The sequence below is a fragment of the Sceloporus occidentalis genome, unplaced genomic scaffold (assembly GCF_023333645.1).
Source record: "Sceloporus occidentalis isolate IW3139 unplaced genomic scaffold, rSceOcc1.0.p SCAF_56, whole genome shotgun sequence".
NCBI classification, from domain to species: domain Eukaryota; kingdom Metazoa; phylum Chordata; class Lepidosauria; order Squamata; family Phrynosomatidae; genus Sceloporus; species Sceloporus occidentalis.
Window position 1 is genome coordinate 4,782,826 of NW_028317036.1, and position 64,675 is coordinate 4,847,500.

The following is a 64,675-nucleotide window of genomic DNA, read 5'->3' on the forward strand; positions in this document are numbered from 1 at the left end:
GCCATGGCCCCCTCTGGCCCCCCCCTGCCGACGCCACTGCCTGTACCCCGACTTGGTACATCCCTCAATCGCTGCTTCCCAGCTCTTACAAGAACTGTATAGGGGCACACTCCAAAGCACCGACTCTCCAGTCACACAAATCACTAGCCGAAGCTTAATGCAGGACGAAGTACAAGAACTGTTTATTCAGAGTGACATGCAGGGTTTTAAATACAGACATAAATGCATTTTCAACATAGTGTAATACAATGAAGGGAAGGCAGGGGAAAGACTGGTTTTAACAGCATATTAGTGCAACATGGTGGTGGGGGGTCGGACATTTAAACAGATTAACTGAAACAATGGTTTGTCACTCTCTGGTTGCAAAAGTTATGACGTACAATAAATAATTGCAAAACATCATCTGTGTTGGCAAAGTACACAACCAATCCCAAATCAATATCAGCGCTCCATAGTTACATAGTTCATAAGGTTGAAATAAGACCATCAAGTTCAACCCTTCTACCTAACTTTCCTACTCTTGATCCAAAAGAAGGCAAAAAAAAAACCCTAATTAAGCTAATTCGAATTCTGCCATCAGGGGAAAAAAATTCCTTCTTGACTCCAGGAGGCAATCGGATTTCTCCTTGGATCAAGGATATTAATGTTACTCTACTTATAGCCCTGTATGTCATGCCTTTCTAAAAAAAAATATCCAGACCCCTTTTGAAGGCATCTAATGAGGCTCCAGAATTGTACCGCTCCACAGTCCTCAGAGTCTCTAATGTTTGGGAAATATGGTAAAACCTGTTCCAGGGGAAAATCAATAGGAACTGACCCCCTGTACATAAACACAGATGTCTTTTAGAAGGCCAGGGCGCATAGTCGGTATGGAGAATGCTGGCCCTCAGGCCTCTTCAGGGGCCCCAGTGATGGAGGCTTCTGTTACAATGACGGAGAGCTGCTCCGTTGTGTAATCGTAGGGGCCAGCAGACATACTCTGATGGTGCGATGATCATATCTGCGATTTTTCTGGCTCCGGCTACCCGGAGCCCCTCCCTTGCGGAATGTGTGTAGGTGGTCCGACTGACGTTGCGGGCAGTCCAGCTGGGCACCTGTGGACAACAAAGAAGGACAGTTTCAGGAGTCAGGCAGTGCAGGTACAGGAGCTGCTTTATTATTTCTAGAAGTTTAAAAGCTTACCGTAGAAGTGGATTTACTGAATGAGTGGTCTTTGTTGGGCCCACTTGATCAGCATTTCACAGCTTGGTGTTGAGAAGGATGCCATCTCTTTCCGTCAGCCAGGCTGGGCCCTAGAACAAATAATATAGACAGAAGCAGTACTGATGTAAAGGACTAGATCCAGTAAACGCTGTTAAGCGGTCGGAGAGCTGCTCTGTTGTTTAATGGTAGGGGCCAGCAGACATACTCTGTTGTATGATCAGTGCGATGATCATATCTGCGATTTTTCTGGCTCCGGCTACCCGGAGCCCCTCCCTTGCGGAATGTGTGTAGGTGGTCCGACTGACGTTGCGGGCAAACCAGCTGCGCACCTGTGGACAACAAAAAAGGACAGTTTCAGGAGTCATGCATTACAAGTATAGAAACTATTTTGGTATTTCTAAAAGTTTAAAAGCATGATGTCATGTGTGATGGTGGATGAGCTGCGCTGTGATGGTAGATGGCAGAGGGTGATGTGCTCTGCTGGCATAGTAGATGGCAGAGGGTGATGTGCCCTGCTGGGATGGTAGGTGGCAGAGGGTGGTATGCTCTGCTGTGATGGTATATGGCGGAGGATGGTGTGCTCTGCTGAGATGGTTGTTGGCGGAGGATGGTATGCTCGGCTGGGATGGTTGATGGCGGAGGATGGTATGCTCGGCTGCGATGGTTGGATGGTGGAGGATGGTATGCTCGGCTGGGATGGTTGGATGGTGGAGGATGGTATGCTCGGCTGGGATGGTTGGATGGTGGAGGATGGTATGCTCGGCTGCGATGGTTGGATGGTGGAGGATGGTATGCTCGGCTGGGATGGTTGGATGGTGGAGGATGGTATGCTCGGCTGGGATGGTTGGATGGTGGAGGATGGTGTCCTCAGCTGCGATGGTTGATGGTGGAGGATGGTATGCTCTGCTCGGATGGTAGGTTCTGTTGTCGTTTGTTGCGCCTTCAATGCTTGATGTGATGCAGCAAGGAGGTGGTGTCCCAATCTGGTGACTTCAGCAACAATCTTCTGTAACTAATTTCTGAAGAAGAAAAAAAAAAAAGATTAAACTACTACTACTATACTACTATTGATAAAAGACAGTCCAGGCACAGCATGGGTGTCCTCTGATGGTCTGGTGCAATTAGCCTCCAAGAATGAGAGGTCGTTCCTCAGTTGTTGATGGAGATCCTCAGTTGTTGAAAGCTGTTGAAAGAAGAAAGATTATACCCTGATTTAAAGAACATGTCAACAGTTCTTACAAAACTTTTGAACTATTGCTAGAAAGTCTCGGATGGTTTAGTATAACGTGTGTAGGGCTGCAACAACGAATCGATAAAATCGATAATAATCGATTATGAAAATCGTTGTCAACGATTTTCATAATCGATTAGTTGAATCGATTTTTATCGATTTATAAAATTATGTTTTTCAGAGCAAACGCTCTGAAAAACTCCCGTCCTTCTATAATCCGATCTCAAACAGAGATCGGATTATAACTGTAGAATCCAGACCCCCCGCAAAGCTGCAGGAGACCTGGATCCTCTCTGCCACCCGGTGAGGGTCTGTGCAAAACACACAGACATCCTCCGCTTCTCCCCTCCACTTCCGCCGGGGCTTCTATTACTGAACCCGGCGTCATGTGACCTTCCGGTGCGGCTTCCATCATGGAAGCCCCAACGGAAGCGGAGGGGAGAAGCGGCTGTCTGCGCGCATCACACAGACCCCTACCGGCTGCCGGAGAGGATCCAGGTCCCGCTGCAGCGCCTGCAGGGGATTTGGATTTAAGTGGGCGATGTGCGCAACCTCCGGTACTTCATCTCGCTGCCACTTCCACCTGCCCCACCAGGGGTTAATATATCAACAGAAGAAAAACAGGACAAGTAAGCAGCACTGGGTAAGTATTATCTTTATTTTTATGCTCATTTGCCCTGTGTTTCTTCTGTTGATATATTAACCCCTGGTGGGGCAGGTAGAATTTTTGCGGGATCTATTAATTATGTGCATTTGTGGGTTTTTTTTATGTCTATAATATTTGATTTATTGTCCATATATTTATATATATTTATATTGTATTGTGTATTTTTTTTGTCTATATTTAATAAATATAAATATAAAAAACAATTTTAGTGATGTCAGTTTTTCTTATATCGGGGGGGGCATAGGACATATCAGGGGGCACAGTGGCATAAAGGGGCTATAAGGCATATCAGGGGGGACAGTGGCATAAAGGGGCTATAAGGTGTATCAGGGGGGACAGTGGCATGAAGGCGCTATAAGGTGTATCAGGGGGGACAGTGGCATAAAGGGGCTATAAGGCATATCAGGGGGGACAGTGGCATAAAGGGACTATAAGGCATATCAGGGGGGACAGTGGCATAAAGGGGCTATAAGGTGTATCAGGGGGGACAGTGGGATAAAGGGGCTATAAGGTGTATCAGGGGGGACAGTGGCATGAAGGCACTATAAGGCATATCAGGGGGCACAGTGGCATCTCAGTGGCATATAGGGGTAAAAGGCATATCGGGGCATGGTGGCATATCAAGGGTAAAGGTATATAGGGGGCTATAAGGCATATCAGGAGGGCACAGTGGCATATCGGGGCACTGTGGCATATATGGGGCTATAAGGCATATCAGGGGGCACAGTGGCATATTAGGGGACAAAGTGGCATATCAGTGGCATATAGGGGGCTATAAGGCATATCAGGAGGGGTATAATGCATATCAGGGGACAGAGTGGCATATAGGAGGTATCCCCTTATACCTCCTATATGCCACTCTGTCCCCTGATATGCCTTATACCCCTCCTGATATGCATTTCTGGGACAGAGAGGCAAGCTGGGGGTGAGATGTGCATAACTGGGCAAAAATAGTTGACATGAATATTTACTAGTAAAGCTTTTTTTGGTATTTTTTGAGTTCTTGTTAAAATATAGCTTTAATTATTATGTCAGTAAAATAAGAAGGCGAATCGTGAAATGCCATTGTAAATTATACGTTTTTATTTAAAATAAACGAAAAATTTGCATATTTTTTTTGTACCCGATTAATCGATTAATCGAAAAAATAATCGGCCAACTAATCGATTATGAAAATAATCGTTAGTTGCAGCCCTAAACGTGTGTGTACTTACCGACAGTGGAAGGTACGGTGGCAAGATTTTACGCGCCTCCAAGTCCTCCCAGTTTAGGCTGCTGTAGAATGGATGCAATCTGATGTCATCGCTGGCACCAAGTCGGCATCTTGGATCTTTCATCAAGAGCTATAAATAAAATAAAAAAAAGCAATTGCTGAATACCACTCTTTTCTGACACTTGGGCCCATTGTCCCTCATTGCCAACATTTTGGAACACCTTATACTCCCATTAGGACTGGCGCATCAAAGAGAATGGTTGACAGAAGGGGATAATTGCTGTCAAAAAGTATATGGATCCTGATCCCACTCTAACTAAATGAATGCCCCTAACGTGACTCTGTGGCCTTTAACATTGTTGCCACGTACCTAGTCAGATTACCCTCTTTACAGAACGGTCCCCAGGTGTAGACATCGGTGTGTCCCACTCACCTTAGTTAATATGTCCTTGCTCTCTTCTGTTAGCTGGCTTGGGTACCAGTACTCCTCGGTGACGATGAGGTAGAAGTAATCCCTCTTGGGCAGCCATTCTGAGAATGGGAGGCGCCCCGCCAACATGCTGTAGAGGATGACTCCAAAAGACCACCAGTCCGCTGTAGCGCCGTACGCCTTGTTAAGAAACACCTGCAAGAAAAAAAGTTATAATTTGAGATAACCTTCTCTCTGACCTTCTTTAGAAACAAAATAGATCTCATGATTATATCAGCTCCTAAACTACAGAATAATACAAAAGAAACGAATGTGGCATTTTTACGTGGCACTATACCAAGAATTCAAAAAGTAAGCCTGTTGGACTTAAAAACAAACCCATTTCTTGGTGGACGTTGGTCTTTAGTATACATTTCTAATTTAACCCTTTCTGGTATAGTCCTTCCCTGCACTATATGGTATACTCTGAGGTTCATGGGCTGCACGTGTAATCTACATGTAATTCCTGCAACATACATTGGATACATCTACTAAGGGGGAGGGGCTTTTAAATAGTTTCATTTATTACTTTTACTATTTGATTTGGTGTTTATAGGGAAATAATGGGGTGTTTTAAACATTTTTACCAATATGTTGTGCTGCAGTAGTTTATCCTAATTTAGATGCCTGTTAACTAACCCTAGCATCCAGAGGGTTAAATTGTGTTCCCTTTTCCTTGTGTTCCCTTTGCTTCTACCAATATTCAGCAAAATTTGAAAGCACAATATATAAAAATAGAAATTCTCACCTCTGGGGCCATATGGGTGTGTGTCCCTGCTGCTCCTCTGGTTGTGGTGTCCCCGGTGATGTCCTCTGCAACCAGGCCAAAGTCCGCGATCTTCAAATGTCCATCGCCGTCCATCATCACGTTGTCAGGCTTGAGGTCCCTAATCCGAAAGATAAACATTATTTATTTTTAAAATTACATTTTTTTAAAAAGTGCAAAAACAAAAGCAGGGAAACAGAAGAGAGAAGAGAGTTCAGATATGAGAGGTCACTATAAAAACAACCGATGAATGACTCCACGTCTGTGTAGAAATTGGAGGCCACAGATGATCTCTGCCGAATAAAACCTGGTAGAAGAAAAAAAAAAAAAAAGAGATGAACAGGCTAGTTACGGACATATGGATCATTGTATGGAGCATAGTGATATACATTATGAAACTGTGTCCACTAATAGGTATCCACCCCTGACCCTTACCTCTGCCCAGTCACAGTTCCCCTTCTCTCAGACCCCTTCTCTTTCACGTCATAACTTACTGCGCTGATTGGGGCTGCAACCGGCCGGCTTTCTGGAGATACCTGTCCAGGCTCCCTGCGCTGAGGTACTCCATCACGAGGAATGCGTGGTCCTGATGAAAAAGACACAAAAAAAGCACATGACCATATGTTGAAGCATTCTAGATATAGATGCCCGGTTAGATCTGGAGAAGGAGCATAATGCCAGCCATATATTCAAGTGGACAAGGCTTTCAAATGAAATCTCCTACTGGTGACTGGAAAGCGGCAAAGCCACGGCACAAAAAGGCGCTCTCTCCTGCGAGCTCCAGTATTCTTCTTTCTCGCAGGATGCTGCTGGTACTCGCCGCTCTTTTCCTGATGACTTTTACAGCCACCAGCAGTCCAGCGTTCCTCCAGGAAGCCAGCATGACCTGAATGAAACACAGATGGGAGATACGGTTAGGTCAAGTACATGATGATCAGTAATTGCATTTGCTTAAAGCTTAGCATTAATAAAACGGCTGACCTGGGCCAGGGAATGGCCCAGTTCTCAGGGTGCCCAGTTATTTGGCTACTCATTACTGCAACTTGGCACTGGTGGCACATATACAATAAATGACCCGGTCATAGCGCTTTTAAGCACTAGGCTTCATAGCCTAGTTAAAAATAGCCATATTTAATGTGAAGTGACCAATTGGCATCTGGATTAGGCTGCACAAATGGCCAATGAGCTGAAGTACGGGCAGTGTATTTCTTACAGTGAGACTGTTACTCATTTTCTATTTGAAAACAAAACAAAAAAACAGTATAATAGATATTTGAATTATTATTTAAAAAGTAAATGTTTTCATCCAATCCCCACTCTTTCTGAATGTTCTAATGTAGTCTAATATATTTTAGATATCCTGGGATTTCCTTGAACAGTAAATTGTAGCTAACATGTCTGGTTTTCCAGGATTATGTTGCCAACTATGGGAAACTCACAAGGTTGTCACTGAAAGGGTTGCACTCTGAGGGCTGGTTGATGTGGTATTTGTAAATATGGATTTCCTTCTGTGTTCTATTTAGCATCAAAGATACATTGTTACATGCCCAATACAGTAGTGATTGAAAGCTCCATCAGCCAATGGCTGCCTTGCCTGCTGCCTAACTGCCACGGAAATGTCTGTTAGCTCCTCAGTCTGCTCCCTCCCATGTAATGATTATCATACAAACTATCTTCCTGTAGCTTTCCAGATCAACCAATTAAGCTCAAATACATGGATATAACTTTCTGGATGGAATTTAAACTGGATAGAAGAAAAGCTTATGGACTTACTCGGCCAAATCCTCCTCTCCCCAGTTGGCGGTGGTATGCGAAGTCCTGTACAGAGAGGCTCCTCGCCGGTCCATCCGTTGATGCGCTTGATGGCCTCCTCTTCTTTTCTGCATCTCTTCGGGGGCTGCTGCTGTCGTCGCCGTCCGCTTCCCTCTTCCTCTTCTTGGGGTTCCCGTCTCCGGTCTTCTTCTTTGATCTTGCTTGAAGGTCTCTCTGCTCAGGTGAAGCTTGGCTCTTCTCCTCAACTCTTCTCTTGGTCTTCCAAATAGCAACAAAAGCCATTCCTTGGGTATACGTGCAAAGCCTCGAAAAACTCAGCTGCCACGTACAGTGCTCGGAAAAGCACAAGGATATGCCAGGCGGCGCCCTATATATATAGGTTTGTGTTGATGATGTCATCGCAAATGACCAGTAAACTGGCATGCGGCGATGGCGGCCATCTTTGTTTGGTTTTTTTTTCTCAGTTGTTTTTTTTGTACATCTTACTAACATGTATGTTAGTAAATCCCTAATTAAAAAAATGATACCAAAACAAATGTAAGATAAACTGCTTTGTTATTAACACGTACAAACCATGCTTTGTCTTTTTAACTATTAAATATTATGGAGTTTTGTGTGTGGTTTTTTAAAAATATATATATTAATGATGATGTAGAGAGGTTCATGTGTCTCTAACTGTATGTATATAATTTTTAAAGGCAGGTAAGTTAGGCTAATGGGTAATTATAACACTTTTCATATAGCCATCTCTTATAAAGTATGTTGCAAAAAATAACTATTTTCTGTGCACCCTTTGAACTTTAGTTAAATAATCTATTTTTCACTATTTAAATATATATATATATATATATATATATATATATATAGTTGTGTGTATATGTGTGTGTATTTACCTTTAGAGTCCCATAAGGTGGGGTGAGGGGGCAAAAGAGGAATTGGTAAATTAGTTACACAGATAAGAAAAGGGAACAAATCCTTGTTGGGGAATTTATCCAGGGGTGTGAAGATGGTAAGGAGCATTTGTAGGAGATGCTTGGTATGAACATTCTCACACCGCTATTCATTATGATGGTCCAACGCTAACATATTTACATAGCAGAAGGGCTGAGCCGGCCTGTATACTTCATAATAAAATGGGTGAGGGAACTCTGGAGAAATCTCATCGAGGCCCCCCACATTGCTCATGGTGGGCATTTACAGGGGTCTCTGGTGGGAGACTTAATGATGCGCTATGGACACTGTGCTTATGAGATTTCACTAACTGATGGATATAAGAGAGGATGGATGTTGTGAAGTACCTGGGACCTTCCCTGTGAAGGCTCCCTCACTTCCGGGAAGATCCATGCATGCTGAGGGCACAAGGAGGGCTATCTCCAGACATCCTTATGTTGGAGTGGAGTAGGATAGGCAGTGATCTCTGTAGGGCCGAGATCACCTGGTTTCTACAGGCAGTGTTTGTCATCCTCAAAGCAAGTTTGTCACCAAAACATTTGTAAATAAAAATTATTTATTGCAAAATCATTATGGACAATGCATTCAATATGTCCAAAGTCCTAGAGGGAAGTCCTACATGTAGTAACTGTAACTGGAGTTTATAGAATGTTTATCCCTTGCTTTCGAGGTATATACATACAAAACCGTGCTATAAAATCCCGTTACAGTTACCACATGTGGAACATGCCCAACAAGGTCCTGTCGAATCGAAAACAAAACTCAAAGCAGCAGGAGGCTTGATTCATAGCACCGATCCCTATCTTCATAGAACGGTTTCAATAAACATTGCAGCCATCACATACAGTTAAATGCATATGATAGTTGGGAGGTAACTTCTAATTTTTGTGCTGACACATCCCCCCCCCCCCATTATACATAGTTGGGGAAATTCTGTAGAATCCCCCATATGCTGTTATCCTTTCCGACCATCTCTTCAGCTATTTGCTGTGAAGGATACATGTTCTGCCCTATCGGATTGTGTCCCTATGAGCCCAGGCTGCGCGTTTTATGAAAATAACATCAATTTTGCATAGGTGTCACATTATTCTGCCTCATTGCCGGGACTGGAAACCTGTGGACACCGAGGAATACGGAAACTTTAAATGACCCTGCATTCCCCGTGCACAGGGAGGCGATAAATCTCTACTGCCCACAGAAACCTGTCAGTGATGTTCATAGAACCGCAAAAGGTTTAAACGTAACTGAAAGTGGTATACCTGACGTCAAATATAACATTGATCTCTTTAAATACAGCTCACCCAATTTTATGTAGGGTTTATGTCGCAGTATATGGATAATACACTTTGAAGTACGTTCCTACTGTTACAGAACTACTAGGTTTAAATACTTTTAAAGCAGTTTTATCAGCTGGTTATTCTTCGGAGCCAGGAGACAGTTGGTGGCAGTGGATCACTAGAAATAGGTAGGTCATGGTTAAAGTGGTCTGTGAGTGGTTAGGGCCAGTATCTGACATGAAGACTGAGAAAGAAGTCACAAAAGTGAAGCCAAAACAATAATTTTAGTGGTTAAGTGAGAGGACAATAAACTCAAGCATTCAGGACACTTTGGTCCCTTCTTAAGGGTTAGTTTGGCTAAGTGATGGGAAGTTTGGATCAGTAAAGTGAATCGGATCATTTCGAGTCGTTCGTTGAAATGATCCGATTCATGATGCGAATATTTGGATCACGCAGTGTGCCTCACAGGAGTTACTGTTTCCCAGTCCGTCCCTGCAGTCACACTGATGACTGGCCCCGCCCCTTTCATTAGAGTTCATGAACCCTCCTGCCTGCCTACTCTGGTGATGTCACTGAAGGCAGAGAATCGTATCTTACAGAGGTTCGAATCATTCAGAGAATACCACTGACACCATACTTTTATAAATAAATACATTAATAATCTTCACTGCCCCCCAGGATTTAGATTCCCCTTAGTTTGCCCACCTTTACCTCTAACTGCCCCTTAAATTAACGTTATTAAATTAATTAAATTAACCCTCGGTCCTCAGCAGTAAATTAACCCTAAACACCCCATTAACCATAGCTGCCCCTAAATTAACTCTTAACACCCCATTAACCATAACTGCAACTAAATTAACCCTAAACACCCCATTGAGGGGCAATTATGGTTGATGGGCTGCTAAGGGTTAATTTAGGGGCAGCTATGGTTAGTGGGGTGTTTAGGGTTAATTTAGGGGCAGGTATGGATAATGGGGTGTTTAGGGTTAATTTAGGGGCAGCTATGGTTAATGGGGTGTTTAGGGTTAATTTAGGGGCAGTTATGGGTAAAGAAAAAATACACCGTAGTGGAACGGTAAAACGGTATTTTACCTAATACACAGGAATACGAGTATTTTTACATTTTTGTTATCTATTATGCAGTTAGTCAGCATATGTTATATACAAACAGAAATTTGGAAAAACCAATAGCCATTTAAGGTCCCCCCTTAATTCATAATTCACCTGACTTACAGAGATTTCCCTTTGCTCCCCTGATATGCCACTCTGCCCCCAGATGCCTCAAGTGGGAATAGCTAATGCCAGTGTCCCCCTTTTGATAAGTGTGAAGCAATTAACTTAGATATAGCAATTTTCACATGCGTTCTTACACATAGTCATGGAGTAGGACCTTTAGAAAAGCTGACAGAGGAACAATACTGGTTTGTGTTACAGCACTAGGTTGGAGAGAAGTACTCAAGGATAATATGAATCATATGATCATAAGAAAGTATATTCCTGTAGCTTTCCAGTTAAACCAATTAAGTTCAAATGCATGGATATAGCTTTCTGTATGGAATTGAAACTGAATCCTCAAACTCATTTTCAGTTATTAGAAATAAATGCAGCTTCATTATTGGAGCTTTTGAAGAAACCTATTCGAGGTCATTTTCGTTTTGTTTTGTTGTTAAATTGTTTTAATGAGTCCCAAAAGGTGGGGTGAGGGGGCAAAAGAGGAATTGGTAAATGGGTTACACTGATAATAGAAGGGAACAAATCCTTGTTGGGGAATTTATCCAGGGGTGTGAAGACGGTAAGGAGCATTTGTAGGAGAGGCTTGGTTTGAACATTCTCACTCCGCTATTCATTATCATGGTCCAACGCTAACATATTTACATAGCAGAAGGGCTGAGCCGGCCTGTATACTTCATAATAAAATGGGTGAGGGGACTCTGGAGAAATCTCATCGAGGCCCCCCACATTGCTCATGGTGGGCATTTACAGGGGTCTCTGGTGGGAGACTTAATGATGCGCTATGGACACTGTGCTTATGAGATTTCACTAACTGATGGATATAAGAGAGGATGGATGTTGTTAAGAACCTGGGACCTTCCCTGTGAAGGCTCCCTCACTTCCGGGAAGATCCATGCATGCTGAGGGCACAAGGAGGGCTATCTCCAGACATCCTTATGTTGGAGTGGAGTAGGATAGGCAGTGATCTCTGTAGGGCCAATGCCACTAGTTTGCCCTGAGAAGGAGCAAACTGACCTGGAGATGCGGCGAAGTATGATGTTTACCATAAATGCCAAAGGCCGCAATTTTCCCACAAACAGCTAAAGAAGTCCTACGTGTAGTAACTGTAACTGGAGTTTATATAATGTTTAGCCCTTGATTTCGAGATATATACACATACAAAACCATTCTATAAAATCCAGTTACAGTTACCACATGTATTTGCTGTGAAGGATACATGTTCTGCCCTATCGGATTGTGTCCCTATGAGCCCAGGCTGTGCATTTTATGAAAATAACATCAATTTTGCATAGGTGTCACATTATTCTGCCTCGTTGCCGGGACTGGAAACCTGTGGACACCGATGAATACAGAAAACTTAAATGAAGCTGCATTCGCCATGCACAGGGAGGCGATAAATCTCTACTGCCCACAGAAACCTGTGAGTGATGTTCACGGAACCGCAAATGGTTTAAATGTAACCAAAAGTGGTATATCTGACGTCAAATATAACATTAATCTCTTTAAATACAGATTGACGCATAACATATAGAAAACAGTAGCTGCGGTACATTGATTTCTGAAGTATTTCGTCATAGCTGCACGGTATAACTTTGTATCCAGTGCATAGTACAGAGGAGTTTAGCACTTGCGGCTAATGCTCCAAGTTTAGATCCGAAGAGTGCTGAGTGTGCTTAGGTGCCTGTCATCTTTTACAGAGGGCACCCGGGATTTGTTGAGCCCTCATTTAGGCAAGCAAGTGTTTTAAATGTATTTTATGCGGATATAACCACAGTCTCACCCACCTGTGTGAGTTACATGTTCCCCCAGTGCTTGTTTTGTACAATCCTCTGGTGAGGGCAGAGGCAAGTGCTTCTGCTGGCACTGGTACTGTGCTAGTGGAGACCGCAGTCCCATCCACTACCACAGTCTCTGGGGCCACAGAGAGAGGTGAGCAGAGGCCAGCGGTACTCTGCCCCGATGCCAGCTCTTCTGCTGGTGCTGTAATACCCAGTCACTATGGGAAGGAGTGGGAGCGAGTCAGCCGGTTAGGAGGACCTTATGAGAGCGTCGCGGCACGCGACGTCAGATATACCACTTTCGGTTACATTTAAACCTTTTGCGGTTCCGCGAACATCACTCACAGGTTTCTGTGGGCAGTAGAGATTTATCGCCTCCCTGTGCATGGCGAATGCAGCTTCATTTAAGTTTTCTGTATTCCTCGGTGTCCACAGGTTTCCAGTCCCGGCAATGAGGCAGAATAATGTGACACCTATGCAAAATTGATGTTATTTTCATAAAATGCACAGCCTGGGCTCATAGAGACACAATCCGATAGGGCAGAACATGTATCCTTCACAGCAAATACATGTGGTAACTGTAACTGGATTTTATAGAATGGTTTTGTATGTGTATATATCTCGAAATCAAGGGCTAAACATTATATAAACTCCAGTTACAGTTACTACATGTAGGACTTCTTTAGCTGTTTGTGGGAAAATTGCGGCCTTTGGCATTTATGGTAAACATCATACTTCGCCGCATCTCCAGGTCAGTTTGCTCCTTCTCAGGGCAAACTAGTGGCATTGGCCTATTGTTATTACACCCCTGCCCTGCGCATAGATGTTGCTGAGCTGCTGTCTGCTGAGGCTTGGTTGGGGGCGGCCCAGCATAACAAGCATTAAAAGAGGTGGGGTATAAGTGTGTGTGATAAAATGGGAGGGGCTTGTGGGGGTGGAGCCAGGGGGTGGCAAAATTATGTTTTGCCTAGGGTGGAAAAAATCGTTGCACCAGCCCTGAGTCTAGGCGACCAAAGTCTGCCGTCCTGTCAGTCAATCACGGTAGAAAGGAAATGTCCCGCCGCTTGCCACCAATGTGACGGGATGCCCTGTACCCAGTGGCGTCTCCAGCTTTCATATTTAGGGGGGGCACATGGGGGGCCAGGAACCAAAGTTGGGGGCCAATTATAAAACGGTACATATACACTATATATATATATATATATATACACATATATACACACACACGTTAGGCAGTTATTTCTCATTCTTTAATATTAGCCCCTGCTGATGACAATATATAGAAATATTACACCCTGCTTCTGATATATATTAATATTAACCCCTGCTGCGGATATATATTGATATTAGCCCCTGCTGCGGATATATACTTATATTATACCCTGCTGCCGATATACATAAAAATTATACCCTGCTGCCGATATATATTAATATTTGACCCTGCTACCAGTATATATTAATATTAGCCCCTACTGCCAATATATATTATTAGTCCCTGCAGCCAATATATATATAAACTTAGCCCCTGCAGCCAATATATATTAATATTAGCCCCTGCTGCTGATATATATATAAATACTAGACCCTGCTGCCAATATGAATATAAATACTAGACCCTGCTGCCAATTAATATTAATATTAGCCCCTGCTGCCAATATATGTTAATATCTCCCTCTCCCTCCCAAACTATCCTAACTACCCCCTCTCCCTCCCAATCTATCCTAACTACCCCCTCTCCCTCCCAATCTATCCTAACTACCCCCTCTCCCTCCCAATCTATCCTAACTACCCCCTCTCCCTCCCAATCTATCCTAACTACCCCCTCTCCCTCCCAATCTATCCTATCTACCCCCTCTCTCCCTCCCAATGTATCCCTATCTACCTCTTCTCACTTCCTATCTACCTCTTTTCACTCTCTAACCCCCTCCTAACTTTCTACCCTCCTCCCCCCCCTTTGAAGTTCACTTACCTTGGGCTTGTAGAAGTCCAGCGGCGGGATCGCGAGGTCTCTGTCTTCCTGGTTCTGCCGCAGTGTGCGCGGCTTCATTGCTGAGCGCCGGATATGACATCATATACCGGCGCTCGGCTTGAAATGCCGGCACTGCGACCAAGGCAGAGGCCTCGCGGTCGCGGAAAAGAGTGAGAGGCGCCGAACGGTCGCTGAGGAATAAGTTCGGCGCCTCTCTCTCTCTCCTCCGGATCTATTAAAAAAAAAAAAAAAAAGACGGCGTTTCAATTGGGGGGGCACACCGGGGGGCACAGCATGATTTAGGGGAGGCCATGGCCCCCTCTGGCCCCCCCCTGCCGACGCCACTGCCTGTACCCCGACTTGGTACATCCCTCAATCGCTGCTTCCCAGCTCTTACAAGAACTGTATAGGGGCACACTCCAAAGCACCGACTCTCCAGTCACACAAATCACTAGCCGAAGCTTAATGCAGGACGAAGTACAAGAACTGTTTATTCAGAGTGACATGCAGGGTTTTAAATACAGACATAAATGCATTTTAAACATAGTGTAATACAATGAAGGGAAGGCAGGGGAAAGACTGGTTTTAACAGCATATTAGTGCAACATGGTGGTGGGGGGTCGGACATTTAAACAGATTAACTGAAACAATGGTTTGTCACTCTCTGGTTGCAAAAGTTATGACGTACAATAAATAATTGCAAAACATCATCTGTGTTGGCAAAGTACACAACCAATCCCAAATCAATATCAGCGCTCCATAGTTACATAGTTCATAAGGTTGAAATAAGACCATCAAGTTCAACCCTTCTACCTAACTTTCCTTCTCTTGATCCAAAAGAAGGCAAAAAAAAAACCCTAATTAAGCTAATTCGAATTCTGCCATCAGGGGAAAAAAATTCCTTCTTGACTCCAAGAGGCAATCGGATTTCTCCTTGGATCAAGGATATTAATGTTACTCTACTTATAGCCCTGTATGTCATGCCTTTCTAAAAAAAAATATCCAGACCCCTTTTGAAGGCATCTAATGAGGCTCCAGAATTGTACCGCTCCACAGTCCTCAGAGTCTCTAATGTTTGGGAAATATGGTAAAACCTGTTCCAGGGGAAAATCAATAGGAACTGACCCCCTGTACATAAACACAGATGTCTTTTAGAAGGCCAGGGCGCATAGTCGGTATGGAGAATGCTGGCCCTCAGGCCTCTTCAGGGGCCCCAGTGATGGAGGCTTCTGTTACAATGACGGAGAGCTGCTCCGTTGTGTAATCGTAGGGGCCAGCAGACATACTCTGATGGTGCGATGATCATATCTGCGATTTTTCTGGCTCCGGCTACCCGGAGCCCCTCCCTTGCGGAATGTGTGTAGGTGGTCCGACTGACGTTGCGGGCAGTCCAGCTGGGCACCTGTGGACAACAAAGAAGGACAGTTTCAGGAGTCAGGCAGTGCAGGTACAGGAGCTGCTTTATTATTTCTAGAAGTTTAAAAGCTTACCGTAGAAGTGGATTTACTGAATGAGTGGTCTTTGTTGGGCCCACTTGATCAGCATTTCACAGCTTGGTGTTGAGAAGGATGCCATCTCTTTCCGTCAGCCAGGCTGGGCCCTAGAACAAATAATATAGACAGAAGCAGTACTGATGTAAAGGACTAGATCCAGTAAACGCTGTTAAGCGGTCGGAGAGCTGCTCTGTTGTTTAATGGTAGGGGCCAGCAGACATACTCTGTTGTATGATCAGTGCGATGATCATATCTGCGATTTTTCTGGCTCCGGCTACCCGGAGCCCCTCCCTTGCGGAATGTGTGTAGGTGGTCCGACTGACGTTGCGGGCAAACCAGCTGCGCACCTGTGGACAACAAAAAAGGACAGTTTCAGGAGTCATGCATTACAAGTATAGAAACTATTTTGGTATTTCTAAAAGTTTAAAAGCATGATGTCATGTGTGATGGTGGATGAGCTGCGCTGTGATGGTAGATGGCAGAGGGTGATGTGCTCTGCTGGCATAGTAGATGGCAGAGGGTGATGTGCCCTGCTGGGATGGTAGGTGGCAGAGGGTGGTATGCTCTGCTGTGATGGTATATGGCGGAGGATGGTGTGCTCTGCTGAGATGGTTGTTGGCGGAGGATGGTATGCTCGGCTGGGATGGTTGATGGCGGAGGATGGTATGCTCGGCTGCGATGGTTGGATGGTGGAGGATGGTATGCTCGGCTGGGATGGTTGGATGGTGGAGGATGGTATGCTCGGCTGGGATGGTTGGATGGTGGAGGATGGTATGCTCGGCTGCGATGGTTGGATGGTGGAGGATGGTATGCTCGGCTGGGATGGTTGGATGGTGGAGGATGGTATGCTCGGCTGGGATGGTTGGATGGTGGAGGATGGTATGCTCGGCTGGGATGGTTGGATGGTGGAGGATGGTGTCCTCAGCTGCGATGGTTGATGGTGGAGGATGGTATGCTCTGCTCGGATGGTAGGTTCTGTTGTCGTTTGTTGCGCCTTCAATGCTTGATGTGATGCAGCAAGGAGGTGGTGTCCCAATCTGGTGACTTCAGCAACAATCTTCTGTAACTAATTTCTGAAGAAGAAAAAAAAAAAAGATTAAACTACTACTACTATACTACTATTGATAAAAGACAGTCCAGGCACAGCATGGGTGTCCTCTGATGGTCTGGTGCAATTAGCCTCCAGGAATGAGAGGTCGTTCCTCAGTTGTTGATGGAGATCCTCAGTTGTTGAAAGCTGTTGAAAGAAGAAAGATTATACCCTGATTTAAAGAACATGTCAACAGTTCTTACAAAACTTTTGAACTATTGCTAGAAAGTCTCGGATGGTTTAGTATAACATGTGTAGGGCTGCAACAACGAATCGATAAAATCGATAATAATCGATTATGAAAATCGTTGTCAACGATTTTCATAATCGATTAGTTGAATCGATTTTTATCGATTTATAAAATTATGTTTTTCAGAGCAAACGCTCTGAAAAACTCCCGTCCTTCTATAATCCGATCTCAAACAGAGATCGGATTATAACTGTAGAATCCAGACCCCCCGCAAAGCTGCAGGAGACCTGGATCCTCTCTGCCACCCGGTGAGGGTCTGTGCAAAACACACAGACATCCTCCGCTTCTCCCCTCCACTTCCGCCGGGGCTTCTATTACTGAACCCGGCGTCATGTGACCTTCCGGTGCGGCTTCCATCATGGAAGCCCCAACGGAAGCGGAGGGGAGAAGCGGCTGTCTGCGCGCATCACACAGACCCCTACCGGCTGCCGGAGAGGATCCAGGTCCCGCTGCAGCGCCTGCAGGGGATTTGGATTTAAGTGGGCGATGTGCGCAACCTCCGGTACTTCATCTCGCTGCCACTTCCACCTGCCCTACCAGGGGTTAATATATCAACAGAAGAAAAACAGGACAAGTAAGCAGCACTGGGTAAGTATTATCTTTATTTTTATGCTCATTTGCCCTGTGTTTCTTCTGTTGATATATTAACCCCTGGTGGGGCAGGTAGAATTTTTGCGGGATCTATTAATTATGTGCATTTGTGGGGTTTTTTTATGTCTATAATATTTGATTTATTGTCCATATATTTATATATATTTATATTGTATTGTGTATTTTTTTTGTCTATATTTAATAAATATAAATATAAAAAACAATTTTAGTGATGTCAGTTTTTCTTATATCGGGGGGGGCATAGGACATATCAGGGGGCACAGTGGCATAAAGGGGCTATAAGGCATATCAGGGGGGACAGTGGCATAAAGGGGCTATAAGGTGTATCAGGGGGGACAGTGGCATGAAGGCGCTATAAGGTGTATCAGGGGGGACAGTGGCATAAAGGGGCTATAAGGCATATCAGGGGGGACAGTGGCATAAAGGGGCTATAAGGCATATCAGGGGGGACAGTGGCATAAAGGGGCTATAAGGTGTATCAGGGGGGACAGTGGCATAAAGGGGCTATAAGGTGTATCAGGGGGGACAGTGGCATGAAGGCACTATAAGGCATATCAGGGGGCACAGTGGCATCTCAGTGGCATATAGGGGTAAAAGGCATATCGGGGCATGGTGGCATATCAAGGGTAAAGGTATATAGGGGGCTATAAGGCATATCAGGAGGGCACAGTGGCATATCGGGGCACTGTGGCGTATATGGGGCTATAAGGCATATCAGGGGGCACAGTGGCATATTAGGGGACAAAGTGGCATATCAGTGGCATATAGGGGGCTATAAGGCATATCAGGAGGGGTATAATGCATATCAGGGGACAGAGTGGCATATAGGAGGTATCCCCTTATACCTCCTATATGCCACTCTGTCCCCTGATATGCCTTATACCCCTCCTGATATGCATTTCTGGGACAGAGAGGCAAGCTGGGGGTGAGATGTGCATAACTGGGCAAAAATAGTTGACATGAATATTTACTAGTAAAGCTTTTTTTGGTATTTTTTGAGTTCTTGTTAAAATATAGCTTTAATTATTATGTCAGTAAAATAAGAAGGCGAATCGTGAAATGCCATTGTAAATTATACGTTTTTATTTAAAATAAACGAAAAATTTGCATATTTTTTTGTACCCGATTAATCGATTAATCGAAAAAATAATCGGCCAACTAATCGATTATGAAAATAATCGTTAGTTGCAGCCCTAAACGTGTGTGTACTTACCGACAGTGGAAGGTACGGTGGCAAGATTTTACGCGCCTCCAAGTCCTCCCAGTTTAGGCTGCTGTAGAATGGATGCAATCTGATGTCATCGCTGGCACCAAGTCGGCATCTTGGATCTTTCATCAAGAGCTATAAATAAAATAAAAAAAAGCAATTGCTGAATACCACTCTTTTCTGACACTTGGGCCCATTGTCCCTCATTGCCAACATTTTGGAACACCTTATACTCCCATTAGGACTGGCGCATCAAAGAGAATGGTTGACAGAAGGGGATAATTGCTGTCAAAAAGTATATGGATCCTGATCCCACTCTAACTAAATGAATGCCCCTAACGTGACTCTGTGGCCTTTAACATTGTTGCCACGTACCTAGTCAGATTACCCTCTTTACAGAACGGTCCCCAGGTGTAGACATCGGTGTGTCCCACTCACCTTAGTTAAGATGTCCTTGCTCTCTTCTGTTAGCTGGCTTGGGTACCAGTACTCCTCGGTGACGATGAGGTAGAAGTAATCCCTCTTGGGCAGCCATTCTGAGAATGGGAGGCGCCCCGCCAACATGCTGTAGAGGATGACTCCAAAAGACCACCAGTCCGCTGTAGCGCCGTACGCCTTGTTAAGAAACACCTGCAAGAAAAAAAGTTATAATTTGAGATAACCTTCTCTCTGACCTTCTTTAGAAACAAAATAGATCTCATGATTATATCAGCTCCTAAACTACAGAATAATACAAAAGAAACGAATGTGGCATTTTTATGTGGCACTATACCAAGAATTCAAAAAGTAAGCCTGTTGGACTTAAAAACAAACCCATTTCTTGGTGGACGTTGGTCTTTAGTATACATTTCTAATTTAACCCTTTCTGGTATAGTCCTTCCCTGCACTATATGGTATACTCTGAGGTTCATGGGCTGCACGTGTAATCTACATGTAATTCCTGCAACATACATTGGATACATCTACTAAGGGGGAGGGGCTTTTAAATAGTTTCATTTATTACTTTTACTATTTGATTTGGTGTTTATAGGGAAATAATGGGGTGTTTTAAACATTTTTACCAATATGTTGTGATGCAGTAGTTTATCCTAATTTAGATGCCTGTTAACTAACCCTAGCATCCAGAGGGTTAAATTGTGTTCCCTTTTCCTTGTGTTCCCTTTGCTTCTACCAATATTCAGCAAAATTTGAAAGCACAATATATAAAAATAGAAATTCTCACCTCTGGGGCCATATGGGTGTGTGTCCCTGCTGCTCCTCTGGTTGTGGTGTCCCCGGTGATGTCCTCTGCAACCAGGCCAAAGTCCGCGATCTTCAAATGTCCATCGCCGTCCATCATCACGTTGTCAGGCTTGAGGTCCCTAATCCGAAAGATAAACATTATTTATTTTTAAAATTACATTTTTTTAAAAAGTGCAAAAACAAAAGCAGGGAAACAGAAGAGAGAAGAGAGTTCAGATATGAGAGGTCACTATAAAAACAACCGATGAATGACTCCACGTCTGTGTAGAAATTGGAGGCCACAGATGATCTCTGCCGAATAAAACCTGGTAGAAGAAAAAAAAAAAAAAAGAGATGAACAGGCTAGTTACGGACATATGGATCATTGTATGGAGCATAGTGATATACATTATGAAACTGTGTCCACTAATAGGTATCCACCCCTGACCCTTACCTCTGCCCAGTCACAGTTCCCCTTCTCTCAGACCCCTTCTCTTTCACGTCATAACTTACTGCGCTGATTGGGGCTGCAACCGGCCGGCTTTCTGGAGATACCTGTCCAGGCTCCCTGCGCTGAGGTACTCCATCACGAGGAATGCGTGGTCCTGATGAAAAAGACACAAAAAAAGCACATGACCATATGTTGAAGCATTATAGATATAGATGCCCGGTTAGATCTGGAGAAGGAGCATAATGCCAGCCATATATTCAAGTGGACAAGGCTTTCAAATGAAATCTCCTACTGGTGACTGGAAAGCGGCAAAGCCACGGCACAAAAAGGCGCTCTCTCCTGCGAGCTCCAGTATTCTTCTTTCTCGCAGGATGCTGCTGGTACTCGCCGCTCTTTTCCTGATGACTTTTACAGCCACCAGCAGTCCAGCGTTCCTCCAGGAAGCCAGCATGACCTGAATGAAACACAGATGGGAGATACGGTTAGGTCAAGTACATGATGATCAGTAATTGCATTTGCTTAAAGCTTAGCATTAATAAAACGGCTGACCTGGGCCAGGGAATGGCCCAGTTCTCAGGGTGCCCAGTTATTTGGCTACTCATTACTGCAACTTGGCACTGGTGGCACATATACAATAAATGACCCGGTCATAGCGCTTTTAAGCACTAGGCTTCATAGCCTAGTTAAAAATAGCCATATTTAATGTGAAGTGACCAATTGGCATCTGGATTAGGCTGCACAAATGGCCAATGAGCTGAAGTACGGGCAGTGTATTTCTTACAGTGAGACTGTTACTCATTTTCTATTTGAAAACAAAACAAAAAAACCAGTATAATAGATATTTGAATTATTATTTAAAAAGTAAATGTTTTCATCCAATCCCCACTCTTTCTGAATGTTCTAATGTAGTCTAATATATTTTAGATATCCTGGGATTTCCTTGAACAGTAAATTGTAGCTAACATGTCTGGTTTTCCAGGATTATGTTGCCAACTATGGGAAACTCACAAGGTTGTCACTGAAAGGGTTGCACTCTGAGGGCTGGTTGATGTGGTATTTGTAAATATGGATTTCCTTCTGTGTTCTATTTAGCATCAAAGATACATTGTTACATGCCCAATACAGTAGTGATTGAAAGCTCCATCAGCCAATGGCTGCCTTGCCTGCTGCCTAACTGCCACGGAAATGTCTGTTAGCTCCTCAGTCTGCTCCCTCCCATGTAATGATTATCATACAAACTATCTTCCTGTAGCTTTCCAGATCAACCAATTAAGCTCAAATACATGGATATAACTTTCTGGATGGAATTTAAACTGGATAGAAGAAAAGCTTATGGACTTACTCGGCCAAATCCTCCTCTCCCCAGTTGGCGGTGGTATGCGAAGTCCTGTACAGAGAGGCTCCTCGCCGGTCCATCCGTTGATGCGCTTGATGGCCTCCTCTTCTTTTCTGCATCTCTTCGGGGGCTGCTGCTGTCGTCGCCGTCCGCTTCCCTCTTCCTCTTCTTGGGGTTCCCGTCTCCGGTCTTCTTCTTTGATCTTGCTTGAAGGTCTCTCTGCTCAGGTGAAGCTTGGCTCTTCTCCTCAACTCTTCTCTTGGTCTTCCAAATAGCAACAAAAGCCATTCCTTGGGTATACGTGCAAAGCCTCGAAAAACTCAGCTGCCACGTACAGTGCTCGGAAAAGCACAAGGATATGCCAGGCGGCGCCCTATATATATAGGTTTGTGTTGATGATGTCATCGCAAATGACCAGTAAACTGGCATGCGGCGATGGCGGCCATCTTTGTTTGGTTTTTTTTTCTCAGTTGTTTTTTTTGTACATCTTACAAACATGTATGTTAGTAAATCCCTAATTAAAAAAATGATACCAAAACAAATGTAAGATAAACTGCTTTGTTATTAACACGTACAAACCATGCTTTGTCTTTTTAACTATTAAATATTATGGAGTTTTTTTTTTGTTTTTTTTAAATATATATATTAATGATGATGTAGAGAGGTTCATGTGTCTCTAACTGTATGTATATAATTTTTAAAGGCAGGTAAGTTAGGCTAATGGGTAATTATAACACTTTTCATATAGCCATCTCTTATAAAGTATGTTGCAAAAAATAACTATTTTCTGTGCACCCTTTGAACTTTAGTTAAATAATCTATTTTTCACTATTTAAATATATATATATATATATATATATATATATATATATATATATATATATATAGTTGTGTGTATATGTGTGTGTATTTACCTTTAGAGTCCCATAAGGTGGGGTGAGGGGGCAAAAGAGGAATTGGTAAATTAGTTACACAGATAAGAAAAGGGAACAAATCCTTGTTGGGGAATTTATCCAGGGGTGTGAAGATGGTAAGGAGCATTTGTAGGAGATGCTTGGTATGAACATTCTCACACCGCTATTCATTATGATGGTCCAACGCTAACATATTTACATAGCAGAAGGGCTGAGCCGGCCTGTATACTTCATAATAAAATGGGTGAGGGAACTCTGGAGAAATCTCATCGAGGCCCCCCACATTGCTCATGGTGGGCATTTACAGGGGTCTCTGGTGGGAGACTTAATGATGCGCTATGGACACTGTGCTTATGAGATTTCACTAACTGATGGATATAAGAGAGGATGGATGTTGTGAAGTACCTGGGACCTTCCCTGTGAAGGCTCCCTCACTTCCGGGAAGATCCATGCATGCTGAGGGCACAAGGAGGGCTATCTCCAGACATCCTTATGTTGGAGTGGAGTAGGATAGGCAGTGATCTCTGTAGGGCCGAGATCACCTGGTTTCTACAGGCAGTGTTTGTCATCCTCAAAGCAAGTTTGTCACCAAAACATTTGTAAATAAAAATTATTTATTGCAAAATCATTATGGACAATGCATTCAATATGTCTAAAGTCCTAGAGGGAAGTCCTACATGTAGTAACTGTAACTGGAGTTTATAGAATGTTTATCCCTTGCTTTCGAGGTATATACATACAAAACCGTGCTATAAAATCCCGTTACAGTTACCACATGTGGAACATGCCCAACAAGGTCCTGTCGAATCGAAAACAAAACTCAAAGCAGCAGGAGGCTTGATTCATAGCACCGATCCCTATCTTCATAGAACGGTTTCAATAAACATTGCAGCCATCACATACAGTTAAATGCATATGATAGTTGGGAGGTAACTTCTAATTTTTGTGCTGACACATCCCCCCCCCCCCCCATTATACATAGTTGGGGAAATTCTGTAGAATCCCCCATATGCTGTTATCCTTTCCGACCATCTCTTCAGCTATTTGCTGTGAAGGATACATGTTCTGCCCTATCGGATTGTGTCCCTATGAGCCCAGGCTGCGCGTTTTATGAAAATAACATCAATTTTGCATAGGTGTCACATTATTCTGCCTCATTGCCGGGACTGGAAACCTGTGGACACCGAGGAATACGGAAACTTTAAATGACCCTGCATTCCCCGTGCACAGGGAGGCGATAAATCTCTACTGCCCACAGAAACCTGTCAGTGATGTTCATAGAACCGCAAAAGGTTTAAACGTAACTGAAAGTGGTATACCTGACGTCAAATATAACATTGATCTCTTTAAATACAGCTCACCCAATTTTATGTAGGGTTTATGTCGCAGTATATGGATAATACACTTTGAAGTACGTTCCTACTGTTACAGAACTACTAGGTTTAAATACTTTTAAAGCAGTTTTATCAGCTGGTTATTCTTCGGAGCCAGGAGACAGTTGGTGGCAGTGGATCACTAGAAATAGGTAGGTCATGGTTAAAGTGGTCTGTGAGTGGTTAGGGCCAGTATCTGACATGAAGACTGAGAAAGAAGTCACAAAAGTGAAGCCAAAACAATAATTTTAGTGGTTAAGTGAGAGGACAATAAACTCAAGCATTCAGGACACTTTGGTCCCTTCTTAAGGGTTAGTTTGGCTAAGTGATGGGAAGTTTGGATCAGTAAAGTGAATCGGATCATTTCGAGTCGTTCGTTGAAATGATCCGATTCATGATCCGAATCTTTGGATCACGCAGTGTGCCTCACAGGAGTTACTGTTTCCCAGTCCCTCCCTGCAGTCACACTGATGACTGGCCCCGCCCCTTTCATTAGAGTTCATGAACCCTCCTGCCTGCCTACTCTGGTGATGTCACTGAAGGCAGAGAATCGTATCTTACAGAGGTTCGAATCATTCAGAGAATACCACTGACACCATACTTTTATAAATAAATACATTAATAATCTTCACTGCCCCCCAGGATTTAGATTCCCCTTAGTTTGCCCACCTTTACCTCTAACTGCCCCTTAAATTAACGTTATTAAATTAATTAAATTAACCCTCGGTCCTCAGCACTAAATTAACCCTAAACACCCCATTAACCATAGCTGCCCCTAAATTAACTCTTAACACCCCATTAACCATAACTGCAACTAAATTAACCCTAAACACCCCATTGAGGGGCAATTATGGTTGATGGGCTGCTAAGGGTTAATTTAGGGGCAGCTATGGTTAGTGGGGTGTTTAGGGTTAATTTAGGGGCAGGTATGGATAATGGGGTGTTTAGGGTTAATTTAGGGGCAGGTATGGTTAATGGGGTGTTTAGGGTTAATTTAGGGGCAGTTATGGGTAAAGAAAAAATACACCGTAGTGGAACGGTAAAACGGTATTTTACCTAATACACAGGAATACGAGTATTTTTACATTTTTGTTATCTATTATGCAGTTAGTCAGCATATGTTATATACAAACAGAAATTTGGAAAAACCAATAGCCATTTAAGGTCCCCCCTTAATTCATAATGCACCTGACTTACAGAGATTTCCCTTTGCTCCCCTGATATGCCACTCTGCCCCCAGATGCCTCAAGTGGGAATAGCTAATGCCAGTGTCCCCCTTTTGATAAGTGTGAAGCAATTAACTTAGATATAGCAATTTTCACATGCGTTCTTACACATAGTCATGGAGTAGGACCTTTAGAAAAGCTGACAGAGGAACAATACTGGTTTGTGTTACAGCACTAGGTTGGAGAGAAGTACTCAAGGATAATATGAATCATATGATCATAAGAAAGTATATTCCTGTAGCTTTCCAGTTAAACCAATTAAGTTCAAATGCATGGATATAGCTTTCTGTATGGAATTGAAACTGAATCCTCAAACTCATTTTCAGTTATTAGAAATAAATGCAGCTTCATTATTGGAGCTTTTGAAGAAACCTATTCGAGGTCATTTTCGTTTTGTTTTGTTGTTAAATTGTTTTAATGAGTCCCAAAAGGTGGGGTGAGGGGGCAAAAGAGGAATTGGTAAATGGGTTACACTGATAATAGAAGGGAACAAATCCTTGTTGGGGAATTTATCCAGGGGTGTGAAGACGGTAAGGAGCATTTGTAGGAGAGGCTTGGTTTGAACATTCTCACTCCGCTATTCATTATCATGGTCCAACGCTAACATATTTACATAGCAGAAGGGCTGAGCCGGCCTGTATACTTCATAATAAAATGGGTGAGGGGACTCTGGAGAAATCTCATCGAGGCCCCCCACATTGCTCATGGTGGGCATTTACAGGGGTCTCTGGTGGGAGACTTAATGATGCGCTATGGACACTGTGCTTATGAGATTTCACTAACTGATGGATATAAGAGAGGATGGATGTTGTTAAGAACCTGGGACCTTCCCTGTGAAGGCTCCCTCACTTCCGGGAAGATCCATGCATGCTGAGGGCACAAGGAGGGCTATCTCCAGACATCCTTATGTTGGAGTGGAGTAGGATAGGCAGTGATCTCTGTAGGGCCAATGCCACTAGTTTGCCCTGAGAAGGAGCAAACTGACCTGGAGATGCGGCGAAGTATGATGTTTACCATAAATGCCAAAGGCCGCAATTTTCCCACAAACAGCTAAAGAAGTCCTACGTGTAGTAACTGTAACTGGAGTTTATATAATGTTTAGCCCTTGATTTCGAGATATATACACATACAAAACCATTCTATAAAATCCAGTTACAGTTACCACATGTATTTGCTGTGAAGGATACATGTTCTGCCCTATCGGATTGTGTCCCTATGAGCCCAGGCTGTGCATTTTATGAAAATAACATCAATTTTGCATAGGTGTCACATTATTCTGCCTCGTTGCCGGGACTGGAAACCTGTGGACACCGATGAATACAGAAAACTTAAATGAAGCTGCATTCGCCATGCACAGGGAGGCGATAAATCTCTACTGCCCACAGAAACCTGTGAGTGATGTTCACGGAACCGCAAATGGTTTAAATGTAACCAAAAGTGGTATATCTGACGTCAAATATAACATTAATCTCTTTAAATACAGATTGACGCATAACATATAGAAAACAGTAGCTGCGGTACATTGATTTCTGAAGTATTTCGTCATAGCTGCACGGTATAACTTTGTATCCAGTGCATAGTACAGAGGAGTTTAGCACTTGCGGCTAATGCTCCAAGTTTAGATCCGAAGAGTGCTGAGTGTGCTTAGGTGCCTGTCATCTTTTACAGAGGGCACCCGGGATTTGTTGAGCCCTCATTTAGGCAAGCAAGTGTTTTAAATGTATTTTATGCGGATATAACCACAGTCTCACCCACCTGTGTGAGTTACATGTTCCCCCAGTGCTTGTTTTGTACAATCCTCTGGTGAGGGCAGAGGCAAGTGCTTCTGCTGGCACTGGTACTGTGCTAGTGGAGACCGCAGTCCCATCCACTACCACAGTCTCTGGGGCCACAGAGAGAGGTGAGCAGAGGCCAGCGGTACTCTGCCCCGATGCCAGCTCTTCTGCTGGTGCTGTAATACCCAGTCACTATGGGAAGGAGTGGGAGCGAGTCAGCCGGTTAGGAGGACCTTATGAGAGCGTCGCGGCACGCGACGTCAGATATACCACTTTCGGTTACATTTAAACCTTTTGCGGTTCCGCGAACATCACTCACAGGTTTCTGTGGGCAGTAGAGATTTATCGCCTCCCTGTGCATGGCGAATGCAGCTTCATTTAAGTTTTCTGTATTCCTCGGTGTCCACAGGTTTCCAGTCCCGGCAATGAGGCAGAATAATGTGACACCTATGCAAAATTGATGTTATTTTCATAAAATGCACAGCCTGGGCTCATAGAGACACAATCCGATAGGGCAGAACATGTATCCTTCACAGCAAATACATGTGGTAACTGTAACTGGATTTTATAGAATGGTTTTGTATGTGTATATATCTCGAAATCAAGGGCTAAACATTATATAAACTCCAGTTACAGTTACTACATGTAGGACTTCTTTAGCTGTTTGTGGGAAAATTGCGGCCTTTGGCATTTATGGTAAACATCATACTTCGCCGCATCTCCAGGTCAGTTTGCTCCTTCTCAGGGCAAACTAGTGGCATTGGCCTATTGTTATTACACCCCTGCCCTGCGCATAGATGTTGCTGAGCTGCTGTCTGCTGAGGCTTGGTTGGGGGCGGCCCAGCATAACAAGCATTAAAAGAGGTGGGGTATAAGTGTGTGTGATAAAATGGGAGGGGCTTGTGGGGGTGGAGCCAGGGGGTGGCAAAATTATGTTTTGCCTAGGGTGGAAAAAATCGTTGCACCAGCCCTGAGTCTAGGCGACCAAAGTCTGCCGTCCTGTCAGTCAATCACGGTAGAAAGGAAATGTCCCGCCGCTTGCCACCAATGTGACGGGATGCCCTGTACCCAGTGGCGTCTCCAGCTTTCATATTTAGGGGGGGCACATGGGGGGCCAGGAACCAAAGTTGGGGGCCAATTATAAAACGGTACATATACACTATATATATATATATATATATACACATATATACACACACACGTTAGGCAGTTATTTCTCATTCTTTAATATTAGCCCCTGCTGATGACAATATATAGAAATATTACACCCTGCTTCTGATATATATTAATATTAACCCCTGCTGCGGATATATATTGATATTAGCCCCTGCTGCGGATATATACTTATATTATACCCTGCTGCCGATATACATAAAAATTATACCCTGCTGCCGATATATATTAATATTTGACCCTGCTACCAGTATATATTAATATTAGCCCCTACTGCCAATATATATTATTAGTCCCTGCAGCCAATATATATATAAACTTAGCCCCTGCAGCCAATATATATTAATATTAGCCCCTGCTGCTGATATATATATAAATACTAGACCCTGCTGCCAATATGAATATAAATACTAGACCCTGCTGCCAATTAATATTAATATTAGCCCCTGCTGCCAATATATGTTAATATCTCCCTCTCCCTCCCAAACTATCCTAACTACCCCCTCTCCCTCCCAATCTATCCTAACTACCCCCTCTCCCTCCCAATCTATCCTAACTACCCCCTCTCCCTCCCAATCTATCCTAACTACCCCCTCTCCCTCCCAATCTATCCTAACTACCCCCTCTCCCTCCCAATCTATCCTATCTACCCCCTCTCTCCCTCCCAATGTATCCCTATCTACCTCTTCTCACTTCCTATCTACCTCTTTTCACTCTCTAACCCCCTCCTAACTTTCTACCCTCCTCCCCCCCCTTTGAAGTTCACTTACCTTGGGCTTGTAGAAGTCCAGCGGCGGGATCGCGAGGTCTCTGTCTTCCTGGTTCTGCCGCAGTGTGCGCGGCTTCATTGCTGAGCGCCGGATATGACATCATATACCGGCGCTCGGCTTGAAATGCCGGCACTGCGACCAAGGCAGAGGCCTCGCGGTCGCGGAAAAGAGTGAGAGGCGCCGAACGGTCGCTGAGGAATAAGTTCGGCGCCTCTCTCTCTCTCCTCCGGATCTATTAAAAAAAAAAAAAAAAAGACGGCGTTTCAATTGGGGGGGCACACCGGGGGGCACAGCATGATTTAGGGGAGGCCATGGCCCCCTCTGGCCCCCCCCTGCCGACGCCACTGCCTGTACCCCGACTTGGTACATCCCTCAATCGCTGCTTCCCAGCTCTTACAAGAACTGTATAGGGGCACACTCCAAAGCACCGACTCTCCAGTCACACAAATCACTAGCCGAAGCTTAATGCAGGACGAAGTACAAGAACTGTTTATTCAGAGTGACATGCAGGGTTTTAAATACAGACATAAATGCATTTTAAACATAGTGTAATACAATGAAGGGAAGGCAGGGGAAAGACTGGTTTTAACAGCATATTAGTGCAACATGGTGGTGGGGGGTCGGACATTTAAACAGATTAACTGAAACAATGGTTTGTCACTCTCTGGTTGCAAAAGTTATGACGTACAATAAATAATTGCAAAACATCATCTGTGTTGGCAAAGTACACAACCAATCCCAAATCAATATCAGCGCTCCATAGTTACATAGTTCATAAGGTTGAAATAAGACCATCAAGTTCAACCCTTCTACCTAACTTTCCTACTCTTGATCCAAAAGAAGGCAAAAAAAAAACCCTAATTAAGCTAATTCGAATTCTGCCATCAGGGGAAAAAAATTCCTTCTTGACTCCAAGAGGCAATCGGATTTCTCCTTGGATCAAGGATATTAATGTTACTCTACTTATAGCCCTGTATGTCATGCCTTTCTAAAAAAAAATATCCAGACCCCTTTTGAAGGCATCTAATGAGGCTCCAGAATTGTACCGCTCCACAGTCCTCAGAGTCTCTAATGTTTGGGAAATATGGTAAAACCTGTTCCAGGGGAAAATCAATAGGAACTGACCCCCTGTACATAAACACAGATGTCTTTTAGAAGGCCAGGGCGCATAGTCGGTATGGAGAATGCTGGCCCTCAGGCCTCTTCAGGGGCCCCAGTGATGGAGGCTTCTGTTACAATGACGGAGAGCTGCTCCGTTGTGTAATCGTAGGGGCCAGCAGACATACTCTGATGGTGCGATGATCATATCTGCGATTTTTCTGGCTCCGGCTACCCGGAGCCCCTCCCTTGCGGAATGTGTGTAGGTGGTCCGACTGACGTTGCGGGCAGTCCAGCTGGGCACCTGTGGACAACAAAGAAGGACAGTTTCAGGAGTCAGGCAGTGCAGGTACAGGAGCTGCTTTATTATTTCTAGAAGTTTAAAAGCTTACCGTAGAAGTGGATTTACTGAATGAGTGGTCTTTGTTGGGCCCACTTGATCAGCATTTCACAGCTTGGTGTTGAGAAGGATGCCATCTCTTTCCGTCAGCCAGGCTGGGCCCTAGAACAAATAATATAGACAGAAGCAGTACTGATGTAAAGGACTAGATCCAGTAAACGCTGTTAAGCGGTCGGAGAGCTGCTCTGTTGTTTAATGGTAGGGGCCAGCAGACATACTCTGTTGTATGATCAGTGCGATGATCATATCTGCGATTTTTCTGGCTCCGGCTACCCGGAGCCCCTCCCTTGCGGAATGTGTGTAGGTGGTCCGACTGACGTTGCGGGCAAACCAGCTGCGCACCTGTGGACAACAAAAAAGGACAGTTTCAGGAGTCATGCATTACAAGTATAGAAACTATTTTGGTATTTCTAAAAGTTTAAAAGCATGATGTCATGTGTGATGGTGGATGAGCTGCGCTGTGATGGTAGATGGCAGAGGGTGATGTGCTCTGCTGGCATAGTAGATGGCAGAGGGTGATGTGCCCTGCTGGGATGGTAGGTGGCAGAGGGTGGTATGCTCTGCTGTGATGGTATATGGCGGAGGATGGTGTGCTCTGCTGAGATGGTTGTTGGCGGAGGATGGTATGCTCGGCTGGGATGGTTGATGGCGGAGGATGGTATGCTCGGCTGCGATGGTTGGATGGTGGAGGATGGTATGCTCGGCTGGGATGGTTGGATGGTGGAGGATGGTATGCTCGGCTGGGATGGTTGGATGGTGGAGGATGGTATGCTCGGCTGCGATGGTTGGATGGTGGAGGATGGTATGCTCGGCTGGGATGGTTGGATGGTGGAGGATGGTATGCTCGGCTGGGATGGTTGGATGGTGGAGGATGGTATGCTCGGCTGGGATGGTTGGATGGTGGAGGATGGTGTCCTCAGCTGCGATGGTTGATGGTGGAGGATGGTATGCTCTGCTCGGATGGTAGGTTCTGTTGTCGTTTGTTGCGCCTTCAATGCTTGATGTGATGCAGCAAGGAGGTGGTGTCCCAATCTGGTGACTTCAGCAACAATCTTCTGTAACTAATTTCTGAAGAAGAAAAAAAAAAAAGATTAAACTACTACTACTATACTACTATTGATAAAAGACAGTCCAGGCACAGCATGGGTGTCCTCTGATGGTCTGGTGCAATTAGCCTCCAAGAATGAGAGGTCGTTCCTCAGTTGTTGATGGAGATCCTCAGTTGTTGAAAGCTGTTGAAAGAAGAAAGATTATACCCTGATTTAAAGAACATGTCAACAGTTCTTACAAAACTTTTGAACTATTGCTAGAAAGTCTCGGATGGTTTAGTATAACATGTGTAGGGCTGCAACAACGAATCGATAAAATCGATAATAATCGATTATGAAAATCGTTGTCAACGATTTTCATAATCGATTAGTTGAATCGATTTTTATCGATTTATAAAATTATGTTTTTCAGAGCAAACGCTCTGAAAAACTCCCGTCCTTCTATAATCCGATCTCAAACAGAGATCGGATTATAACTGTAGAATCCAGACCCCCCGCAAAGCTGCAGGAGACCTGGATCCTCTCTGCCACCCGGTGAGGGTCTGTGCAAAACACACAGACATCCTCCGCTTCTCCCCTCCACTTCCGCCGGGGCTTCTATTACTGAACCCGGCGTCATGTGACCTTCCGGTGCGGCTTCCATCATGGAAGCCCCAACGGAAGCGGAGGGGAGAAGCGGCTGTCTGCGCGCATCACACAGACCCCTACCGGCTGCCGGAGAGGATCCAGGTCCCGCTGCAGCGCCTGCAGGGGATTTGGATTTAAGTGGGCGATGTGCGCAACCTCCGGTACTTCATCTCGCTGCCACTTCCACCTGCCCTACCAGGGGTTAATATATCAACAGAAGAAAAACAGGACAAGTAAGCAGCACTGGGTAAGTATTATCTTTATTTTTATGCTCATTTGCCCTGTGTTTCTTCTGTTGATATATTAACCCCTGGTGGGGCAGGTAGAATTTTTGCGGGATCTATTAATTATGTGCATTTGTGGGGTTTTTTTATGTCTATAATATTTGATTTATTGTCCATATATTTATATATATTTATATTGTATTGTGTATTTTTTTTGTCTATATTTAATAAATATAAATATAAAAAACAATTTTAGTGATGTCAGTTTTTCTTATATCGGGGGGGGCATAGGACATATCAGGGGGCACAGTGGCATAAAGGGGCTATAAGGCATATCAGGGGGGACAGTGGCATAAAGGGGCTATAAGGTGTATCAGGGGGGACAGTGGCATGAAGGCGCTATAAGGTGTATCAGGGGGGACAGTGGCATAAAGGGGCTATAAGGCATATCAGGGGGGACAGTGGCATAAAGGGGCTATAAGGCATATCAGGAGGGACAGTGGCATAAAGGGGCTATAAGGTGTATCAGGGGGGACAGTGGCATAAAGGGGCTATAAGGTGTATCAGGGGGGACAGTGGCATGAAGGCACTATAAGGCATATCAGGGGGCACAGTGGCATCTCAGTGGCATATAGGGGTAAAAGGCATATCGGGGCATGGTGGCATATCAAGGGTAAAGGTATATAGGGGGCTATAAGGCATATCAGGAGGGCACAGTGGCATATCGGGGCACTGTGGCGTATATGGGGCTATAAGGCATATCAGGGGGCACAGTGGCATATTAGGGGACAAAGTGGCATATCAGTGGCATATAGGGGGCTATAAGGCATATCAGGAGGGGTATAATGCATATCAGGGGACAGAGTGGCATATAGGAGGTATCCCCTTATACCTCCTATATGCCACTCTGTCCCCTGATATGCCTTATACCCCTCCTGATATGCATTTCTGGGACAGAGAGGCAAGCTGGGGGTGAGATGTGCATAACTGGGCAAAAATAGTTGACATGAATATTTACTAGTAAAGCTTTTTTTGGTATTTTTTGAGTTCTTGTTAAAATATAGCTTTAATTATTATGTCAGTAAAATAAGAAGGCGAATCGTGAAATGCCATTGTAAATTATACGTTTTTATTTAAAATAAACGAAAAATTTGCATATTTTTTTTGTACCCGATTAATCGATTAATCGAAAAAATAATCGGCCAACTAATCGATTATGAAAATAATCGTTAGTTGCAGCCCTAAACGTGTGTGTACTTACCGACAGTGGAAGGTACGGTGGCAAGATTTTACGCGCCTCCAAGTCCTCCCAGTTTAGGCTGCTGTAGAATGGATGCAATCTGATGTCATCGCTGGCACCAAGTCGGCATCTTGGATCTTTCATCAAGAGCTATAAATAAAATTAAAAAAAGCAATTGCTGAATACCACTCTTTTCTGACACTTGGGCCCATTGTCCCTCATTGCCAACATTTTGGAACACCTTATACTCCCATTAGGACTGGCGCATCAAAGAGAATGGTTGACAGAAGGGGATAATTGCTGTCAAAAAGTATATGGATCCTGATCCCACTCTAACTAAATGAATGCCCCTAACGTGACTCTGTGGCCTTTAACATTGTTGCCACGTACCTAGTCAGATTACCCTCTTTACAGAACGGTCCCCAGGTGTAGACATCGGTGTGTCCCACTCACCTTAGTTAATATGTCCTTGCTCTCTTCTGTTAGCTGGCTTGGGTACCAGTACTCCTCGGTGACGATGAGGTAGAAGTAATCCCTCTTGGGCAGCCATTCTGAGAATGGGAGGCGCCCCGCCAACATGCTGTAGAGGATGACTCCAAAAGACCACCAGTCCGCTGTAGCGCCGTACGCCTTGTTAAGAAACACCTGCAAGAAAAAAAGTTATAATTTGAGATAACCTTCTCTCTGACCTTCTTTAGAAACAAAATAGATCTCATGATTATATCAGCTCCTAAACTACAGAATAATACAAAAGAAACGAATGTGGCATTTTTATGTGGCACTATACCAAGAATTCAAAAAGTAAGCCTGTTGGACTTAAAAACAAACCCATTTCTTGGTGGACGTTGGTCTTTAGTATACATTTCTAATTTAACCCTTTCTGGTATAGTCCTTCCCTGCACTATATGGTATACTCTGAGGTTCATGGGCTGCACGTGTAATCTACATGTAATTCCTGCAACATACATTGGATACATCTACTAAGGGGGAGGGGCTTTTAAATAGTTTCATTTATTACTTTTACTATTTGATTTGGTGTTTATAGGGAAATAATGGGGTGTTTTAAACATTTTTACCAATATGTTGTGATGCAGTAGTTTATCCTAATTTAGATGCCTGTTAACTAACCCTAGCATCCAGAGGGTTAAATTGTGTTCCCTTTTCCTTGTGTTCCCTTTGCTTCTACCAATATTCAGCAAAATTTGAAAGCACAATATATAAAAATAGAAATTCTCACCTCTGGGGCCATATGGGTGTGTGTCCCTGCTGCTCCTCTGGTTGTGGTGTCCCCGGTGATGTCCTCTGCAACCAGGCCAAAGTCCGCGATCTTCAAATGTCCATCGCCGTCCATCATCACGTTGTCAGGCTTGAGGTCCCTAATCCGAAAGATAAACATTATTTATTTTTAAAATTACATTTTTTTAAAAAGTGCAAAAACAAAAGCAGGGAAACAGAAGAGAGAAGAGAGTTCAGATATGAGAGGTCACTATAAAAACAACCGATGAATGACTCCACGTCTGTGTAGAAATTGGAGGCCACAGATGATCTCTGCCGAATAAAACCTGGTAGAAGAAAAAAAAAAAAAAAGAGATGAACAGGCTAGTTACGGACATATGGATCATTGTATGGAGCATAGTGATATACATTATGAAACTGTGTCCACTAATAGGTATCCACCCCTGACCCTTACCTCTGCCCAGTCACAGTTCCCCTTCTCTCAGACCCCTTCTCTTTCACGTCATAACTTACTGCGCTGATTGGGGCTGCAACCGGCCGGCTTTCTGGAGATACCTGTCCAGGCTCCCTGCGCTGAGGTACTCCATCACGAGGAATGCGTGGTCCTGATGAAAAAGACACAAAAAAAGCACATGACCATATGTTGAAGCATTCTAGATATAGATGCCCGGTTAGATCTGGAGAAGGAGCATAATGCCAGCCATATATTCAAGTGGACAAGGCTTTCAAATGAAATCTCCTACTGGTGACTGGAAAGCGGCAAAGCCACGGCACAAAAAGGCGCTCTCTCCTGCGAGCTCCAGTATTCTTCTTTCTCGCAGGATGCTGCTGGTACTCGCCGCTCTTTTCCTGATGACTTTTACAGCCACCAGCAGTCCAGCGTTCCTCCAGGAAGCCAGCATGACCTGAATGAAACACAGATGGGAGATACGGTTAGGTCAAGTACATGATGATCAGTAATTGCATTTGCTTAAAGCTTAGCATTAATAAAACGGCTGACCTGGGCCAGGGAATGGCCCAGTTCTCAGGGTGCCCAGTTATTTGGCTACTCATTACTGCAACTTGGCACTGGTGGCACATATACAATAAATGACCCGGTCATAGCGCTTTTAAGCACTAGGCTTCATAGCCTAGTTAAAAATAGCCATATTTAATGTGAAGTGACCAATTGGCATCTGGATTAGGCTGCACAAATGGCCAATGAGCTGAAGTACGGGCAGTGTATTTCTTACAGTGAGACTGTTACTCATTTTCTATTTGAAAACAAAACAAAAAAACCAGTATAATAGATATTTGAATTATTATTTAAAAAGTAAATGTTTTCATCCAATCCCCACTCTTTCTGAATGTTCTAATGTAGTCTAATATATTTTAGATATCCTGGGATTTCCTTGAACAGTAAATTGTAGCTAACATGTCTGGTTTTCCAGGATTATGTTGCCAACTATGGGAAACTCACAAGGTTGCCACTGAAAGGGTTGCACTCTGAGGGCTGGTTGATGTGGTATTTGTAAATATGGATTTCCTTCTGTGTTCTATTTAGCATCAAAGATACATTGTTACATGCCCAATACAGTAGTGATTGAAAGCTCCATCAGCCAATGGCTGCCTTGCCTGCTGCCTAACTGCCACGGAAATGTCTGTTAGCTCCTCAGTCTGCTCCCTCCCATGTAATGATTATCATACAAACTATCTTCCTGTAGCTTTCCAGATCAACCAATTAAGCTCAAATACATGGATATAACTTTCTGGATGGAATTTAAACTGGATAGAAGAAAAGCTTATGGACTTACTCGGCCAAATCCTCCTCTCCCCAGTTGGCGGTGGTATGCGAAGTCCTGTACAGAGAGGCTCCTCGCCGGTCCATCCGTTGATGCGCTTGATGGCCTCCTCTTCTTTTCTGCATCTCTTCGGGGGCTGCTGCTGTCGTCGCCGTCCGCTTCCCTCTTCCTCTTCTTGGGGTTCCCGTCTCCGGTCTTCTTCTTTGATCTTGCTTGAAGGTCTCTCTGCTCAGGTGAAGCTTGGCTCTTCTCCTCAACTCTTCTCTTGGTCTTCCAAATAGCAACAAAAGCCATTCCTTGGGTATACGTGCAAAGCCTCGAAAAACTCAGCTGCCACGTACAGTGCTCGGAAAAGCACAAGGATATGCCAGGCGGCGCCCTATATATATAGGTTTGTGTTGATGATGTCATCGCAAATGACCAGTAAACTGGCATGCGGCGATGGCGGCCATCTTTGTTTGGTTTTTTTTTCTCAGTTGTTTTTTTTGTACATCTTACAAACATGTATGTTAGTAAATCCCTAATTAAAAAAATGATACCAAAACAAATGTAAGATAAACTGCTTTGTTATTAACACGTACAAACCATGCTTTGTCTTTTTAACTATTAAATATTATGGAGTTTTTTTTTTTTTTTTTTTAAATATATATATTAATGATGATGTAGAGAGGTTCATGTGTCTCTAACTGTATGTATATAATTTTTAAAGGCAGGTAAGTTAGGCTAATGGGTAATTATAACACTTTTCATATAGCCATCTCTTATAAAGTATGTTGCAAAAAATAACTATTTTCTGTGCACCCTTTGAACTTTAGTTAAATAATCTATTTTTCACTATTTAAATATATATATATATATATATATATATATATATATATATATATATATAGTTGTGTGTATATGTGTGTGTATTTACCTTTAGAGTCCCATAAGGTGGGGTGAGGGGGCAAAAGAGGAATTGGTAAATTAGTTACACAGATAAGAAAAGGGAACAAATCCTTGTTGGGGAATTTATCCAGGGGTGTGAAGATGGTAAGGAGCATTTGTAGGAGATGCTTGGTATGAACATTCTCACACCGCTATTCATTATGATGGTCCAACGCTAACATATTTACATAGCAGAAGGGCTGAGCCGGCCTGTATACTTCATAATAAAATGGGTGAGGGAACTCTGGAGAAATCTCATCGAGGCCCCCCACATTGCTCATGGTGGGCATTTACAGGGGTCTCTGGTGGGAGACTTAATGATGCGCTATGGACACTGTGCTTATGAGATTTCACTAACTGATGGATATAAGAGAGGATGGATGTTGTGAAGTACCTGGGACCTTCCCTGTGAAGGCTCCCTCACTTCCGGGAAGATCCATGCATGCTGAGGGCACAAGGAGGGCTATCTCCAGACATCCTTATGTTGGAGTGGAGTAGGATAGGCAGTGATCTCTGTAGGGCCGAGATCACCTGGTTTCTACAGGCAGTGTCTGTCATCCTCAAAGCAAGTTTGTCACCAAAACATTTGTAAATAAAAATTATTTATTGCAAAATCATTATGGACAATGCATTCAATATGTCCAAAGTCCTAGAGGGAAGTCCTACATGTAGTAACTGTAACTGGAGTTTATAGAATGTTTATCCCTTGCTTTCGAGGTATATACATACAAAACCGTGCTATAAAATCCCGTTACAGTTACCACATGTGGAACATGCCCAACAAGGTCCTGTCGAATCGAAAACAAAACTCAAAGCAGCAGGAGGCTTGATTCATAGCACCGATCCCTATCTTCATAGAACGGTTTCAATAAACATTGCAGCCATCACATACAGTTAAATGCATATGATAGTTGGGAGGTAACTTCTAATTTTTGTGCTGACACATCCCCCCCCCCCCATTATACATAGTTGGGGAAATTCTGTAGAATCCCCCATATGCTGTTATCCTTTCCGACCATCTCTTCAGCTATTTGCTGTGAAGGATACATGTTCTGCCCTATCGGATTGTGTCCCTATGAGCCCAGGCTGCGCGTTTTATGAAAATAACATCAATTTTGCATAGGTGTCACATTATTCTGCCTCATTGCCGGGACTGGAAACCTGTGGACACCGAGGAATACGGAAACTTTAAATGACCCTGCATTCCCCGTGCACAGGGAGGCGATAAATCTCTACTGCCCACAGAAACCTGTCAGTGATGTTCATAGAACCGCAAAAGGTTTAAACGTAACTGAAAGTGGTATACCTGACGTCAAATATAACATTGATCTCTTTAAATACAGCTCACCCAATTTTATGTAGGGTTTATGTCGCAGTATATGGATAATACACTTTGAAGTACGTTCCTACTGTTACAGAACTACTAGGTTTAAATACTTTTAAAGCAGTTTTATCAGCTGGTTATTCTTCGGAGCCAGGAGACAGTTGGTGGCAGTGGATCACTAGAAATAGGTAGGTCATGGTTAAAGTGGTCTGTGAGTGGTTAGGGCCAGTATCTGACATGAAGACTGAGAAAGAAGTCACAAAAGTGAAGCCAAAACAATAATTTTAGTGGTTAAGTGAGAGGACAATAAACTCAAGCATTCAGGACACTTTGGTCCCTTCTTAAGGGTTAGTTTGGCTAAGTGATGGGAAGTTTGGATCAGTAAAGTGAATCGGATCATTTCGAGTCGTTCGTTGAAATGATCCGATTCATGATCCGAATCTTTGGATCACGCAGTGTGCCTCACAGGAGTTACTGTTTCCCAGTCCCTCCCTGCAGTCACACTGATGACTGGCCCCGCCCCTTTCATTAGAGTTCATGAACCCTCCTGCCTGCCTACTCTGGTGATGTCACTGAAGGCAGAGAATCGTATCTTACAGAGGTTCGAATCATTCAGAGAATACCACTGACACCATACTTTTATAAATAAATACATTAATAATCTTCACTGCCCCCCAGGATTTAGATTCCCCTTAGTTTGCCCACCTTTACCTCTAACTGCCCCTTAAATTAACGTTATTAAATTAATTAAATTAACCCTCGGTCCTCAGCACTAAATTAACCCTAAACACCCCATTAACCATAGCTGCCCCTAAATTAACTCTTAACACCCCATTAACCATAACTGCAACTAAATTAACCCTAAACACCCCATTGAGGGGCAATTATGGTTGATGGGCTGCTAAGGGTTAATTTAGGGGCAGCTATGGTTAGTGGGGTGTTTAGGGTTAATTTAGGGGCAGGTATGGATAATGGGGTGTTTAGGGTTAATTTAGGGGCAGGTATGGTTAATGGGGTGTTTAGGGTTAATTTAGGGGCAGTTATGGGTAAAGAAAAAATACACCGTAGTGGAACGGTAAAACGGTATTTTACCTAATACACAGGAATACGAGTATTTTTACATTTTTGTTATCTATTATGCAGTTAGTCAGCATATGTTATATACAAACAGAAATTTGGAAAAACCAATAGCCATTTAAGGTCCCCCCTTAATTCATAATGCACCTGACTTACAGAGATTTCCCTTTGCTCCCCTGATATGCCACTCTGCCCCCAGATGCCTCAAGTGGGAATAGCTAATGCCAGTGTCCCCCTTTTGATAAGTGTGAAGCAATTAACTTAGATATAGCAATTTTCACATGCGTTCTTACACATAGTCATGGAGTAGGACCTTTAGAAAAGCTGACAGAGGAACAATACTGGTTTGTGTTACAGCACTAGGTTGGAGAGAAGTACTCAAGGATAATATGAATCATATGATCATAAGAAAGTATATTCCTGTAGCTTTCCAGTTAAACCAATTAAGTTCAAATGCATGGATATAGCTTTCTGTATGGAATTGAAACTGAATCCTCAAACTCATTTTCAGTTATTAGAAATAAATGCAGCTTCATTATTGGAGCTTTTGAAGAAACCTATTCGAGGTCATTTTCGTTTTGTTTTGTTGTTAAATTGTTTTAATGAGTCCCAAAAGGTGGGGTGAGGGGGCAAAAGAGGAATTGGTAAATGGGTTACACTGATAATAGAAGGGAACAAATCCTTGTTGGGGAATTTATCCAGGGGTGTGAAGACGGTAAGGAGCATTTGTAGGAGAGGCTTGGTTTGAACATTCTCACTCCGCTATTCATTATCATGGTCCAACGCTAACATATTTACATAGCAGAAGGGCTGAGCCGGCCTGTATACTTCATAATAAAATGGGTGAGGGGACTCTGGAGAAATCTCATCGAGGCCCCCCACATTGCTCATGGTGGGCATTTACAGGGGTCTCTGGTGGGAGACTTAATGATGCGCTATGGACACTGTGCTTATGAGATTTCACTAACTGATGGATATAAGAGAGGATGGATGTTGTTAAGAACCTGGGACCTTCCCTGTGAAGGCTCCCTCACTTCCGGGAAGATCCATGCATGCTGAGGGCACAAGGAGGGCTATCTCCAGACATCCTTATGTTGGAGTGGAGTAGGATAGGCAGTGATCTCTGTAGGGCCAATGCCACTAGTTTGCCCTGAGAAGGAGCAAACTGACCTGGAGATGCGGCGAAGTATGATGTTTACCATAAATGCCAAAGGCCGCAATTTTCCCACAAACAGCTAAAGAAGTCCTACGTGTAGTAACTGTAACTGGAGTTTATATAATGTTTAGCCCTTGATTTCGAGATATATACACATACAAAACCATTCTATAAAATCCAGTTACAGTTACCACATGTATTTGCTGTGAAGGATACATGTTCTGCCCTATCGGATTGTGTCCCTATGAGCCCAGGCTGTGCATTTTATGAAAATAACATCAATTTTGCATAGGTGTCACATTATTCTGCCTCGTTGCCGGGACTGGAAACCTGTGGACACCGATGAATACAGAAAACTTAAATGAAGCTGCATTCGCCATGCACAGGGAGGCGATAAATCTCTACTGCCCACAGAAACCTGTGAGTGATGTTCACGGAACCGCAAATGGTTTAAATGTAACCAAAAGTGGTATATCTGACGTCAAATATAACATTAATCTCTTTAAATACAGATTGACGCATAACATATAGAAAACAGTAGCTGCGGTACATTGATTTCTGAAGTATTTCGTCATAGCTGCACGGTATAACTTTGTATCCAGTGCATAGTACAGAGGAGTTTAGCACTTGCGGCTAATGCTCCAAGTTTAGATCCGAAGAGTGCTGAGTGTGCTTAGGTGCCTGTCATCTTTTACAGAGGGCACCCGGGATTTGTTGAGCCCTCATTTAGGCAAGCAAGTGTTTTAAATGTATTTTATGCGGATATAACCACAGTCTCACCCACCTGTGTGAGTTACATGTTCCCCCAGTGCTTGTTTTGTACAATCCTCTGGTGAGGGCAGAGGCAAGTGCTTCTGCTGGCACTGGTACTGTGCTAGTGGAGACCGCAGTCCCATCCACTACCACAGTCTCTGGGGCCACAGAGAGAGGTGAGCAGAGGCCAGCGGTACTCTGCCCCGATGCCAGCTCTTCTGCTGGTGCTGTAATACCCAGTCACTATGGGAAGGAGTGGGAGCGAGTCAGCCGGTTAGGAGGACCTTATGAGAGCGTCGCGGCACGCGACGTCAGATATACCACTTTCGGTTACATTTAAACCTTTTGCGGTTCCGCGAACATCACTCACAGGTTTCTGTGGGCAGTAGAGATTTATCGCCTCCCTGTGCATGGCGAATGCAGCTTCATTTAAGTTTTCTGTATTCCTCGGTGTCCACAGGTTTCCAGTCCCGGCAATGAGGCAGAATAATGTGACACCTATGCAAAATTGATGTTATTTTCATAAAATGCACAGCCTGGGCTCATAGAGACACAATCCGATAGGGCAGAACATGTATCCTTCACAGCAAATACATGTGGTAACTGTAACTGGATTTTATAGAATGGTTTTGTATGTGTATATATCTCGAAATCAAGGGCTAAACATTATATAAACTCCAGTTACAGTTACTACATGTAGGACTTCTTTAGCTGTTTGTGGGAAAATTGCGGCCTTTGGCATTTATGGTAAACATCATACTTCGCCGCATCTCCAGGTCAGTTTGCTCCTTCTCAGGGCAAACTAGTGGCATTGGCCTATTGTTATTACACCCCTGCCCTGCGCATAGATGTTGCTGAGCTGCTGTCTGCTGAGGCTTGGTTGGGGGCGGCCCAGCATAACAAGCATTAAAAGAGGTGGGGTATAAGTGTGTGTGATAAAATGGGAGGGGCTTGTGGGGGTGGAGCCAGGGGGTGGCAAAATTATGTTTTGCCTAGGGTGGAAAAAATCGTTGCACCAGCCCTGAGTCTAGGCGACCAAAGTCTGCCGTCCTGTCAGTCAATCACGGTAGAAAGGAAATGTCCCGCCGCTTGCCACCAATGTGACGGGATGCCCTGTACCCAGTGGCGTCTCCAGCTTTCATATTTAGGGGGGGCACATGGGGGGCCAGGAACCAAAGTTGGGGGCCAATTATAAAACGGTACATATACACTATATATATATATATATATATATATATATATATATACACATATATACACACACACACGTTAGGCAGTTATTTCTCATTCTTTAATATTAGCCCCTGCTGATGACAATATATAGAAATATTACACCCTGCTTCTGATATATATTAATATTAACCCCTGCTGCGGATATATATTGATATTAGCCCCTGCTGCGGATATATACTTATATTATACCCTGCTGCCGATATACATAAAAATTATACCCTGCTGCCGATATATATTAATATTTGACCCTGCTACCAGTATATATTAATATTAGCCCCTACTGCCAATATATATTATTAGTCCCTGCAGCCAATATATATATAAACTTAGCCCCTGCAGCCAATATATATTAATATTAGCCCCTGCTGCTGATATATATATAAATACTAGACCCTGCTGCCAATATGAATATAAATACTAGACCCTGCTGCCAATTAATATTAATATTAGCCCCTGCTGCCAATATATGTTAATATCTCCCTCTCCCTCCCAAACTATCCTAACTACCCCCTCTCCCTCCCAATCTATCCTAACTACCCCCTCTCCCTCCCAATCTATCCTAACTACCCCCTCTCCCTCCCAATCTATCCTATCTACCCCCTCTCCCTCCCAATCTATCCTATCTACCCCCTCTCTCCCTCCCAATGTATCCCTATCTACCTCTTCTCACTTCCTATCTACCTCTTTTCACTCTCTAACCCCCTCCTAACTTTCTACCCTCCTCCCCCCCCTTTGAAGTTCACTTACCTTGGGCTTGTAGAAGTCCAGCGGCGGGATCGCGAGGTCTCTGTCTTCCTGGTTCTGCCGCAGTGTGCGCGGCTTCATTGCTGAGCGCCGGATATGACATCATATACCGGCGCTCGGCTTGAAATGCCGGCACTGCGACCAAGGCAGAGGCCTCGCGGTCGCGGAAAAGAGTGAGAGGCGCCGAACGGTCGCTGAGAACTTATTCCTCAGCGACCGCTCGGCGCCTCTCTCTCTCTCCTCCGGATCTATTAAAAAAAAAAAAAAAAGACGGCGTTTCAATTGGGGGGGCACACCGGGGGGCACAGCATGATTTAGGGGAGGCCATGGCCCCCTCTGGCCCCCCCCCTGCCGACGCCACTGCCTGTACCCCGACTTGGTACATCCCTCAATTGCTGCTTCCCAGCTCTTACAAGAACTGTATAGGGGCACACTCCAAAGCACCGACTCTCCAGTCACACAAATCACTAGCCGAAGCTTAATGCAGGACGAAGTACAAGAACTGTTTATTCAGAGTGACATGCAGGGTTTTAAATACAGACATAAATGCATTTTCAACATAGTGTAATACAATGAAGGGAAGGCAGGGGAAAGACTGGTTTTAACAGCATATTAGTGCAACATGGTGGTGGGGGGTCGGACATTTAAACAGATTAACTGAAACAATGGTTTGTCACTCTCTGGTTGCAAAAGTTATGACGTACAATAAATAATTGCAAAACATCATCTGTGTTGGCAAAGTACACAACCAATCCCAAATCAATATCAGTGCTCCATAGTTACATAGTTCATAAGGTTGAAATAAGACCATCAAGTTCAACCCTTCTACCTAACTTTCCTACTCTTGATCCAAAAGAAGGCAAAAAAACCCCTAATTAAGCTAATTCGAATTCTGCCATCAGGGGAAAAAAATTCCTTCTTGACTCCAAGAGGCAATCGGATTTCTCCTTGGATCAAGGATATTAATGTTACTCTACTTATAGCCCTGTATGTCATGCCTTACTAAAAAAAAAATATCCAGACCCCTTTTGAAGGCATCTAATGAGGCTCCAGAATTGTACCGCTCCACAGTCCTCAGAGTCTCTAATGTTTGGGAAATATGGTAAAACCTGTTCCAGGGGAAAATCAATAGGAACTGACCCCCTGTACATAAACACAGATGTCTTTTAGAAGGCCAGGGCGCATAGTCGGTATGGAGAATGCTGGCCCTCAGGCCTCTTCAGGGGCCCCAGTGATGGAGGCTTCTGTTACAATGACGGAGAGCTGCTCCGTTGTGAAATCGTAGGGGCCAGCAGACATACTCTGATGGTGCGATGATCATATCTTGCGATTTTTCTGGCTCCGGCTACCCGGAGCCCCTCCCTTGCGGAATGTGTGTAGGTGGTCCGACTGACGTTGCGGGCAGTCCAGCTGGGCACCTGTGGACAACAAAGAAGGACAGTTTCAGGAGTCAGGCAGTGCAGGTACAGGAGCTGCTTTATTATTTCTAGAAGTTTAAAAGCTTACCGTAGAAGTGGATTTACTGAATGAGTGGTCTTTGTTGGGCCCACTTGATCAGCATTTCACAGCTTGGTGTTGAGAAGGATGCCATCTCTTTCCGTCAGCCAGGCTGGGCCCTAGAACAAATAATATAGACAGAAGCAGTACTGATGTAAAGGACTAGATCCAGTAAACGCTGTTAAGCGGTCGGAGAGCTGCTCTGTTGTTTAATGGTAGGGGCCAGCAGACATACTCTGTTGTATGATCAGTGCGATGATCATATCTGCGATTTTTCTGGCTCCGGCTACCCGGAGCCCCTCCCTTGCGGAATGTGTGTAGGTGGTCCGACTGACGTTGCGGGCAAACCAGCTGCGCACCTGTGGACAACAAAAAAGGACAGTTTCAGGAGTCATGCATTACAAGTATAGAAACTATTTTGGTATTTCTAAAAGTTTAAAAGCATGATGTCATGTGTGATGGTGGATGAGCTGCGCTGTGATGGTAGATGGCAGAGGGTGATGTGCTCTGCTGGCATAGTAGATGGCAGAGGGTGATGTGCCCTGCTGGGATGGTAGGTGGCAGAGGGTGGTATGCTCTGCTGTGATGGTATATGGCGGAGGATGGTGTGCTCTGCTGAGATGGTTGTTGGCGGAGGATGGTATGCTCGGCTGGGATGGTTGATGGCGGAGGATGGTATGCTCGGCTGCGATGGTTGGATGGTGGAGGATGGTATGCTCGGCTGGGATGGTTGGATGGTGGAGGATGGTATGCTCGGCTGGGATGGTTGGATGGTGGAGGATGGTATGCTCGGCTGCGATGGTTGGATGGTGGAGGATGGTATGCTCGGCTGGGATGGTTGGATGGTGGAGGATGGTATGCTCGGCTGGGATGGTTGGATGGTGGAGGATGGTATGCTCGGCTGGGATGGTTGGATGGTGGAGGATGGTGTCCTCAGCTGCGATGGTTGATGGTGGAGGATGGTATGCTCTGCTCGGATGGTAGGTTCTGTTGTCGTTTGTTGCGCCTTCAATGCTTGATGTGATGCAGCAAGGAGGTGGTGTCCCAATCTGGTGACTTCAGCAACAATCTTCTGTAACTAATTTCTGAAGAAGAAAAAAAAAAAAGATTAAACTACTACTACTATACTACTATTGATAAAAGACAGTCCAGGCACAGCATGGGTGTCCTCTGATGGTCTGGTGCAATTAGCCTCCAAGAATGAGAGGTCGTTCCTCAGTTGTTGATGGAGATCCTCAGTTGTTGAAAGCTGTTGAAAGAAGAAAGATTATACCCTGATTTAAAGAACATGTCAACAGTTCTTACAAAACTTTTGAACTATTGCTAGAAAGTCTCGGATGGTTTAGTATAACGTGTGTAGGGCTGCAACAACGAATCGATAAAATCGATAATAATCGATTATGAAAATCGTTGTCAACGATTTTCATAATCGATTAGTTGAATCGATTTTTATCGATTTATAAAATTATGTTTTTCAGAGCAAACGCTCTGAAAAACTCCCGTCCTTCTATAATCCGATCTCAAACAGAGATCGGATTATAACTGTAGAATCCAGACCCCCCGCAAAGCTGCAGGAGACCTGGATCCTCTCTGCCACCCGGTGAGGGTCTGTGCAAAACACACAGACATCCTCCGCTTCTCCCCTCCACTTCCGCCGGGGCTTCTATTACTGAACCCGGCGTCATGTGACCTTCCGGTGCGGCTTCCATCATGGAAGCCCCAACGGAAGCGGAGGGGAGAAGCGGCTGTCTGCGCGCATCACACAGACCCCTACCGGCTGCCGGAGAGGATCCAGGTCCCGCTGCAGCGCCTGCAGGGGATTTGGATTTAAGTGGGCGATGTGCGCAACCTCCGGTACTTCATCTCGCTGCCACTTCCACCTGCCCCACCAGGGGTTAATATATCAACAGAAGAAAAACAGGACAAGTAAGCAGCACTGGGTAAGTATTATCTTTATTTTTATGCTCATTTGCCCTGTGTTTCTTCTGTTGATATATTAACCCCTGGTGGGGCAGGTAGAATTTTTGCGGGATCTATTAATTATGTGCATTTGTGGGGTTTTTTTATGTCTATAATATTTGATTTATTGTCCATATATTTATATATATTTATATTGTATTGTGTATTTTTTTTGTCTATATTTAATAAATATAAATATAAAAAACAATTTTAGTGATGTCAGTTTTTCTTATATCGGGGGGGCATAGGACATATCAGGGGGCACAGTGGCATAAAGGGGCTATAAGGCATATCAGGGGGGACAGTGGCATAAAGGGGCTATAAGGTGTATCAGGGGGGACAGTGGCATGAAGGCGCTATAAGGTGTATCAGGGGGGACAGTGGCATAAAGGGGCTATAAGGCATATCAGGGGGGACAGTGGCATAAAGGGGCTATAAGGCATATCAGGGGGGACAGTGGCATAAAGGGGCTATAAGGTGTATCAGGGGGGACAGTGGCATGAAGGCACTATAAGGCATATCAGGGGGCACAGTGGCATCTCAGTGGCATATAGGGGTAAAAGGCATATCGGGGCATGGTGGCATATCAAGGGTAAAGGTATATAGGGGGCTATAAGGCATATCAGGAGGGCACAGTGGCATATCGGGGCACTGTGGCATATATGGGGCTATAAGGCATATCAGGGGGCACAGTGGCATATTAGGGGACAAAGTGGCATATCAGTGGCATATAGGGGGCTATAAGGCATATCAGGAGGGGTATAATGCATATCAGGGGACAGAGTGGCATATAGGAGGTATCCCCTTATACCTCCTATATGCCACTCTGTCCCCTGATATGCCTTATACCCCTCCTGATATGCATTTCTGGGACAGAGAGGAAAGCTGGGGGTGAGATGTGCATAACTGGGCAAAAATAGTTGACATGAATATTTACTAGTAAAGCTTTTTTTGGTATTTTTTGAGTTCTTGTTAAAATATAGCTTTAATTATTATGTCAGTAAAATAAGAAGGCGAATCGTGAAATGCCATTGTAAATTATACGTTTTTATTTAAAATAAACGAAAAATTTGCATATTTTTTTTTTACCCGATTAATCGATTAATCGAAAAAATAATCGGCCAACTAATCGATTATGAAAATAATCGTTAGTTGCAGCCCTAAACGTGTGTGTACTTACCGACAGTGGAAGGTACGGTGGCAAGATTTTACGCGCCTCCAAGTCCTCCCAGTTTAGGCTGCTGTAGAATGGATGCAATCTGATGTCATCGCTGGCACCAAGTCGGCATCTTGGATCTTTCATCAAGAGCTATAAATAAAATAAAAAAAAGCAATTGCTGAATACCACTCTTTTCTGACACTTGGGCCCATTGTCCCTCATTGCCAACATTTTGGAACACCTTATACTCCCATTAGGACTGGCGCATCAAAGAGAATGGTTGACAGAAGGGGATAATTGCTGTCAAAAAGTATATGGATCCTGATCCCACTCTAACTAAATGAATGCCCCTAACGTGACTCTGTGGCCTTTAACATTGTTGCCACGTACCTAGTCAGATTACCCTCTTTACAGAACGGTCCCCAGGTGTAGACATCGGTGTGTCCCACTCACCTTAGTTAAGATGTCCTTGCTCTCTTCTGTTAGCTGGCTTGGGTACCAGTACTCCTCGGTGACGATGAGGTAGAAGTAATCCCTCTTGGGCAGCCATTCTGAGAATGGGAGGCGCCCCGCCAACATGCTGTAGAGGATGACTCCAAAAGACCACCAGTCCGCTGTAGCGCCGTACGCCTTGTTAAGAAACACCTGCAAGAAAAAAAGTTATAATTTGAGATAACCTTTTCTCTGACCTTCTTTAGAAACAAAATAGATCTCATGATTATATCAGCTCCTAAACTACAGAATAATACAAAAGAAACGAATGTGGCATTTTTATGTGGCACTATACCAAGAATTCAAAAAGTAAGCCTGTTGGACTTAAAAACAAACCCGTTTCTTGGTGGACGTTGGTCTTTAGTATACATTTCTAATTTAACCCTTTCTGGTATAGTCCTTCCCTGCACTATATGGTATACTCTGAGGTTCATGGGCTGCACGTGTAATCTACATGTAATTCCTGCAACATACATTGGATACATCTACTAAGGGGGAGGGGCTTTTAAATAGTTTCATTTATTACTTTTACTATTTGATTTGGTGTTTATAGGGAAATAATGGGGTGTTTTAAACATTTTTACCAATATGTTGTGCTGCAGTAGTTTATCCTAATTTAGATGCCTGTTAACTAACCCTAGCATCCAGAGGGTTAAATTGTGTTCCCTTTTCCTTGTGTTCCCTTTGCTTCTACCAATATTCAGCAAAATTTGAAAGCACAATATATAAAAATAGAAATTCTCACCTCTGGGGCCATATGGGTGTGTGTCCCTGCTGCTCCTCTGGTTGTGGTGTCCCCGGTGATGTCCTCTGCAACCAGGCCAAAGTCCGCGATCTTCAAATGTCCATCGCCGTCCATCATCACGTTGTCAGGCTTGAGGTCCCTAATCCGAAAGATAAACATTATTTATTTTTAAAATTACATTTTTTTAAAAAGTGCAAAAACAAAAGCAGGGAAACAGAAGAGAGAAGAGAGTTCAGATATGAGAGGTCACTATAAAAACAACCGATGAATGACTCCACGTCTGTGTAGAAATTGGAGGCCACAGATGATCTCTGCCGAATAAAACCTGGTAGAAGAAAAAAAAAAAAAAAGAGATGAACAGGCTAGTTACGGACATATGGATCATTGTATGGAGCATAGTGATATACATTATGAAACTGTGTCCACTAATAGGTATCCACCCCTGACCCTTACCTCTGCCCAGTCACAGTTCCCCTTCTCTCAGACCCCTTCTCTTTCACGTCATAACTTACTGCGCTGATTGGGGCTGCAACCGGCCGGCTTTCTGGAGATACCTGTCCAGGCTCCCTGCGCTGAGGTACTCCATCACGAGGAATGCGTGGTCCTGATGAAAAAGACACAAAAAAAGCACATGACCATATGTTGAAGCATTCTAGATATAGATGCCCGGTTAGATCTGGAGAAGGAGCATAATGCCAGCCATATATTCAAGTGGACAAGGCTTTCAAATGAAATCTCCTACTGGTGACTGGAAAGCGGCAAAGCCACGGCACAAAAAGGCGCTCTCTCCTGCGAGCTCCAGTATTCTTCTTTCTCGCAGGATGCTGCTGGTACTCGCCGCTCTTTTCCTGATGACTTTTACAGCCACCAGCAGTCCAGCGTTCCTCCAGGAAGCCAGCATGACCTGAATGAAACACAGATGGGAGATACGGTTAGGTCAAGTACATGATGATCAGTAATTGCATTTGCTTAAAGCTTAGCATTAATAAAACGGCTGACCTGGGCCAGGGAATGGCCCAGTTCTCAGGGTGCCCAGTTATTTGGCTACTCATTACTGCAACTTGGCACTGGTGGCACATATACAATAAATGACCCGGTCATAGCGCTTTTAAGCACTAGGCTTCATAGCCTAGTTAAAAATAGCCATATTTAATGTGAAGTGACCAATTGGCATCTGGATTAGGCTGCACAAATGGCCAATGAGCTGAAGTACGGGCAGTGTATTTCTTACAGTGAGACTGTTACTCATTTTCTATTTGAAAACAAAACAAAAAAACCAGTATAATAGATATTTGAATTATTATTTAAAAAGTAAATGTTTTCATCCAATCCCCACTCTTTCTGAATGTTCTAATGTAGTCTAATATATTTTAGATATCCTGGGATTTCCTTGAACAGTAAATTGTAGCTAACATGTCTGGTTTTCCAGGATTATGTTGCCAACTATGGGAAACTCACAAGGTTGTCACTGAAAGGGTTGCACTCTGAGGGCTGGTTGATGTGGTATTTGTAAATATGGATTTCCTTCTGTGTTCTATTTAGCATCAAAGATACATTGTTACATGCCCAATACAGTAGTGATTGAAAGCTCCATCAGCCAATGGCTGCCTTGCCTGCTGCCTAACTGCCACGGAAATGTCTGTTAGCTCCTCAGTCTGCTCCCTCCCATGTAATGATTATCATACAAACTATCTTCCTGTAGCTTTCCAGATCAACCAATTAAGCTCAAATACATGGATATAACTTTCTGGATGGAATTTAAACTGGATAGAAGAAAAGCTTATGGACTTACTCGGCCAAATCCTCCTCTCCCCAGTTGGCGGTGGTATGCGAAGTCCTGTACAGAGAGGCTCCTCGCCGGTCCATCCGTTGATGCGCTTGATGGCCTCCTCTTCTTTTCTGCATCTCTTCGGGGGCTGCTGCTGTCGTCGCCGTCCGCTTCCCTCTTCCTCTTCTTGGGGTTCCCGTCTCCGGTCTTCTTCTTTGATCTTGCTTGAAGGTCTCTCTGCTCAGGTGAAGCTTGGCTCTTCTCCTCAACTCTTCTCTTGGTCTTCCAAATAGCAACAAAAGCCATTCCTTGGGTATACGTGCAAAGCCTCGAAAAACTCAGCTGCCACGTACAGTGCTCGGAAAAGCACAAGGATATGTCAGGCGGCGCCCTATATATATAGGTTTGTGTTGATGATGTCATCGCAAATGACCAGTAAACTGGCATGCGGCGATGGCGGCCATCTTTGTTTGGTTTTTTTTTTTCAGTTGTTTTTTTTGTACATCTTACAAACATGTATGTTAGTAAATCCCTAATTAAAAAAATGATACCAAAACAAATGTAAGATAAACTGCTTTGTTATTAACACGTGCAAACCATGCTTTGTCTTTTTAACTATTAAATATTATGGAGTTTTGTGTGTGGTTTTTTAAAAATATATATATTAATGATGATGTAGAGAGGTTCATGTGTCTCTAACTGTATGTATATAATTTTTAAAGGCAGGTAAGTTAGGCTAATGGGTAATTATAACACTTTTCATATAGCCATCTCTTATAAAGTATGTTGCAAAAAATAACTATTTTCTGTGCACCCTTTGAACTTTAGTTAAATAATCTATTTTTCACTATTTAAGTATATATATATATATATATATATATATATATATAGTTGTGTGTATATGTGTGTGTATTTACCTTTAGAGTCCCATAAGGTGGGGTGAGGGGGCAAAAGAGGAATTGGTAAATTAGTTACACAGATAAGAAAAGGGAACAAATCCTTGTTGGGGCATTTATCCAGGGGTGTGAAGACGGTAAGGAGCATTTGTAGGAGAGGCTTGGTTTGAACATTCTCACTCCGCTATTCATTATGATGGTCCAACGCTAACATATTTACATAGCAGAAGGGCTGAGCCGGCCTGTATACTTCATAATAAAATGGGTGAGGGAACTCTGGAGAAATCTCATCGAGGCCCCCCACATTGCTCATGGTGGGCATTTACAGGGGTCTCTGGTGGGAGACTTAATGATGCGCTATGGACACTGTGCTTATGAGATTTCACTAACTGATGGATATAAGAGAGGATGGATGTTGTGAAGTACCTGGGACCTTCCCTGTGAAGGCTCCCTCATTTCCGGGAAGATCCATGCATGCTGAGGGCACAAGGAGGGCTATCTCCAGACATCCTTATGTTGGAGTGGAGTAGGATAGGCAGTGATCTCTGTAGGGCCGAGATCACCTGGTTTCTACAGGCAGTGTTTGTCATCCTCAAAGCAAGTTTGTCACCAAAACATTTGTAAATAAAAATTATTTATTGCAAAATCATTATGGACAATGCATTCAATATGTCCAAAGTCCTAGAGGGAAGTCCTACATGTAGTAACTGTAACTGGAGTTTATAGACTGTTTATCCCTTGCTTTCGAGGTATATACATACAAAACCGTGCTATAAAATCCCGTTACAGTTACCACATGTGGAACATGCCCAACAAGGTCCTGTCGAATCGAAAACAAAACTCAAAGCAGCAGGAGGCTTGATTCATAGCACCGATCCCTATCTTCATAGAACGGTTTCAATAAACATTGCAGCCATCACATACAGTTAAATGCATATGATAGTTGGGAGGTAACTTCTAATTTTTGTGCTGACACATCCCCCCCCCCCCATTATACATAGTTGGGGAAATTCTGTAGAATCCCCCATATGCTGTTATCCTTTCCGACCATCTCTTCAGCTATTTGCTGTGAAGGATACATGTTCTGCCCTATCGGATTGTGTCCCTATGAGCCCAGGCTGCGCGTTTTATGAAAATAACATCAATTTTGCATAGGTGTCACATTATTCTGCCTCATTGCCGGGACTGGAAACCTGTGGACACCGAGGAATACGGAAACTTTAAATGACCCTGCATTCCCCGTGCACAGGGAGGCGATAAATCTCTACTGCCCACAGAAACCTGTCAGTGATGTTCATAGAACCGCAAAAGGTTTAAACGTAACTGAAAGTGGTATACCTGACGTCAAATATAACATTGATCTCTTTAAATACAGCTCACCCAATTTTATGTAGGGTTTATGTCGCAGTATATGGATAATACACTTTGAAGTACGTTCCTACTGTTACAGAACTACTAGGTTTAAATACTTTTAAAGCAGTTTTATCAGCTGGTTATTCTTCGGAGCCAGGAGACAGTTGGTGGCAGTGGATCACTAGAAATAGGTAGGTCATGGTTAAAGTGGTCTGTGAGTGGTTAGGGCCAGTATCTGACATGAAGACTGAGAAAGAAGTCACAAAAGTGAAGCCAAAACAATAATTTTAGTGGTTAAGTGAGAGGACAATAAACTCAAGCATTCAGGACACTTTGGTCCCTTCTTAAGGGTTAGTTTGGCTAAGTGATGGGAAGTTTGGATCAGTAAAGTGAATCGGATCATTTCGAGTCGTTCGTTGAAATGATCCGATTCATGATCCGAATCTTTGGATCACGCAGTGTGCCTCACAGGAGTTACTGTTTCCCAGTCCCTCCCTGCAGTCACACTGATGACTGGCCCCGCCCCTTTCATTAGAGTTCATGAACCCTCCTGCCTGCCTACTCTGGTGATGTCACTGAAGGCAGAGAATCGTTCAGAGAATTGTATCTTACAGAGGTTCGAATCATTCAGAGAATACCACTGACACCATACTTTTATAAATAAATACATTAATAATCTTCACTGCCCCCCAGGATTTAGAGTCCCCTTAGTTTGCCCACCTTTACCTAATTGCCCCTTAAATTAACGTTATTAAATTAATTAAATTAACCCTCGGTCCTCAGCACTAAATTAACCCTAAACACCCCATTAACCATAGCTGCCCCTAAATTAACCCTTAACACCCCATTAACCATAACTGCAACTAAATTAACCCTAAACACCCCATTGAGGGGCAATTATGGTTGATGGGCTGCTAAGGGTTAATTTAGGGGCAGCTATGGTTAGTGGGGTGTTTAGGGTTAATTTAGGGGCAGGTATGGTTAATGGGGTGTTTAGGGTTAATTTAGGGGCAGTTATGGGTAAAGAAAAAATACACCGTAGTGGAACGGTAAAACGGTATTTTACCTAATACACAGGAATACGAGTATTTTTACATTTTTGTTATCTATTATGCAGTTAGTCAGCATATGTTATATACAAACAGAAATTTGGAAAAACCAATAGCCATTTAAGGTCCCCCCTTAATTCATAATGCACCTGACTTACAGAGATTTCCCTCTGCTCCCCTGATATGCCACTCTGCCCCCAGATGCCTCAAGGCACTACAGCACTAGGCTGTAGAGAACTAGTTAATGATAATATCATAAGAATGCATCTATTACACTTGCTTTAATTATTACTTCATAGTACCTTATAGTGACCATATCCTTATGCAGTACGATGTTGGCTATAGAGATAAATACTGAGGGATGGCTAGCCGTGTTGCCGATGGTGAGGTCACTGGCAGTGTCAGTGGCGTGTTGGCCTACTCCCGTACAAATGTTTCAAAATTGACGTGGTGTGACTTGGACTAGTCCATTGCATGTTCTAGTGCATATGCTATTTACTAAGGGATGGGGAGTCGCAGGGGAACCAATTGGCTTTACCTGCCGACTGGGCCAGAAGGCCCCAGACCTCCCCTGGGCAGTGCCCAACTAAAATGCAACTCATGTAACACAATATGTCACTACTGGTACTTTTGTTTTATGTGTTCACAACATACTTACCTGTACGTAAGGAAATCAGAGCAGAAAACATCATATACTCAGTTTGGTTTTCTGACATATTGACTCCACTTTTTAAGATGGCGTTTTTGTAATAGGTACCAAGGTCATGGTACAGATACACTGCTTTGAAAAATGTCAGCAAAATTTAATTCAGGAAATCTATATTTTTTTTAAATAAAATTGCGGTAAATATCTAGCAAACAGCTAGTAAATAACAAAGGCTATATTTATTTCTCAATATAGTCAGTGGCAGTGGCAACTGGCAGTCTTTTATGTCATTGCCACATTAATCACTGACCATAGCTGCCAGTTTCTCATTTCTGCGCGTAGTATTTATTCTTCACATCCTCTCACAGAACTGTTATTGACAGCGTTTCCATTTTGCAATGGGTCACTAAGCATTTGTGGGCATTCAGCCTGCCAGCTACTTGAAGGCAATTATGTGGTTTATCACCCAGAAAGGCAACTCTGGGCAAAAGGTTAAAAGGTTAGCGAAAGAAGTTCTTGATAAACTGCTGATTGTTCTGCTATAGCCAGATCTAATGTGTGATCTCAGTAATTGTTATCTATAGTGCTACAATGTACTGTTATTTATGGGAGTATAAACTGTCAATGATTTCACTGTTGGGAAAATGATGAAACAAACATTTATATGAAAAGTTTGCATAATCGTTGAGGTAAGCATTTGAGTTGTAAAACACTGTATTACCATGCCACCAATCTTTTCCTTCTTCCTCCCGCTGACAGTACACGTGCCGACAGTGTCCATAACTATTGGAAGGTTTGCATAATCATTTTCCTAAGTGTTAAAAATTAGTTTAAAGCCACTTTGAAGGGACAGTGTTAGGTGACTCAGAGAAATCACATAAATACCATACGCATGGGCCTTCTTTCAGTAGCCCAAATCTTGGATTCTTTAAGGACATAATTGGAACACCAATGGGACCTCATTGGACCATAGCTTGTTGTAACATGTAAACGTGTAGAAGGCATTATACCAACTTGTGCTATCATGAGGATAGATAAGACCTTGATCAGCAATACATTATGTTTATTATTTACATTGATTGTTACATCACACCATATAGAACCTTTACTGGACCAAAAGAAGGTAGCCAAACAATGAAACCCTCAGAGGGATCGAGAGGGGCTTCTGTGAGGCAAATTTTTAGATGAACGGAAAATAATTTGACCTGCAGTGTTAAGTATGGATTTCAAATGTGAAATTTGAGGGGGGGGGGCAAATTGAGAAGGTTGAAATTGTTCCGCTGGAGTAGGAAAAGGGCAAGCAGTAGATTTTTTTTTTCCAAGTCTCCGTTTATTGGAAAGGTAACATTGCATAAGTTGGTGGACATAGTACATCAGGCATCAGAACACAATTGTACGCATCGGGCGAGTATTACACAAGATGGTAACAGTTCGAAAAGATATATCTGATGACAATTATACATCAAATGCGACAAAGGTTGGTGTACCATACAAGAAAGATACAGCGTGCATAATATCATAGGTACAATGTCACAATGTCACAGGGTATGGCTATAGATGAGCTTGTATCGGAGAGTTGCCGAGATGAAACAAGCGAGAAAACAAAAATAAAAATTAGAGAACAGAAACAATAACATCAATAACACTGCACGTGAATAGACGGATGGATGGAGCGCCGTCTCCAAAAGCGTACTCAGAGAATGGCATCGCAGTAGAGCAAAACCTCAAAAACAGAGGCGAGTCATATGCATACGAGTCGACAAGCAACTTAGTCTAGATCGGGGGGGGGGTGCAACAAAGTTACCCAGAAAGGCCTGAAAAGAGGGGAAGGCCAGGAACTCCCTCCAGGGTAGCCACTTCAAGCTGTTTTTATATCCAAAACCCCTGGAGGCCATGACCAACCATTTGACATATGAAGTTGACCTTCCTCAGCCACACAGAAACAGGCGGGGGCGTAGCCCGTCGCCAAAAGCAGGGGATGGTGGCCCTGGCTGAGCAGTAGATTTTTAACAGTGACAGATGAATGGAGAATTATCAGTTTTACTGTCCTAGTCTCTATTAGAGAATCATAGTATGGTTATAGATGACAAATGAGTCTTGGAACCAAATAATAAAAGCAAAAATTCACTTTAAAATGGCAGATGCAAATAATTTTCTAGAAAAGGAAAGTTTGCCATGATGTGTGATGGCTTCCGCCTAAGAGATTTGGAGACGTATAATGAACAGACTACATCTTTAAAACAAAAAATGATTGAAAAAGGATGTGATGAGACAGAGAAGTGGCACAAATTGATTGTCCAGCAATACTAGAATATAAAAATAAGGAAGAACAAATGAGATTTTTTATATTATGAGGATTGTCACCTTTTTAGGACAAAATATGAAAAGATTACTGTTTCCAAACTAGAGGTTTTCAATTGATGAACTGGGAGCAGCTAAAACCCAGTGGTCCCCTGGCCCCCCCACACTTACACTAGACATTCAGACTAACACACACTTACACACTCATGTTAACATACACTTGTTCATTACACCCTCACCTTGCCCAGAATTGGTTTACTGGGGGGACAGTCCAAAATTGTATCCCAGAACCTAATCCAGTGGAAATGCATTAATTATATTACAAGTGTATCTCTGTGCATCTTAACCCCTTCAATCCCGGAGAAATTTTGCCATTTTTGCGCTATGTCGGTTCAGCGATGATTCTCTTTTACTGTGAATAGTGTACCCATATAAACTATATATTGTTTTTTCAAGGAGAGATAGAGCTTTCTTTTGATACCATAGTTGGATGATTAGCTGAAAATTTAGAATTAGAAATTTAGTAAAAAGTAGCAAGAATTAGAAAAAAAAATCTGTGTTTTTTTCATTTTCCCTCTGAATCCTCACAAAATTAGGTAAAAAGACAGAAAATTCCATCCAGATTTATCCATTTAGGTGTCCTGTAGATGTCGATGTGCCCAAAGTGCCCGTTCCCGGCCGCATAAGTTGATCGCGGCCGGCCGGCAGTTTTGCTCTAAGTCCCCGTTTATGGCAGGTCAAGTTGCTTGAGAAACCCTGGAAGTCAATGAGGTCGGATTTGCCGGCCGCATCCGACCCTCGCTCCATCGAAGTCGGCATGCCTTGCCGGATTTTCCCGGTGGTGACGTGGAACTCCGTCCCGGTTCGCCAGGGACGTCAGGCACCCTCCGCCGGATATATAGGGAAGCTGCTGCTTGTTCCAGAGAGCCGGCTCCCAACGACCTCGCGAAGCCCAGCCCGGGTGCCGGCCAGGTCCCGGCCCCGGCCGGTAGACCTCCGAAGGTCCCGCCCGGGGCTCCATGGAACTCGGGACGCCCGGCCCGGGTGCCGCACCGGCGGTCCAACCCGCCCAAGTCCCGGGCCGGGTCCCGGGAACACCACCATGGGGCAGACCCCCGAGGGTCCCGCCAGGGGCTCCCCGGACCTCGGGGTGCCCAGCCCGGGTGCAGCACCGGCGGTCCAACCCGCCCAAGTCCCGGGCCGGGTCCCGGGAAGACCACCATGGGGCAGACCCCCGAGGGTCCCGCCAGGGGCTCCCCGGACCTCGGGAGGACCAGCCCGGGTGCCGCACCGGCGGTCCAACCCGCCCAAGTCCCGGGCCGGGTCCCGGGAACACCACCATGGGGCAGACCCCCGAGGGTCCCGCCAGGGGCTCCCCGGACCTCGGGGTGCCCAGCCCGGGTGCAGCACCGGCGGTCCAACCCGCCCAAGTCCCGGGCCGGGTCCCGGGAAGACCACCATGGGGCAGACCCCCGAGGGTCCCGCCAGGGGCTCCCCGGACCTCGGGGTGCCCAGCCCGTGTGCCGCACCGGCGGTCCAACCCGCCCAAGTCCCGGGCCGGGTCCCGGGAAGACCACCATGGGGCAGACCCCCGAGGGTCCCGCCAGGGGCTCCCCGGACCTCGGGGTGCCCAGCCCGGGTGCCGCACCGGCGGTCCAACCCGCCCAAGTCCCGGGCCGGGTCCCGGGAACACCACCATGGGGCAGACCCCCGAGGGTCCCGCCAGGGACTCCCCGGACCTCGGGGTGCCCAGCCCGTGTGCCGCACCGGCGGTCCAACCCGCCCAAGTCCCGGGCCGGGTCCCGGGAAGACCACCATGGGGCAGACCCCCGAGGGTCCCGCCAGGGGCTCCCCGGACCTCGGGGTGCCCAGCCCGTGTGCCGCACCGGCGGTCCAACCCGCCCAAGTCCCGGGCCGGGTCCCGGGAAGACCACCATGGGGCAGACCCCCGAGGGTCCCGCCAGGGGCTCCCCGGACCTCGGGGTGCCCAGCCCGGGTGCCGCACCGGCGGTCCAACCCGCCCAAGTCCCGGGCCGGGTCCCGGGAACACCACCATGGGGCAGACCCCCGAGGGTCCCACCAGGGGCTCCCCGGACCTCGGGGTGCCCAGCCCGTGTGCCGCACCGGCGGTCCAACCCGCCCAAGTCCCGGGCCGGGTCCCGGGAACACCACCATGGGGCAGACCCCCGAGGGTCCCGCCAGGGGCTCCCCGGACCTCGGGGTGCCCAGCCCGGGTGCCGCACCGGCGGTCCAACCCGCCCAAGTCCCGGGCCGGGTCCCGGGAAGACCACCATGGGGCAGACCCCCGAGGGTCCCGCCAGGGGCTCCCCGGACCTCGGGGTGCCCAGCCCGGGTGCCGCACCGGCGGTCCAACCCGCCCAAGTCCCGGGCCGGGTCCCGGGAAGACCACCATGGGGCAGACCCCCGAGGGTCCCGCCAGGGGCTCCCCGGACCTCGGGGTGCCCAGCCCGGGTGCAGCACCGGCGGTCCAACCCGCCCAAGTCCCGGGCCGGGTCCCGGGAAGACCACCATGGGGCAGACCCCCGAGGGTCCCGCCAGGGGCTCCCCGGACCTCGGGAGGACCAGCCCGGGTGCCGCACCGGCGGTCCAACCCGCCCAAGTCCCGGGCCGGGTCCCGGGAAGACCACCATGGGGCAGACCCCCGAGGGTCCCGCCAGGGGCTCCCCGGACCTCGGGAGGACCAGCCCGGGTGCCGCACCGGCGGTCCAACCCGCCCAAGTCCCGGGCCGGGTCCCGGGAAGACCACCATGGGGCAGACCCCCGAGGGTCAGGCCAGGGGCTCCCCGGACTTCGGGAGGACCAGCCCGGGTGCCGCACCGGCGGTCCAACCCGCCCAAGTCCCGGGCCGGGTCCCGGGAAGACCACCATGGGGCAGACCTCCGAGGGTCCCGCCAGGGGCTCCCCGGACCTCGGGAGGCCCAGCCCGGGTGCCGCACCGGCGGTCCAACCCGCCCAAGTCCCGGGCCGGGTCCCGGGAAGACCACCATGGGGCAGACCTCCGAGGGTCCCGCCAGGGGCTCCCCGGACCTCGGGAGGCCCAGCCCGGGTGCCGCACCGGCGGTCCAACCCGCCCAAGTCCCGGGCCGGGTCCCGGGAAGACCACCATGGGGCAGACCTCCGAGGGTCCCGCCAGGGGCTCCCCGGACCTCGGGAGGCCCAGCCCGGGTGCCGCACCGGCGGTCCTACCCGCCCCGGTAGTTGCTCGCGGCCGGCCGGCGTTTTCGCTCTAAGTCCCCGTTTCCGGAAGGCCAAGTTGCTTGGAAAACCCTGGAAGTCGATGGGGTGGATGTATAGATATGTCTATAGAGCTGTGGGCATGGAGCCATAGATGTAGCGATGTAGATGTATAGATATAGACGTGTATATAGATGTAGCTATATAGATACGGAAAGATAGATAGATAGATAGATAGATATAGATAGATATAGATAGATATCTCTATATGTATATATATATATGTATATGTATATATGTATATATATATATATATGTATATATATATGTATGTATATATATATATATATATATATATATATATGTGTATATATATGTATATATATCTATATCTATATCTATATCTATATAGCTGTAGATGTCGAGATATAGCTAGATGTGTATATATTGTATGCTGGGGGGTCCACTGCCTATGTACCCCCGCTGTTTTGTGCCCAAAGTCCCGGTTCCCGGCCGCGAAAGCTACTCGCGGCCGGCTCGCGCCGTCGCTCTAAGTCCCTGTTTGCGGCAGGCCAAGTTGCTTGGAAAACCCTGGAAGTCTATGAGGTCGGATTTGCCGGCCGCATCCGACCCTCGCTCCATCGAAGTCGGCATGCCTTGCCGGATTTTCCCGGTGGTGACGTGGAACCCCGTCCCGGTTCGCCAGGGACGTCAGGCACCCTCCGCCGGATATATAGGGAAGCTGCTGCTTGTTCCAGAGAGCCGGCTCCCAACGACCTCGCGAAGCCCAGCCCGGGTGCCGGCCAGGTCCCGGCCCCGGCCGGTAGACCTCCGAAGGTCCCGCCCGGGGCTCCACGGAACTCGGGACGCCCGGCCCGGGTCCCGCACCGGCGGTCCAACCCGCCCAAGTCCCGGGCCTTCTCCCGGGAACACCACCTTGGGGCAGACCCCCGAGGGTCCCGCCAGGGGCTCCCCGGACCTCGGGAGGACCAGCCCGGGTGCCGCACCGGCGGTCCAACCCGCCCAAGTCCCGGGCCGGGTCCCGGGAAGACCACCATGGGGCAGACCCCCGAGGGTCCCGCCAGGGGCTCCCCGGACCTCGGGGTGCCCAGCTCGGGTGCAGCACCGGCGGTCCAACCCGCCCAAGTCCCGGGCCGGGTCCCGGGAACACCACCATGGGGCAGACCCCCGAGGGTCCCGCCAGGGGCTCCCCGGACCTCGGGAGGACCAGCCCGGGTGCCGCACCGGCGGTCCAACCCGCCCAAGTCCCGGGCCGGGTCCCGGGAACACCACCATGGGGCAGACCCCCGAGGGTCCCGCCAGGGGCTCCCCGGACCTCGGGGTGCCCAGCCCGGGTGCAGCACCGGCGGTCCAACCCGCCCAAGTCCCGGGCCGGGTCCCGGGAAGACCACCATGGGGCAGACCCCCGAGGGTCCCGCCAGGGGCTCCCCGGACCTCGGGGTGCCCAGCCCGTGTGCCGCACCGGCGGTCCAACCCGCCCAAGTCCCGGGCCGGGTCCCGGGAAGACCACCATGGGGCAGACCCCCGAGGGTCCCGCCAGGGGCTCCCCGGACCTCGGGGTGCCCAGCCCGGGTGCCGCACCGGCGGTCCAACCCGCCCAAGTCCCGGGCCGGGTCCCGGGAACACCACCATGGGGCAGACCCCCGAGGGTCCCGCCAGGGACTCCCCGGACCTCGGGGTGCCCAGCCCGTGTGCCGCACCGGCGGTCCAACCCGCCCAAGTCCCGGGCCGGGTCCCGGGAAGACCACCATGGGGCAGACCCCCGAGGGTCCCGCCAGGGGCTCCCCGGACCTCGGGGTGCCCAGCCCGTGTGCCGCACCGGCGGTCCAACCCGCCCAAGTCCCGGGCCGGGTCCCGGGAAGACCACCATGGGGCAGACCCCCGAGGGTCCCGCCAGGGGCTCCCCGGACCTCGGGGTGCCCAGCCCGGGTGCCGCACCGGCGGTCCAACCCGCCCAAGTCCCGGGCCGGGTCCCGGGAACACCACCATGGGGCAGACCCCCGAGGGTCCCACCAGGGGCTCCCCGGACCTCGGGGTGCCCAGCCCGTGTGCCGCACCGGCGGTCCAACCCGCCCAAGTCCCGGGCCGGGTCCCGGGAACACCACCATGGGGCAGACCCCCGAGGGTCCCGCCAGGGGCTCCCCGGACCTCGGGGTGCCCAGCCCGGGTGCCGCACCGGCGGTCCAACCCGCCCAAGTCCCGGGCCGGGTCCCGGGAAGACCACCATGGGGCAGACCCCCGAGGGTCCCGCCAGGGGCTCCCCGGACCTCGGGGTGCCCAGCCCGGGTGCCGCACCGGCGGTCCAACCCGCCCAAGTCCCGGGCCGGGTCCCGGGAAGACCACCATGGGGCAGACCCCCGAGGGTCCCGCCAGGGGCTCCCCGGACCTCGGGGTGCCCAGCCCGGGTGCAGCACCGGCGGTCCAACCCGCCCAAGTCCCGGGCCGGGTCCCGGGAAGACCACCATGGGGCAGACCCCCGAGGGTCCCGCCAGGGGCTCCCCGGACCTCGGGAGGACCAGCCCGGGTGCCGCACCGGCGGTCCAACCCGCCCAAGTCCCGGGCCGGGTCCCGGGAAGACCACCATGGGGCAGACCCCCGAGGGTCCCGCCAGGGGCTCCCCGGACCTCGGGAGGACCAGCCCGGGTGCCGCACCGGCGGTCCAACCCGCCCAAGTCCCGGGCCGGGTCCCGGGAAGACCACCATGGGGCAGACCCCCGAGGGTCAGGCCAGGGGCTCCCCGGACTTCGGGAGGACCAGCCCGGGTGCCGCACCGGCGGTCCAACCCGCCCAAGTCCCGGGCCGGGTCCCGGGAAGACCACCATGGGGCAGACCCCCGAGGGTCCCGCCAGGGGCTCCCCGGACCTCGGGAGGACCAGCCCGGGTGCCGCACCGGCGGTCCAACCCGCCCAAGTCCCGGGCCGGGTCCCGGGAAGACCACCATGGGGCAGACCCCCGAGGGTCAGGCCAGGGGCTCCCCGGACTTCGGGAGGACCAGCCCGGGTGCCGCACCGGCGGTCCAACCCGCCCAAGTCCCGGGCCGGGTCCCGGGAAGACCACCATGGGGCAGACCTCCGAGGGTCCCGCCAGGGGCTCCCCGGACCTCGGGAGGCCCAGCCCGGGTGCCGCACCGGCGGTCCAACCCGCCCAAGTCCCGGGCCGGGTCCCGGGAAGACCACCATGGGGCAGACCTCCGAGGGTCCCGCCAGGGGCTCCCCGGACCTCGGGAGGCCCAGCCCGGGTGCCGCACCGGCGGTCCAACCCGCCCAAGTCCCGGGCCGGGTCCCGGGAAGACCACCATGGGGCA

At 46.1% G+C, this 64,675-nt stretch overlaps 4 protein-coding genes across 4 annotated transcripts; all 4 read right to left on the bottom strand.

Moving 5' to 3' along the window:
* Positions 1-1,238: 1,238 nt before the first annotated feature.
* LOC149287850 (protein kinase C theta type-like) lies at positions 1,239-7,604 on the bottom strand. Its single transcript, XM_089492443.1, has 8 exons — positions 7,323-7,604; positions 6,274-6,435; positions 6,044-6,135; positions 5,562-5,670; positions 4,748-4,939; positions 4,316-4,444; positions 1,509-1,532; positions 1,239-1,292 (listed from the first exon to the last, which is right to left on the bottom strand). Exons 1-8 carry the CDS (start codon positions 7,602-7,604, stop codon positions 1,239-1,241), a joined length of 1,044 nt encoding a protein of 347 aa, XP_089348569.1.
* An 8,472-nt stretch (positions 7,605-16,076) lies between these two features.
* LOC149287851 (protein kinase C theta type-like) lies at positions 16,077-22,478 on the bottom strand. Its single transcript, XM_089492444.1, has 8 exons — positions 22,197-22,478; positions 21,147-21,308; positions 20,917-21,008; positions 20,435-20,543; positions 19,621-19,812; positions 19,189-19,317; positions 16,347-16,370; positions 16,077-16,130 (listed from the first exon to the last, which is right to left on the bottom strand). Exons 1-8 carry the CDS (start codon positions 22,476-22,478, stop codon positions 16,077-16,079), a joined length of 1,044 nt encoding a protein of 347 aa, XP_089348570.1.
* Positions 22,479-30,967: 8,489 nt separating this feature from the next.
* On the bottom strand, positions 30,968-37,370 carry LOC149287852 (protein kinase C theta type-like). The gene is made up of 8 exons (XM_089492445.1): positions 37,089-37,370; positions 36,039-36,200; positions 35,809-35,900; positions 35,327-35,435; positions 34,513-34,704; positions 34,081-34,209; positions 31,238-31,261; positions 30,968-31,021 (listed from the first exon to the last, which is right to left on the bottom strand). Exons 1-8 carry the CDS (start codon positions 37,368-37,370, stop codon positions 30,968-30,970), a joined length of 1,044 nt encoding a protein of 347 aa, XP_089348571.1.
* An 8,482-nt stretch (positions 37,371-45,852) lies between these two features.
* On the bottom strand, positions 45,853-52,216 carry LOC149287853 (protein kinase C theta type-like). Its single transcript, XM_089492446.1, has 8 exons — positions 51,935-52,216; positions 50,885-51,046; positions 50,655-50,746; positions 50,173-50,281; positions 49,359-49,550; positions 48,927-49,055; positions 46,123-46,146; positions 45,853-45,906 (listed from the first exon to the last, which is right to left on the bottom strand). Exons 1-8 carry the CDS (start codon positions 52,214-52,216, stop codon positions 45,853-45,855), a joined length of 1,044 nt encoding a protein of 347 aa, XP_089348572.1.
* Positions 52,217-64,675: the final 12,459 nt, after the last annotated feature.

Coding starts and splice junctions, on each gene's coding strand:
- LOC149287851 (XM_089492444.1), bottom strand. CDS start 22,478: ATGGCTTTTGTTGCTATTTGGAAGACCAAGAGAAGAGTTGAGGAGAAG. Junction 16,371..19,188: donor CACCGTACCTTCCACTGTCG/GTAAGTACACAC, acceptor TGTTGTCCACAG/GTGCGCAGCTGGTTTGCCCG. Junction 16,131..16,346: donor GCAGCTGGTTTGCCCGCAAC/GTCAGTCGGACC, acceptor TATTTGTTCTAG/GGCCCAGCCTGGCTGACGGA.
- LOC149287853 (XM_089492446.1), bottom strand. CDS start 52,216: ATGGCTTTTGTTGCTATTTGGAAGACCAAGAGAAGAGTTGAGGAGAAG. Junction 50,747..50,884: donor TTGCCGCTTTCCAGTCACCA/GTAGGAGATTTC, acceptor CTTTTTCATCAG/GACCACGCATTCCTCGTGAT. Junction 50,282..50,654: donor TTGCAGCCCCAATCAGCGCA/GTAAGTTATGAC, acceptor CTTTCGGATTAG/GGACCTCAAGCCTGACAACG.
- LOC149287852 (XM_089492445.1), bottom strand. CDS start 37,370: ATGGCTTTTGTTGCTATTTGGAAGACCAAGAGAAGAGTTGAGGAGAAG. Junction 36,201..37,088: donor GGAGAGGAGGATTTGGCCGA/GTAAGTCCATAA, acceptor TGTTTCATTCAG/GTCATGCTGGCTTCCTGGAG. Junction 34,210..34,512: donor GCAAGGACATATTAACTAAG/GTGAGTGGGACA, acceptor TTTTATTTATAG/CTCTTGATGAAAGATCCAAG.
- LOC149287850 (XM_089492443.1), bottom strand. CDS start 7,604: ATGGCTTTTGTTGCTATTTGGAAGACCAAGAGAAGAGTTGAGGAGAAG. Junction 5,671..6,043: donor TTGCAGCCCCAATCAGCGCA/GTAAGTTATGAC, acceptor CTTTCGGATTAG/GGACCTCAAGCCTGACAACG. Junction 1,533..4,315: donor CACCGTACCTTCCACTGTCG/GTAAGTACACAC, acceptor TGTTGTCCACAG/GTGCGCAGCTGGTTTGCCCG.